The sequence below is a fragment of the Notolepis coatsorum genome (assembly GCF_963971535.1).
Source record: "Notolepis coatsorum genome assembly, chromosome: 10".
NCBI lineage: Eukaryota > Metazoa > Chordata > Actinopteri > Aulopiformes > Paralepididae > Notolepis > Notolepis coatsorum.
The window spans coordinates 133,819,990-133,892,078 of record NC_140174.1 but is presented as its reverse complement, the minus strand read 5'-3'; the positions used below and the strand labels follow the sequence as shown (position 1 = coordinate 133,892,078).

The 72,089-nt window shown below is 40.7% G+C and overlaps 1 protein-coding gene across 1 annotated transcript; it reads right to left on the bottom strand.

Moving 5' to 3' along the window:
* Positions 1-15,763: 15,763 nt before the first annotated feature.
* Positions 15,764-65,269, bottom strand: cUnh10orf88 (chromosome Un C10orf88 homolog). The gene is made up of 8 exons (XM_084322873.1): positions 64,792-65,269; positions 64,174-64,371; positions 56,638-56,707; positions 47,122-47,331; positions 45,260-45,379; positions 38,833-38,974; positions 35,755-35,968; positions 15,764-19,790 (listed from the first exon to the last, which is right to left on the bottom strand). Exons 1-8 carry the CDS (start codon positions 64,953-64,955, stop codon positions 19,577-19,579), a joined length of 1,332 nt encoding a protein of 443 aa, XP_084178999.1. The 5' UTR covers positions 64,956-65,269; the 3' UTR covers positions 15,764-19,576.
* Positions 65,270-72,089: the final 6,820 nt, after the last annotated feature.

Below are 72,089 nucleotides of genomic sequence, written 5' to 3'. Positions count from 1 at the left end.
CATAAGCGAATATCTTTTTACAAGTGCTAAATTTCAAGCCAGCAACCTTACTAAGACAGTCTAAATAGCCCTTCAATGCAGATAATGGCATTAGAATGGCAAAAGACTGTTTAGAATGTGTTTTTATTTCATAAGCGAATATCTTTTTACAAGTGCTAAATTTCAAGCCTGCAACCTTACTATAGCCCTACAATGCAGATAATGGCATTAGAATGGCAAAAGACTGTTTAGAATGTGTTTTTATTTCATAAGCGAATATCTTTTTACAAGTGCTAAATTTCAAGCCAGCAACCTTACTAAGACAGTCTAAATAGCCCTTCAATGCAGATAATGGCATTAGAATGGCAAAAGACTGTTTAGAATGTGTTTTTATTTCATAAGCGAATATCTTTTTACAAGTGCTAAATTTCAAGCCAGCAACCTTACTAAGACAGTCTAAATAGCCCTACAATGCAGATAATGGCATTAGAATGGCAAAAGACTGTTTAGAATGTGTTTTTATTTCATAAGCGAATATCTTTTTACAAGTGCTAAATTTCAAGCCAGCAACCTTACTAAGACAGTCTAAATAGCCCTACAATGCAGATAATGGCATTAGAATGGCAAAAGACTGTTTAGAATGTGTTTTTATTTCATAAGCGAATATCTTTTTACAAGTGCTAAATTTCAAGCCAGCAACCTTACTAAGACAGTCTAAATAGCCCTTCAATGCAGATAATGGCATTAGAATGGCAAAAGACTGTTTAGAATGTGTTTTTATTTCATAAGCGAATATCTTTTTACAAGTGCTAAATTTCAAGCCTGCAACCTTACTATAGCCCTACAATGCAGATAATGGCATTAGAATGGCAAAAGACTGTTTAGAATGTGTTTTTATTTCATAAGCGAATATCTTTTTACAAGTGCTAAATTTCAAGCCAGCAACCTTACTAAGACAGTCTAAATAGCCCTACAATGCAGATAATGGCATTAGAATGGCAAAAGACTGTTTAGAATGTGTTTTTATTTCATAAGCGAATATCTTTTTACAAGTGCTAAATTTCAAGCCTGCAACCTTACTATAGCCCTACAATGCAGATAATGGCATTAGAATGGCAAAACACTGTTTAGAATGTGTTTTTATTTCATAAGCGAATATCTTTTTACAAGTGCTAAATTTCAAGCCAGCAACCTTACTAAGACAGTCTAAATAGCCCTACAATGCAGATAATGGCATTAGAATGGCAAAAGACTGTTTAGAATGTGTTTTTATTTCATAAGCGAATATCTTTTTACAAGTGCTAAATTTCAAGCCAGCAACCTTACTAAGACAGTCTAAATAGCCCTACAATGCAGATAATGGCATTAGAATGGCAAAAGACTGTTTAGAATGTGTTTTTATTTCATAAGCGAATATCTTTTTACAAGTGCTAAATTTCAAGCCTGCAACCTTACTATAGCCCTACAATGCAGATAATGGCATTAGAATGGCAAAACACTGTTTAGAATGTGTTTTTATTTCATAAGCGAATATCTTTTTACAAGTGCTAAATTTCAAGCCAGCAACCTTACTAAGACAGTCTAAATAGCCCTTCAATGCAGATAATGGCATTAGAATGGCAAAAGACTGTTTAGAATGTGTTTTTATTTCATAAGCGAATATCTTTTTACAAGTGCTAAATTTCAAGCCAGCAACCTTACTAAGACAGTCTAAATAGCCCTACAATGCAGATAATGGCATTAGAATGGCAAAAGACTGTTTAGAATGTGTTTTTATTTCATAAGCGAATATCTTTTTACAAGTGCTAAATTTCAAGCCAGCAACCTTACTAAGACAGTCTAAATAGCCCTACAATGCAGATAATGGCATTAGAATGGCAAAAGACTGTTTAGAATGTGTTTTTATTTCATAAGCGAATATCTTTTTACAAGTGCTAAATTTCAAGCCTGCAACCTTACTATAGCCCTACAATGCAGATAATGGCATTAGAATGGCAAAAGACTGTTTAGAATGTGTTTTTATTTCATAAGCGAATATCTTTTTACAAGTGCTAAATTTCAAGCCAGCAACCTTACTAAGACAGTCTAAATAGCCCTACAATGCAGATAATGGCATTAGAATGGCAAAAGACTGTTTAGAATGTGTTTTTATTTCATAAGCGAATATCTTTTTACAAGTGCTAAATTTCAAGCCAGCAACCTTACTAAGACAGTCTAAATAGCCCTTCAATGCAGATAATGGCATTAGAATGGCAAAACACTGTTTAGAATGTGTTTTTATTTCATAAGCGAATATCTTTTTACAAGTGCTAAATTTCAAGCCAGCAACCTTACTAAGACAGTCTAAATAGCCCTACAATGCAGATAATGGCATTAGAATGGCAAAAGACTGTTTAGAATGTGTTTTTATTTCATAAGCGAATATCTTTTTACAAGTGCTAAATTTCAAGCCAGCAACCTTACTAAGACAGTCTAAATAGCCCTTCAATGCAGATAATGGCATTAGAATGGCAAAAGACTGTTTAGAATGTGTTTTTATTTCATAAGCGAATATCTTTTTATAAGTGCTAAATTTCAAGCCAGCAACCTTACTAAGACAGTCTAAATAGCCCTACAATGCAGATAATGGCATTAGAATGGCAAAAGACTGTTTAGAATGTGTTTTTATTTCATAAGCGAATATCTTTTTACAAGTGCTAAATTTCAAGCCAGCAACCTTACTATAGCCCTACAATGCAGATAATGGCATTAGAATGGCAAAAGACTGTTTAGAATGTGTTTTTATTTCATAAGCGAATATCGTTTTACAAGTGCTAAATTTCAAGCCAGCAACCTTACTAAGACAGTCTAAATAGCCCTTCAATGCAGATAATGGCATTAGAATGGCAAAACACTGTTTAGAATGTGTTTTTATTTCATAAGCGAATATCTTTTTACAAGTGCTAAATTTCAAGCCAGCAACCTTACTAAGACAGTCTAAATAGCCCTACAATGCAGATAATGGCATTAGAATGGCAAAAGACTGTTTAGAATGTGTTTTTATTTCATAAGCGAATATCTTTTTACAAGTGCTAAATTTCAAGCCAGCAACCTTACTAAGACAGTCTAAATAGCCCTTCAATGCAGATAATGGCATTAGAATGGCAAAAGACTGTTTAGAATGTGTTTTTATTTCATAAGCGAATATCTTTTTATAAGTGCTAAATTTCAAGCCAGCAACCTTACTAAGACAGTCTAAATAGCCCTACAATGCAGATAATGGCATTAGAATGGCAAAAGACTGTTTAGAATGTGTTTTTATTTCATAAGCGAATATCGTTTTACAAGTGCTAAATTTCAAGCCAGCAACCTTACTAAGACAGTCTAAATAGCCCTACAATGCAGATAATGGCATTAGAATGGCAAAAGACTGTTTAGAATGTGTTTTTATTTCATAAGCGAATATCTTTTTACAAGTGCTAAATTTCAAGCCTGCAACCTTACTATAGCCCTACAATGCAGATAATGGCATTAGAATGGCAAAACACTGTTTAGAATGTGTTTTTATTTCATAAGCGAATATCTTTTTACAAGTGCTAAATTTCAAGCCAGCAACCTTACTAAGACAGTCTAAATAGCCCTTCAATGCAGATAATGGCATTAGAATGGCAAAAGACTGTTTAGAATGTGTTTTTATTTCATAAGCGAATATCTTTTTACAAGTGCTAAATTTCAAGCCAGCAACCTTACTAAGACAGTCTAAATAGCCCTTCAATGCAGATAATGGCATTAGAATGGCAAAAGACTGTTTAGAATGTGTTTTTATTTCATAAGCGAATATCTTTTTACAAGTGCTAAATTTCAAGCCAGCAACCTTACTAAGACAGTCTAAATAGCCCTACAATGCAGATAATGGCATTAGAATGGCAAAAGACTGTTTAGAATGTGTTTTTATTTCATAAGCGAATATCTTTTTACAAGTGCTAAATTTCAAGCCAGCAACCTTACTAAGACAGTCTAAATAGCCCTACAATGCAGATAATGGCATTAGAATGGCAAAAGACTGTTTAGAATGTGTTTTTATTTCATAAGCGAATATCTTTTTACAAGTGCTAAATTTCAAGCCAGCAACCTTACTTAGACAGTCTAAATAGCCCTACAATGCAGATAATGGCATTAGAATGGCAAAAGACTGTTTAGAATGTGTTTTTATTTCATAAGCGAATATCTTTTTACAAGTGCTAAATTTCAAGCCAGCAACCTTACTAAGACAGTCTAAATAGCCCTTCAATGCAGATAATGGCATTAGAATGGCAAAAGACTGTTTAGAATGTGTTTTTATTTCATAAGCGAATATCTTTTTACAAGTGCTAAATTTCAAGCCAGCAACCTTACTAAGACAGTCTAAATAGCCCTACAATGCAGATAATGGCATTAGAATGGCAAAACACTGTTTAGAATGTGTTTTTATTTCATAAGCGAATATCTTTTTACAAGTGCTAAATTTCAAGCCAGCAACCTTACTAAGACAGTCTAAATAGCCCTACAATGCAGATAATGGCATTAGAATGGCAAAAGACTGTTTAGAATGTGTTTTTATTTCATAAGCGAATATCTTTTTACAAGTGCTAAATTTCAAGCCAGCAACCTTACTAAGACAGTCTAAATAGCCCTACAATGCAGATAATGGCATTAGAATGGCAAAAGACTGTTTAGAATGTGTTTTTATTTCATAAGCGAATATCTTTTTACAAGTGCTAAATTTCAAGCCTGCAACCTTACTATAGCCCTACAATGCAGATAATGGCATTAGAATGGCAAAACACTGTTTAGAATGTGTTTTTATTTCATAAGCGAATATCTTTTTACAAGTGCTAAATTTCAAGCCAGCAACCTTACTAAGACAGTCTAAATAGCCCTTCAATGCAGATAATGGCATTAGAATGGCAAAAGACTGTTTAGAATGTGTTTTTATTTCATAAGCGAATATCTTTTTACAAGTGCTAAATTTCAAGCCAGCAACCTTACTAAGACAGTCTAAATAGCCCTACAATGCAGATAATGGCATTAGAATGGCAAAAGACTGTTTAGAATGTGTTTTTATTTCATAAGCGAATATCTTTTTACAAGTGCTAAATTTCAAGCCAGCAACCTTACTAAGACAGTCTAAATAGCCCTACAATGCAGATAATGGCATTAGAATGGCAAAAGACTGTTTAGAATGTGTTTTTATTTCATAAGCGAATATCTTTTTACAAGTGCTAAATTTCAAGCCTGCAACCTTACTATAGCCCTACAATGCAGATAATGGCATTAGAATGGCAAAAGACTGTTTAGAATGTGTTTTTATTTCATAAGCGAATATCTTTTTACAAGTGCTAAATTTCAAGCCAGCAACCTTACTAAGACAGTCTAAATAGCCCTACAATGCAGATAATGGCATTAGAATGGCAAAAGACTGTTTAGAATGTGTTTTTATTTCATAAGCGAATATCTTTTTACAAGTGCTAAATTTCAAGCCAGCAACCTTACTAAGACAGTCTAAATAGCCCTTCAATGCAGACAATGGCATTAGAATGGCAAAAGACTGTTTAGAATGTGTTTTTATTTCATAAGCGAATATCTTTTTACAAGTGCTAAATTTCAAGCCAGCAACCTTACTAAGACAGTCTAAATAGCCCTACAATGCAGATAATGGCATTAGAATGGCAAAAGACTGTTTAGAATGTGTTTTTATTTCATAAGCGAATATCTTTTTACAAGTGCTAAATTTCAAGCCAGCAACCTTACTAAGACAGTCTAAATAGCCCTACAATGCAGATAATGGCATTAGAATGGCAAAAGACTGTTTAGAATGTGTTTTTATTTCATAAGCGAATATCTTTTTACAAGTGCTAAATTTCAAGCCAGCAACCTTACTAAGACAGTCTAAATAGCCCTACAATGCAGATAATGGCATTAGAATGGCAAAAGACTGTTTAGAATGTGTTTTTATTTCATAAGCGAATATCTTTTTACAAGTGCTAAATTTCAAGCCAGCAACCTTACTATAGCCCTACAATGCAGATAATGGCATTAGAATGGCAAAAGACTGTTTAGAATGTGTTTTTATTTCATAAGCGAATATCGTTTTACAAGTGCTAAATTTCAAGCCAGCAACCTTACTAAGACAGTCTAAATAGCCCTTCAATGCAGATAATGGCATTAGAATGGCAAAAGACTGTTTAGAATGTGTTTTTATTTCATAAGCGAATATCTTTTTACAAGTGCTAAATTTCAAGCCAGCAACCTTACTAAGACAGTCTAAATAGCCCTTCAATGCAGATAATGGCATTAGAATGGCAAAAGACTGTTTAGAATGTGTTTTTATTTCATAAGCGAATATCTTTTTACAAGTGCTAAATTTCAAGCCAGCAACCTTACTAAGACAGTCTAAATAGCCCTACAATGCAGATAATGGCATTAGAATGGCAAAAGACTGTTTAGAATGTGTTTTTATTTCATAAGCGAATATCTTTTTACAAGTGCTAAATTTCAAGCCAGCAACCTTACTAAGACAGTCTAAATAGCCCTACAATGCAGATAATGGCATTAGAATGGCAAAAGACTGTTTAGAATGTGTTTTTATTTCATAAGCGAATATCTTTTTACAAGTGCTAAATTTCAAGCCAGCAACCTTACTAAGACAGTCTAAATAGCCCTACAATGCAGATAATGGCATTAGAATGGCAAAAGACTGTTTAGAATGTGTTTTTATTTCATAAGCGAATATCTTTTTACAAGTGCTAAATTTCAAGCCAGCAACCTTACTAAGACAGTCTAAATAGCCCTTCAATGCAGATAATGGCATTAGAATGGCAAAAGACTGTTTAGAATGTGTTTTTATTTCATAAGCGAATATCTTTTTACAAGTGCTAAATTTCAAGCCAGCAACCTTACTAAGACAGTCTAAATAGCCCTACAATGCAGATAATGGCATTAGAATGGCAAAACACTGTTTAGAATGTGTTTTTATTTCATAAGCGAATATCTTTTTACAAGTGCTAAATTTCAAGCCAGCAACCTTACTAAGACAGTCTAAATAGCCCTACAATGCAGATAATGGCATTAGAATGGCAAAAGACTGTTTAGAATGTGTTTTTATTTCATAAGCGAATATCTTTTTACAAGTGCTAAATTTCAAGCCAGCAACCTTACTAAGACAGTCTAAATAGCCCTACAATGCAGATAATGGCATTAGAATGGCAAAAGACTGTTTAGAATGTGTTTTTATTTCATAAGCGAATATCTTTTTACAAGTGCTAAATTTCAAGCCTGCAACCTTACTATAGCCCTACAATGCAGATAATGGCATTAGAATGGCAAAACACTGTTTAGAATGTGTTTTTATTTCATAAGCGAATATCTTTTTACAAGTGCTAAATTTCAAGCCAGCAACCTTACTAAGACAGTCTAAATAGCCCTTCAATGCAGATAATGGCATTAGAATGGCAAAAGACTGTTTAGAATGTGTTTTTATTTCATAAGCGAATATCTTTTTACAAGTGCTAAATTTCAAGCCAGCAACCTTACTAAGACAGTCTAAATAGCCCTACAATGCAGATAATGGCATTAGAATGGCAAAAGACTGTTTAGAATGTGTTTTTATTTCATAAGCGAATATCTTTTTACAAGTGCTAAATTTCAAGCCAGCAACCTTACTAAGACAGTCTAAATAGCCCTACAATGCAGATAATGGCATTAGAATGGCAAAAGACTGTTTAGAATGTGTTTTTATTTCATAAGCGAATATCTTTTTACAAGTGCTAAATTTCAAGCCTGCAACCTTACTATAGCCCTACAATGCAGATAATGGCATTAGAATGGCAAAAGACTGTTTAGAATGTGTTTTTATTTCATAAGCGAATATCTTTTTACAAGTGCTAAATTTCAAGCCAGCAACCTTACTAAGACAGTCTAAATAGCCCTACAATGCAGATAATGGCATTAGAATGGCAAAAGACTGTTTAGAATGTGTTTTTATTTCATAAGCGAATATCTTTTTACAAGTGCTAAATTTCAAGCCAGCAACCTTACTAAGACAGTCTAAATAGCCCTTCAATGCAGACAATGGCATTAGAATGGCAAAAGACTGTTTAGAATGTGTTTTTATTTCATAAGCGAATATCTTTTTACAAGTGCTAAATTTCAAGCCAGCAACCTTACTAAGACAGTCTAAATAGCCCTACAATGCAGATAATGGCATTAGAATGGCAAAAGACTGTTTAGAATGTGTTTTTATTTCATAAGCGAATATCTTTTTACAAGTGCTAAATTTCAAGCCAGCAACCTTACTAAGACAGTCTAAATAGCCCTACAATGCAGATAATGGCATTAGAATGGCAAAAGACTGTTTAGAATGTGTTTTTATTTCATAAGCGAATATCTTTTTACAAGTGCTAAATTTCAAGCCAGCAACCTTACTAAGACAGTCTAAATAGCCCTTCAATGCAGATAATGGCATTAGAATGGCAAAAGACTGTTTAGAATGTGTTTTTATTTCATAAGCGAATATCTTTTTATAAGTGCTAAATTTCAAGCCAGCAACCTTACTAAGACAGTCTAAATAGCCCTACAATGCAGATAATGGCATTAGAATGGCAAAAGACTGTTTAGAATGTGTTTTTATTTCATAAGCGAATATCTTTTTACAAGTGCTAAATTTCAAGCCAGCAACCTTACTATAGCCCTACAATGCAGATAATGGCATTAGAATGGCAAAAGACTGTTTAGAATGTGTTTTTATTTCATAAGCGAATATCGTTTTACAAGTGCTAAATTTCAAGCCAGCAACCTTACTAAGACAGTCTAAATAGCCCTACAATGCAGATAATGGCATTAGAATGGCAAAAGACTGTTTAGAATGTGTTTTTATTTCATAAGCGAATATCTTTTTACAAGTGCTAAATTTCAAGCCTGCAACCTTACTATAGCCCTACAATGCAGATAATGGCATTAGAATGGCAAAACACTGTTTAGAATGTGTTTTTATTTCATAAGCGAATATCTTTTTACAAGTGCTAAATTTCAAGCCAGCAACCTTACTAAGACAGTCTAAATAGCCCTTCAATGCAGATAATGGCATTAGAATGGCAAAAGACTGTTTAGAATGTGTTTTTATTTCATAAGCGAATATCTTTTTACAAGTGCTAAATTTCAAGCCAGCAACCTTACTAAGACAGTCTAAATAGCCCTACAATGCAGATAATGGCATTAGAATGGCAAAAGACTGTTTAGAATGTGTTTTTATTTCATAAGCGAATATCTTTTTACAAGTGCTAAATTTCAAGCCAGCAACCTTACTAAGACAGTCTAAATAGCCCTACAATGCAGATAATGGCATTAGAATGGCAAAAGACTGTTTAGAATGTGTTTTTATTTCATAAGCGAATATCTTTTTACAAGTGCTAAATTTCAAGCCTGCAACCTTACTATAGCCCTACAATGCAGATAATGGCATTAGAATGGCAAAAGACTGTTTAGAATGTGTTTTTATTTCATAAGCGAATATCTTTTTACAAGTGCTAAATTTCAAGCCAGCAACCTTACTAAGACAGTCTAAATAGCCCTTCAATGCAGATAATGGCATTAGAATGGCAAAAGACTGTTTAGAATGTGTTTTTATTTCATAAGCGAATATCTTTTTACAAGTGCTAAATTTCAAGCCAGCAACCTTACTAAGACAGTCTAAATAGCCCTTCAATGCAGATAATGGCATTAGAATGGCAAAAGACTGTTTAGAATGTGTTTTTATTTCATAAGCGAATATCTTTTTACAAGTGCTAAATTTCAAGCCAGCAACCTTACTAAGACAGTCTAAATAGCCCTACAATGCAGATAATGGCATTAGAATGGCAAAAGACTGTTTAGAATGTGTTTTTATTTCATAAGCGAATATCTTTTTACAAGTGCTAAATTTCAAGCCAGCAACCTTACTAAGACAGTCTAAATAGCCCTACAATGCAGATAATGGCATTAGAATGGCAAAAGACTGTTTAGAATGTGTTTTTATTTCATAAGCGAATATCTTTTTACAAGTGCTAAATTTCAAGCCAGCAACCTTACTAAGACAGTCTAAATAGCCCTACAATGCAGATAATGGCATTAGAATGGCAAAAGACTGTTTAGAATGTGTTTTTATTTCATAAGCGAATATCTTTTTACAAGTGCTAAATTTCAAGCCAGCAACCTTACTAAGACAGTCTAAATAGCCCTACAATGCAGATAATGGCATTAGAATGGCAAAAGACTGTTTAGAATGTGTTTTTATTTCATAAGCGAATATCTTTTTACAAGTGCTAAATTTCAAGCCAGCAACCTTACTAAGACAGTCTAAATAGCCCTTCAATGCAGATAATGGCATTAGAATGGCAAAACACTGTTTAGAATGTGTTTTTATTTCATAAGCGAATATCTTTTTACAAGTGCTAAATTTCAAGCCAGCAACCTTACTAAGACAGTCTAAATAGCCCTACAATGCAGATAATGGCATTAGAATGGCAAAAGACTGTTTAGAATGTGTTTTTATTTCATAAGCGAATATCTTTTTACAAGTGCTAAATTTCAAGCCAGCAACCTTACTAAGACAGTCTAAATAGCCCTTCAATGCAGATAATGGCATTAGAATGGCAAAAGACTGTTTAGAATGTGTTTTTATTTCATAAGCGAATATCTTTTTACAAGTGCTAAATTTCAAGCCAGCAACCTTACTAAGACAGTCTAAATAGCCCTTCAATGCAGATAATGGCATTAGAATGGCAAAAGACTGTTTAGAATGTGTTTTTATTTCATAAGCGAATATCTTTTTACAAGTGCTAAATTTCAAGCCAGCAACCTTACTAAGACAGTCTAAATAGCCCTTCAATGCAGATAATGGCATTAGAATGGCAAAAGACTGTTTAGAATGTGTTTTTATTTCATAAGCGAATATCTTTTTACAAGTGCTAAATTTCAAGCCAGCAACCTTACTAAGACAGTCTAAATAGCCCTACAATGCAGATAATGGCATTAGAATGGCAAAAGACTGTTTAGAATGTGTTTTTATTTCATAAGCAAATATCTTTTTACAAGTGCTAAATTTCAAGCCAGCAACCTTACTAAGACAGTCTAAATAGCCCTACAATGCAGATAATGGCATTAGAATGGCAAAAGACTGTTTAGAATGTGTTTTTATTTCATAAGCGAATATCTTTTTACAAGTGCTAAATTTCAAGCCAGCAACCTTACTAAGACAGTCTAAATAGCCCTTCAATGCAGATAATGGCATTAGAATGGCAAAAGACTGTTTAGAATGTGTTTTTATTTCATAAGCGAATATCTTTTTACAAGTGCTAAATTTCAAGCCAGCAACCTTACTAAGACAGTCTAAATAGCCCTACAATGCAGATAATGGCATTAGAATGGCAAAAGACTGTTTAGAATGTGTTTTTATTTCATAAGCGAATATCTTTTTACAAGTGCTAAATTTCAAGCCAGCAACCTTACTAAGACAGTCTAAATAGCCCTACAATGCAGATAATGGCATTAGAATGGCAAAAGACTGTTTAGAATGTGTTTTTATTTCATAAGCGAATATCTTTTTACAAGTGCTAAATTTCAAGCCAGCAACCTTACTAAGACAGTCTAAATAGCCCTACAATGCAGATAATGGCATTAGAATGGCAAAAGACTGTTTAGAATGTGTTTTTATTTCATAAGCGAATATCTTTTTACAAGTGCTAAATTTCAAGCCAGCAACCTTACTAAGACAGTCTAAATAGCCCTTCAATGCAGATAATGGCATTAGAATGGCAAAAGACTGTTTAGAATGTGTTTTTATTTCATAAGCGAATATCTTTTTACAAGTGCTAAATTTCAAGCCAGCAACCTTACTAAGACAGTCTAAATAGCCCTTCAATGCAGATAATGGCATTAGAATGGCAAAAGACTGTTTAGAATGTGTTTTTATTTCATAAGCGAATATCTTTTTACAAGTGCTAAATTTCAAGCCAGCAACCTTACTAAGACAGTCTAAATAGCCCTACAATGCAGATAATGGCATTAGAATGGCAAAAGACTGTTTAGAATGTGTTTTTATTTCATAAGCGAATATCTTTTTACAAGTGCTAAATTTCAAGCCTGCAACCTTACTATAGCCCTACAATGCAGATAATGGCATTAGAATGGCAAAAGACTGTTTAGAATGTGTTTTTATTTCATAAGCGAATATCTTTTTACAAGTGCTAAATTTCAAGCCAGCAACCTTACTAAGACAGTCTAAATAGCCCTTCAATGCAGATAATGGCATTAGAATGGCAAAAGACTGTTTAGAATGTGTTTTTATTTCATAAGCGAATATCTTTTTACAAGTACTAAATTTCAAGCCAGCAACCTTACTAAGACAGTCTAAATAGCCCTTCAATGCAGATAATGGCATTAGAATGGCAAAAGACTGTTTAGAATGTGTTTTTATTTCATAAGCGAATATCTTTTTACAAGTGCTAAATTTCAAGCCAGCAACCTTACTAAGACAGTCTAAATAGCCCTACAATGCAGATAATGGCATTAGAATGGCAAAAGACTGTTTAGAATGTGTTTTTATTTCATAAGCGAATATCTTTTTACAAGTGCTAAATTTCAAGCCAGCAACCTTACTAAGACAGTCTAAATAGCCCTACAATGCAGATAATGGCATTAGAATGGCAAAAGACTGTTTAGAATGTGTTTTTATTTCATAAGCGAATATCTTTTTACAAGTGCTAAATTTCAAGCCTGCAACCTTACTATAGCCCTACAATGCAGATAATGGCATTAGAATGGCAAAAGACTGTTTAGAATGTGTTTTTATTTCATAAGCGAATATCTTTTTACAAGTGCTAAATTTCAAGCCAGCAACCTTACTAAGACAGTCTAAATAGCCCTACAATGCAGATAATGGCATTAGAATGGCAAAAGACTGTTTAGAATGTGTTTTTATTTCATAAGCGAATATCTTTTTACAAGTGCTAAATTTCAAGCCAGCAACCTTACTAAGACAGTCTAAATAGCCCTACAATGCAGATAATGGCATTAGAATGGCAAAAGACTGTTTAGAATGTGTTTTTATTTCATAAGCGAATATCTTTTTACAAGTGCTAAATTTCAAGCCAGCAACCTTACTAAGACAGTCTAAATAGCCCTTCAATGCAGATAATGGCATTAGAATGGCAAAAGACTGTTTAGAATGTGTTTTTATTTCATAAGCGAATATCTTTTTACAAGTGCTAAATTTCAAGCCAGCAACCTTACTAAGACAGTCTAAATAGCCCTACAATGCAGATAATGGCATTAGAATGGCAAAAGACTGTTTAGAATGTGTTTTTATTTCATAAGCGAATATCTTTTTACAAGTGCTAAATTTCAAGCCAGCAACCTTACTAAGACAGTCTAAATAGCCCTACAATGCAGATAATGGCATTAGAATGGCAAAAGACTGTTTAGAATGTGTTTTTATTTCATAAGCGAATATCTTTTTACAAGTGCTAAATTTCAAGCCAGCAACCTTACTAAGACAGTCTAAATAGCCCTACAATGCAGATAATGGCATTAGAATGGCAAAAGACTGTTTAGAATGTGTTTTTATTTCATAAGCGAATATCTTTTTACAAGTGCTAAATTTCCTCTTCTGACCCATTTCTCTCTCTCTCTCATCAATCTGGTGCACTTTAAGACGAAAAGAGGCTAAATCCGTGAAAAAAACATATATCTTTTTTTCTCACAAACTCAAATCAAACATCTCAAGTTGACCCCAGCAATGACAGAAAATGATAATAAATAGGAAACACTGGGGCTCCCCTACAAAAGAAACTCCTGAAAACTTACAGGATTTACCGAATCTGCATTATAACATCTCCCAAATGCACACAAATGAGACAGATAGTGCATTTTCCTTAGATTTCTGACTTACAATATTGAAATTTAAATGGCACTATTTAAGATAGTTAAAGTTAAATAAAGTTTGAAAATGCAACTACATTTTTGTCAGTAAGCTACTTAGGCCTATGTATTTTTTATTTGTTTATTATAAAAGAAACACCCACTTAGGGGGCGGCTAGGTGGCGCAGTGGACATTGCACTCGTCACCAACGCAAGAGACACCGGGTTCGAATCCGGCTGTCGGTGTTGCCTCCGGCTTGGGCCGGCCGTCATACTGACTCAATTGGCAGAGTTAGCGGGTGGGAAGTCGAAGGGTGGTAGTCTGGTCGTTGTGAACAGCGACTCCTAGTCAAGAGTCAAGTAAAGAGTTTTATTTGTCACGGCATACAAGTATACAATTAAATGCGGGTGGTCTTGCCCGCAACGATGTGCAAATAACATATAATAGAATCAACATTGTGCAATAAACAAGTAACATTGTGCAATAAACAAGTAACATATTAGGGCATATCGGTATCGGTATATGTACATAAGTTATTTACAGAGCATGGAGGACATGCTAGGTCCTTTGGTAGTGTCTTTCTGTACATGCTAATTTATACAATCTCCGGTTATACTATACTATTTTTAAAGTGACCTTTCCTTCGTGGCCATAAGTGTGGGCGTGTGCAGCATGAGTGTGTGCTTGCTCATGTTAAAGTGGCTGCTAGTGTGTGAGCGTGTACAGTGTGTGTGTTGTGTGTGTGCTCATGTGTGCTTGTGTGTGGAGAGTTCAGTGTTCAGGGCTCTGATGGCCTGGGGGAAGAAGCTGAGCCGAAGTCTCTCTGTCCTAGTAGCTGGTGTTCGCAGGTGTCCGCCTGACCTCAGCAGCATGAACAGGCTGTTGTTGGGGTGGTGTGGGTCTTTCATTATTCTGCAGGCTCTGGATTTGCACCTCTTGTTGTATAGAACCTGCAGGGGTGGTAGTGCAATACCCGTGGTACGCTCGGCTGAGCGCACCACTCTCTGTAGGGCCTTCTTGTCCTGTGCCGTGCTGTTTCCATACCGGTCCTACAGGTCGGTTGGGGTGCCTGCACAGCAAAAGTCAGGAAAATGGCGGGGGCAGTGTGAGCCTCCTACACGTTACTCCTCGCCAAATGATAGTCCACTCTGGCAGGTGAAAAGATGTGACAGGCTGCCTCCACATGTATCGGAGGGGACATGTGATGCAAGTCTTCTATCCTCCCTACAACCGGCCAGTGGGGGGCATATGCGAGCAATGATCAGGACAGGGGAGGGAGAATTGGCACGAGAGGTAAATTGGGATGGGGAGAAAAAAATCAAAAAGTAGATAAAAAAAAACACCCACTTGCGGTCATAAGCAGTAGCTTATCGGTTACATTTTTTAAGCTGATAATTTGTTACATCCCTACAGGATATATATATATATATATATATATACACACAGTATACAGAGTATTGAGTGAAAAGTAATTATATATATATAATTTTTTAAATTATTATTTGTCATTTAGGGGGCCCTATGCAACCGTATAGTCTGCATATGGCAAGAAACGGGCCTGCTGGAGCTCAACCACATTGATTTTGCATTGTTCTGTGGCTAACTAGGAGCTAGAATGAGAAACAGCTTGGATTGTGCTGAGAAACGATTTTACCGAACAACAACATCTGAACCATCCCTTTAAGGGACACTTTAAACTTTTGTTGGTTATATTTCTTCACCATTCACTTGTTAAATTGTGGGGGAAAGTTTCTACATGTCTGTCACTCTCTCTTTCTCGCACGCACGCACACACGCGCACACACACACACACTTGAAGAATTTAGTAAGTACAGTATAAATATTTTATTTTCATTAATTGTACAGTGCAGTTATTTTGAAATGGTCTGATTAATGTACAGCATAGGTAAAAGTCAATTCAACAATATACAGTAGTCAGACATTATATTACAGGCAAATTCATAGTATGTAGTAAAAGACCAGTTCCATGGTACAACACAGCCCGGGCGCCTATTCTTTATTCCCAGCGGAAGAGTGCTGCCGAGTGCTTCCGCGTTTTCCCTGATTGGCTGCGACACGCCCCACGGCAGAGCTTGCGGCATTATGTAGCCGTAATCCCTGATGTTTTTCATTCGACGCTTAGCTCAACTGGTATGCTGCCGTGCTGTGGATCCTGCGGTCCGTTGGTGACAAGTTCGATTCCCTTCAATTCTTTTTTTTTAACGTGCATTCTTTCGCCGGTTAAGTTTAGGCATGTTAACTTTAAGCATTGTTTCGGAGTTGGTTATGGTTAATGTTAGGCATTGTTTCGGAGTTGGTTAAGGTTAGAAGGGTTAAGTTTAGGCGCTGTTAAGGAGCTGGTTAAGGTTAGAGTTTGTCTTAGAGAATGGCAATAGACAGCCTATTTCCGCACTGCCGCTCTCTCGCGCTGCCGCGGTCGCAGCCAATCAGGGAAAACGCAGAAGCACGCGACGCACTCTTCCGCTGGGAATAAGCTACACGCAGCCCGGGCTCCGGTTCAAGCTCCAGCTCCGTTCTGAACCCTCTGAACCTTGGTGCTCTCTGGCGAACCACCCCGCATTTACACCCATTTAAGCAGAACCAACATTCCACCGTCTCCGTCATCAACGGGGGCATTACTCAGGCGGAGGTAAAAATAATGCGTGGAGAGCGAGCCTCAACGCGCGAGCGCACACACAAAAGCACACAAAAGTATACGTTTGAAATGAATCGTTCCGGCAAAGTAGGCTTCTATTATTCTAATTACTGTTTTAATGGGTATCACAGTAGTAAGTCCTACTGTAGAACATGACATATTAGCATGACATCTGATTTATTAATGCCAATACTAAAAATTAGGGACAAACGCAATTGGCACAAGTGTAAATGATGGATTAGTCACTCAGTTTTAACATCCGACTGATTAGCTCAACTTGTTAGTCCGCTGGCTCTGGATCCTATGGTCACAGGTTCAAATCACTCTTGGTTCCAATATTTTTTTTTTTTTACATTTAATTAATGTATTTTCTCTGGTTGGATGGTGTATGTATGACTGTATTGTGCCAAATGACAATGCATTTGAATTAGAGATGTTCCGATACCATTTTCCCTTCCCGATCCGATTCCGATACCTAAGCTTTGGGTATCGGCCGATACCGATACTGATCCGATACCAGTGGATACATAAAAAAAATTATTAAAAAAAAAGTATAGGCCTATTATATAAATTATAAAAGAAAATTACAGCTACTGTTTTATATATACTGTTTTTTAGTAATAACTAGAAAGTAATGGTATTTATTAGGGCTGTCCCCGACTAAGGATTTGGATGGTCGACTATGATTGGCCAAAATTTGTCGTTAGTCGACTATTGGTTGACTAAAAAAAGAAGTATAATTTTAAAAAATAGAAAAATCTTTTTTTTATCATTCCATTTGGGCTGTGGGGGGTGCTTAATGTCTGAAGGAGTCGACTGAAGGCTTCTTGTCCTCTGCAAAAGCATGCAATTGGTCCACTGATGGATACATCTTGATATTTGTCTAGTCTAGTGTGTTCATTAGATGGGTGAAATCCTCTTTCAGTGCCTCTGTGCCTGTTTTCGTAGGCAGTTAGCCTCTGGTATGCGTGCCATTAGCGTTAGCCACGCTTCTAGGCCTCTTTTCTTTTGGAAAGAATGATGAAAAAAGAAAATATATTTTTTTAAATATTTGACTAAGAGGTTGGCCAGTCGACTACGGCTCCTTTCGACCGATTAGTCGACTAATCGACTAATAGGGGTCAGCCCTAGTATTTATTCAACAACAGGTGATTGTATAGATTAGTATTAGTAGTTCTATGCTCAATGAGTATGGGGCTGCGGCACTGCAGATATACCTTACTCCAATGAGTTCACCCACGGATCCGCACGGACGTTAGACAGTGTTGCACTTGCTACCCAGTCTGTTAGCTAGTAGCAGATGCTCTGGCTAGTAGTAACGTTTATGTCGTGATTTTCGATGCAAAATAAATATTCAGCATTCTCTTTTGAGACTCCGCCTCAGACTCTTATCCTTTGGCACTTGGAACTTGCTGTACTTTGCTTGCAGGTCTGCAGCCATTATTGCTGGATTATGAATAGCACCAACTTTAGCCAAGGTACCGTTATCAAGCTAAGCTAGCTGACCTAGCTCGTCTTCCGCGCAAGGTTTTCACATTGACATTTGATAACGCTAGTCAGTAGCTACTTGACTTAAATACGATTCACCGTGGGTGCATTATTGTTGATAGACGGACAGTGTCAGGTCCTGGAGAAAGGACAGGCGATCATCTGATTTGATGTAACGTTAAAGCGGATGTTGTTCCAACTAGCTAGCTTTTCAGCTAATTCTATAATAACACCAGCAAGCAAAACACATCCGAGCTCCCCGTCACACCGCTCTGTCGGGGACAATGGAATTTAAGAAAGTGTATCTGCTGTTAAAATGAAACAGCATCACACTTTAAAACACGTTCTTTTTATAATCCGCACTCTCCGCAGGAGAGAAATGACGTCATGGGATCGGAGGCTAGACTTTCGGCGTACTCGCCGATACCGATACCAGCATTTTAGGCAGTATCGGAGGCATTTCCGATACTGGTATCGGTATCGGAACAACTCTAATTTAAATCGAATCTCATTTTGAAATCGCTACCTGTTGAGTGGATCAGCATGGTGCAATGCAATCACCTCCGAAGCTGTCTGCCACTGTCGTGTCCATAGGCAGATATATCATCCAGCTAGTGGGGTTTGAATCAGTGCAAGTCCAGGGCCTGAGGTTCAGGGCAGCCAGGAAGGCTCTCTCTAGTCTCTGTTCCAGAACATGTTAAGTTAGTCTATTTCTTAGAGACTGCATACAAGTCAGGTGTGGTGCGAATTTAATTCTGGCGTGAAATCTGTTCCTACCCTACTTTGGGGTTAAAGCTAACATCGTAAACTAACATTTATATGAAGTTCATATTTGTATTGCCATCAGTTACATATACAGTACAACCATAATTTCAGTTTGTCAGCTTGATATGACATTAGCTTAGCGGCTAGCTCTCCAAGATGGCCACCGTTCGCTATCTAGCGGTTAGCTAGTTAACTAACATTAGCTCGATCGAGACAGTCCTTTTGATTCTAAATACAGTGGCAACTGATTGTACATTATGACATTACCATTTATTTTAAATGCAAATATGAACTTTATATAATGTTAGTTTATATCACATTAAATTCAACCTGGATGTAGAGCAGGAACAGATTTCACCCCTGGAACGAAACTTGCACCACACCAGGCTGACTGCTGTTCCAGTCCTGTTTTCCAGGTTAAAGGTTACCAGGGGCAGGTCAGGGCTCTGGTCTAGCCTCCGACCTTCTTCCGTCATCAGTTGCCACTCTTAATGACAAGGAGGGCCAACATGTAACATGGTTGACCGTAATGTTTGACTGGACATTGATTATTTACGAGTGTAACAAGTAGACATTAACCTTCTTAATGTCACACTGTTGTTGTTATATGCCTTGTAATAAAGACAGTTACGTCAAAACCACTCCACAAACAGCATTAAACTGCAAATAGACCCCAGTTAGAATGCATTATCACTCTCTGGAACCCTTTGTTAGACCAAAAGGAATGTGGTAGAAGGCGCTACGTTTGGGGCAGCCTATTCTAGGTGAATGTATAGTTAGTGTAGGGCCTGTGTTTGAGACTGGTCTGGGTGTTGGGTCTGCTCCGGGCAGGGTGCTGCTGCTGACCCCTGGTGGAGGGTGATCGTGGGCAGGACGCTGAGCAAGGCCTTCTCGAGCCTCTGCTCCAGGGCGTCCAGACGACGATCCATGTGCTCCTTCAGCCTCTGCTCCATCTCCTCCAGACGCTGCTCCATGGCTGGGTCCAACTCCCTGTGAGAGAGAGAGAGATCAGTCATCAGTTAGATCATCTCAGTGTGTGATAGTGTACTGTGGTCAGTTAGATCATGTTAGTGTGAGATAGTGTTGTACTGTGGTCAGTTAGATCATGTTAGTGTGTGATAGTCAAGTCAAGTCAGTTTTATTTGTATAGCACATTTACAAATTACTAACAGCCAAACCAAAGTGCTTCACAACATGATAAAAACACATACAATGCAATAAAAATACACTAGAATTACAAAAAAAGGTAGAGTACAGTACATATAAGAAAGCAAGGGCAAAGTGCGATAAAAGAGACAAGAAAATTTGATAAAAAGTGCAGAGTGACAGCGGACGTCATGTATAGATGCTGGGCTAGCTCTGGTCAAAGGCCAGGGAGAAGAGGTGTGTTTTGAGCAAGGATTTAAAAACCTCTAGGCTCTGGGCAGATCTTATGTGGGGGAGGCTGTTCCAGAGTCGGGGGGCAGCAGCAGCAAAGGCTCTATCTCCCCTGGTTTTAAGCCTGGTCCTAGGCACCTCCAGCAGCAGCTGGTCAGCAGACCTTAGGGCTCTGGATGGGGTGGGGTGATGTAGCTCAGCTAGGTACAGTGGAGCCAGCCCGTGTAGTGCTTTAAAAACAGTCAGTAAAAGTTTAAAATCAATACGGAAACGGACGGGGAGCCAGTGGAGAGAAGCCAGAACTGGTGTAATGTGGTCACATTTCTTGGTACCGGAAAGCAGGCGGGCAGCCGCATTTTGTACCAGTTGCAGGCGACGGAGCAGCAACTGGTCAATCCAGCCGGGTCGAGATAAAGGCATCGATCACCCTCTCCAGATCCTTCTGGGAGAGGTAGGTTTGGTCTTGGCTAGGAGTTTGAGGTGAAAAAAGCTAGTTTTGACCACCGAACTAACCTGCTTATCAAATTTAAAATTTCTGTCGAAGATTACTCCGAGGTTTCTGACAGAGGAGCGGATATTTGAGCCCAGGGGGCCTAGGGCAATGGCTGTAGGGTCAGGTGAATCATTACTAAATAAAATGCTCTGTTTTGCGCTCATTTAAGTTGAGAAAGTTTGCACTCATCCATAATTTAATATCAGTCAGGCAATCTAACAGTGGTTGTAATGTGACCTTGCCTTTTGCTTGTAGGGGTAAATAGATCTGCACATCGTCGGCAAAGCAATGGAAGGACATGTTATGCTTTGCAATGATTGAGCCTAAGGGCAACATATATAATAAAAAGAGGATGGGGCCCAGTATCGACTCCTGGGGCACCCCACAGGTAAGTGGGGCCGCTGAAGAGAAGAATTCTCCAAGCTGGACTGAGAAGCTCCGGTCAGTCAGGTAGGACTTAAACCAGCTTAGGGCGACACCTGTGATGCCAACATGTTTTTCCAGGCGCGACAGTAGGATAGTGTGGTCTATAGTGTCGAAGGCGGCTGTGAGGTCTAAAAGCACGAGAATGGCGGGATTTCCAGAATCGGCAGCTAAAATGAGATAATTTTTAACTCTCAGGACGGCTGTTTCGGTGCTATGGCGCGATTTAAAGCCAGACTGAAACTTTTCGTGGATTTGATTTAAAAACAGTTTTAACTGGAGGTAAACTGCTCGCTCCAGGACTTTTGACAGGAAGGGTAATTGGGAAATAGGCCTGAAGTTTGATAAAATAGAGGGATCAAGGTTTTTCTTTTTTATCAGGGGTTGAACCACAGCGTGTTTAAAGGTGGTTGGGACACAGCCAGAGCTGAGAGAGGAATTTACCAGCAATAGAATAGTGGGCAAGACTGAATCGAGCACTTCTTTTAGAAGGCGAGAGGGAAGGCTATCTGAGGGGCAGTTTGTGGGCCGTAAGTGCTTAATTATGTCAGAGAGAGAGGAGGGAGAGACGGGCTCGAACTGCTCAAAAACAGCAGGCAGGGAGTGTAGGGGAGAAGGGGGGAGGCTGGGAAGGCTGTAGTGAGAACTGGTCTGAGAGCGGAGATTTTATCAATAAAAAAAAGTTTAGAAAACTTTCACAGAGAGCAGATGATGGCACAACTGGGGAGACATCACGGGGTTAATGAGGGAGTTAAGAATTTTGAAAAGAATCTGGGGCTTGTGGCAATTAGTAGAGATCAAATTGGAGATGTATTCGCATTTAGCAATTTTGACAGCATTTTGATATGCAGATAGGCAGTCACATAGGATTTCGAGGGAAACGTGGAGCTTATCCTTATTCCACTTTCTCTCCGCACGCCTACATGTGCGTCTGAGAGCGCGCGTGGAGTCATTTAGCCATGGTGTTTGGAGTGTTTTGCTGCGTTTGGACCCGAGAGGTGCAACAGAGTCTAAAATGTATTTACAAGTCGAGTCAAACATTGAAATTAAATCATCTATATTAAAAACACAGTTTGCGCCCAAAGCGTGAAGTGGGGAACCATTAACACTTTGGCTGCCTAAGGTTAAATTCATGATATACCATAGATTGCCAGCGCTATTTGTCTATGGAGAAAGTCCCCTTCTTTGCAGGGCTATAACTTTTTAAATTCTATTGCTACATTGCCATTATTAGGGCCCATTCAAAGTCCTATATGTATTGTTCATTGTGTAGCAACGTTAAACTTTTTCATTCACATATTCATAGTAAAGTATGGTCTAATGTATAAGTATGTTTTCATCTCTTTCTGCAGCTTTCTCCAGAACGTGATATATAGCCCCAAATGCATTATATTGATGATGAAATACAGTTTGATGGCAATCAGCGCGATATAAAAAATTCCAACTAGACGTACTTCTAGAAGTTACTACACGTCATCTGATGTTGACCGGATGGGCGAGGGGGCGTTTATAATTCCGTGGGCAGCGTTATACCAATCATCTAATGTGGGTCAAATGTTGATAATAGCAGTTAGTATCGAAGACGGTAACGTTACACGCTGAAACTCACCCCAGTCTCCGCGCGCCGTTGGGCGATCGTCGTAGAGTAGAAATCTTATCATTATGGGATATATTTTTACCCGGTCCATCTCCAGCTTGTATAATGGTATATACGTCCAAATCATGTTGTTTATCGAGTTATTGCCAATCGATCACCGTGTAGCGTGACGAGCCAGAGTCCCATGACCTATAGCGAGCGCCCGGAAGTACTACGGACGTCTAGGACAACCTCTATGCAACATCCTGTTTGGCGATTGCGCCGATCGGCCACCAGATGGCGCTCCTGAACCGCCAGAGAGCTCAGTGGGTCCTGCTGGTGGATCTCAGGCCAGCGGAGGGGACATATGAATCCGATCGCAGATTTTTGAAATATTGATATAAGGACGACGTAACGCGTCCTCCGGCAACTTTAGCATGGCCAGCAAAGACGTCTAAAGACGGTTCCCGGCAGTCAAAGTGTTAAAAGCATCCGAAAAAAGCACAGCAGTCAAGGGGTTTAACGTGCGCAAGTAGCGCGCAGGGGCATGGTCATTTTTACGTGGGCACGGGGCTATTAAGGTAAACACAACAGGTGAGTGGTCAGAAAGACCTGCAGCACAGATATCTGTTATAGAGACAGATACACCAAACGATAACACAAGATCTAACGTATGACCTTTTTCATGTGTTGGGCCAGTGACTGATTGTATCAAATTAAATGAATCAATGAGATTCAGAAAGTCCCGGGATAGGGGTAGCGACGGACAGCAGACATGAACATTAAAATCACCGCAGATTAAAACGTGGTCATATTTCACCATGATCCCAGCTAGAAATAGTGTACTGTGGTCAGTTAGATCATGCTAGTGTGAGATAGTGTTGTACTGTGGTCAGTTAGATCATGTTAGTGTGAGATAGTGTACTGTGGTCAGTTAGGTCATGCTAGTGTGAGATAGTGTTTTACTGTGGTCAGTTAGATCATGTTAGTGTGAGATAGTGTTGTACTGTGGTCAGTTAGATCATGTTAGTGTGTGATAGTGTACTGTGGTCAGTTAGATCATGTTAGTGTGAGATAGTGTTTTACTGTGGTTAGTTAGATCATGTTAGTGTGTAGTGTGATAGTGTTTTACTGTGGTCAGTTAGATCATATTAGTGTGAGATAGTGTACTGTGGTCAGTTAGATCATGTTAGTGTGAGATAGTGTACTGTGGTCAGTTAGATCATGTTAGTGTGTGATAGTGTTGTCAGTTAGATCCTGTTTTAACGTGACGGAGATGTTGAAGCAGTTTGATGATTTCATTATTTGACCTCCTTCCAGGTTGGTTAAATGTCGTGTTTCAGCTTACAACAGCTCTAGCCTGCGAACACCAGCAACTAGGACAGAGAGACTTCGGCTCAGCTTCTTCCCTCAGGCCATCAGAGCCTTGAACACTGAACTCTCCACACACAAGCACACATGAGCACACACACAACACACACACACTGTACACGCTCACACACTAGCAGCCACTTTAACATGAGTACACACACACACTCATGCTGCACAGTCACGCTCACACTTATGGCCACTTTACAAAAGGAAAGGTCACTTTAAGAATAGTATAGTATAACTTGAGATTGTATAATATAGCATTGTATAACAGTGTACATAAAGACCCAGTGCCTCATCCGTAGCTAACACCTAGCATGTCCTACCATGCTCTGTAAATAACTCATGTACATATACCGATATTCCCTACTTTGTTTACTTGTTTATTGCACAATGTCGTTCTATTGGATTCTTATTATATATTACTATTGTATTATGCACATCGTTGCGGGCAAGACCCCCCGCATTTCATTGTATACTTGTATGCCGTGACAAATAAAACTCTTGACTTGACTTGACTAAAGGGACTGTTTGTTTCTACAGTCAGCCTTGCGGTGGAAAACTGTCCATACAGCATAGAAAAACAACTGATAAACTCAGTCTAAAGCACTGAATGTAGGTCAAAAGGTTGTAAAATACACTCATGTAGATTCTTGTAATATGACCCATTAACTGTGTATTGTACCCATGCCTTCCCCAGAAAACTGTACTGGTCCTTTCAAACCTTCATGATATTCCAAAAATGTCACGAGTAGTGAGAATCCTGGATCTTCTTCAGTACTGTGTATTAACCTCCAAATGACTAGTGCTATCATGAGATACACTATTAGTTATCATAAATATATCTGTCTGATAAGAGGGATATATGTAGTTACTATATTACAGCCAATTCATTTGTTACTTTTCCAAACATAACTACGGTATCAGGTCAAATATGAACAATGTTCAAATCGTATAAAAAGACGTACCGTTACGCTGTGGTTAGGGAATCCCCTGCACACTCTCTCATAAAACAAACAGATATTTCTCCTAAGCCCACATGTGGCCGTTTGCTCTGACAAAGGACTTCATTTATTGAGCAATATCCCTGAACTAAGAAATGCTTTACATAAAAGCACTTGTTAACATAATATGGCATACAAATGCTGCTAATTTGACTCGACAGTAGTCGAGACATTCACAACGTGTAGCTGTGAGTGTCTCACAGTGCTGCACACATAAATGTTAATGAATGAGCTCCGTTGTCTTCTCCAACACATGCTCCTGAGGCTCTGTGCAATGATTGGCTACCAGCCTTACAACCAGAGCCTTCCATCTAGAACAGTTGTGATGCGAGTTGAGGGGGGGGGGGGGGGGGGCGTGAAACATTCCAAATCCTGTTGCTAAGCAATATTCAGGCTTCATGACCACACCCCTGTTGACTTCCACTCGCATGGTGCTTACAAACATAGCATAATGCTAAACAAATGTTAATGTTTTCTGACTGCTTCCAACGTCTATTTGAGCATTTAGCATTTTTTTGATTATATATTAGATTTAGATGATTGGATTATTAGATTATATATTGCATATATTTAGGATTTCGTTTTTTTTTTAGATTATATATTAGATTAGATTATTAGATTATATATTGTAACTATTTATTGTAGGGCAAGTATAACAGAGGGCACACATACCCTCATCTCGCACCTTATTGCCCATTATGCACATGTCCAGAGTTAATTATATTGTTTGTTATATTGTTTACACTGCTTTTTTACTACCTGTAGCTCCCCTCCCCCATGCTGCTATGATGCCTGGATTTCCCCCAAAGGAATCAATAAAGGAATATTGTTGTGAAGGGCCAGATTAAACCGAATATATATATTTATTTATATATATATATTTAATTGTATTTGTATATTCTCTAATATTCCCTGATATCCCTTGTATATTCCTTGTACAATATGCATTGAATATCCATTCTAGCCTACTGAACATCCCATAATAGTCTCCATTCTACTATTGGTCGAGACCTTGGTGCCAGGCTGCCATACCCCCCAGACCCAGTTCAAACGTACCGCTCAACATGTACGAACAAGTCCTAGTTCCGCGTAGGAATCTGGCTACCGCACCACTAATGGGACTATTTGTTCATAGTGCGTATATATACTGCGCTACTAAAGTAGGACTTCCTTTTCAGTCCAGTTTCTTACCCTCCAATAGAGTGACAGACGTAAAGCCTCCCCGCGACGCCACGTGTGGGAGTAAGGCCAAGTTCGGCCTACCATCGGTATTGAGACATCGTGTATATTAATATTTGAATAGTCATATTTGGCACTATATCGTCGAGTTGGACGTAGTCTATTAAGCTAATAATAGTCTGTTAATATATAGTGCTTCGTGCGGTGAGAATACTACCGTAGTCAGCACCCCATCGTTTCGGGCAGAAAACTGGCTGTTTATCCAGGATGATCGACCCCATGTGAGATTGCACCCGAGGAGCCCCAGAGCCGACGAGCGAGTGGACCTGTATACCGGATTATTCTACCGACGACAGCCCGCCTTCCCAGGCACGGATTATGCTTTGTATACGTTGATTATTCCATGGATAAAGACCCCCGACACTGCCGTGTGTTGGAACCCCCCCCCCCCTGGAGAGGACGCAAGGTGAGGAGACGCTCTGCAAGACGAGGTCGCTTCACGTCTCTCCTCCGTGGACCGGAGGACGCCGGCCCACAAAGAGTCCATCTGCTTTCATCTGCGGTCCAAGGATCGCCGGCGCATTGAACGGCACTACAGTGGGTTCACCTGGGATACCCTTGGCCGGATGAGGCAGCCGGACTCTACCCCCCCCCCCTTCCTACTCCTGTCGGCTTACAAGCGACCGGATTAACCCCCCCTAGTGTATCCAGTCTATAATCATTAAAGTAGCATTGCTGTTATTCCTTAACTATTCCAGGTCGTATATGTACCACCTGCGCCTTCAGAGATTGGACATTCTCTATTGATATACCGACGAATACTCTTGCCATAAAAGTGCATACTAATTCCCATTCATAAATGTGATTGATTTGATTAAGTGCTTGCTCTACACACCATCGCTGTGTAGAAATAAAGACCTATTTCTAATTCGTACATTTGTGTTGGATCCGTTTCATCTACGTGACAGTGTTCATCATAATATATTTATGCAGAGTACTGGGTGGCCGAATATTAAGTACAAAGGTAGTGGTAGTAAGTATCATATCTAGTAATACAGTCAGGGAATTGTACCCCTCAGTTACAAATATCTTATCTTATCTTAAAAAGATAGTGCTGGTTCAACTGCTTTTTAGATGAACTCAAAGGACTCCCAGTCTCCCAGAACTATAGACCAGTCCAGTGACTTAACTACCTCCCAGCACTAGTGGGAACTACCAGGTCAGTGACTTAACTACCTCCCAGCACTAGTGGGAACTACCAGGTCAGTGACTTAACTACCTCCCAGTACTAGTGGGAACTACCAGGTCAGTGACTTAACTACCTCCCAGCACTAGTGGGAACTACCAGGTCAGTGACTTAACTACCTCCCAGTACTAGTGGGAACTACCAGGTCAGTGACTTAACTACCTCCCAGCACTAGTGGGAACTACCAGGTCAGTCCATGACTTAACTACCTCCCAGCACTAGTGGGAACTACCAAGTCAGTGACGTCACTACCTCCCAGCACTAGTGGGAACTACCAGGTCAGTGACTTAACTACCTCCCAGCACTAGTGGGAACTACCAGGTCAGTGACATCACTACCTCCCAGCACTAGTGGGAACTACCAGGTCAGTGACTTAACTACCTCCCAGCACTAGTGGGAACTACCAGGTCAGTGACTTAACTACCTCCCAGCACTAGTGGGAACTCCCAGGTCAGTGACATCACTACCTCCCAGCACTAGTGGGAACTCCCAGGTCAGTCCAGTGACTTCACTACCTCCCAGCACTAGTGGGAACTACCAGGTCAGTCCATTTCACTTCACTGGCCTAACTCTTTGAGATAAACCGCTCTGTCCAGTCCAGACAATGTGGTCTATTGTGTCATTCTGTCTCATCCACTATCACTCCTCTGCTAGTAACAAGACAGAACATGAGTTATAAATCTACAAGGTGCCCACACTCATACCAACCCAGACTCATACTACCAACCCAAACTCATACCAACCCAGACTCATACCAACCCAAACTCATACCAACACACACTCATTAGGGATGGGTACAGAATTCTGTACTTTTGAGGTACCGAACCGAAACACGTTGGTACTACCGAGTATCGATTCAAGTGAGATACCGGGAAAAAAAGTAAATAAAAATAATAATAATTTTTTATTTTTATTTTTTTTATGTCAACGTTCACACGCACAATATATGCGTACCTAGGATTTGACTTGATTCAACAACAAAGCAGTCGGAGCAATGGCAAGCCGAAAACTGTCGAAATTGTAGTTATTTGAAGTTTGGATTTTTTTTTTTACGACTGAGGTAGGTAAATAAAATTTCTTGAGACTAAAGTACCGAAAAAAGGTACGGTTGGGTATCGATTCACAGGTACCGGTACCGTATCGGTTCAAATGTGAAAGGTACCCATCCCTAACACTCATACCAACCCACACTCATATCAATTATACACTCTCATACCAACACACACTCATACCAACACACACTCATATTCATTATACACTCATACCAACACACTCATACCAACCCAGACGCATATTCATTATACAGTAGTAGCGTGAAGGTTTTACGTAGATGAGGAGGAAATTCCATCTATAAGAGACAAGCCCGTGAAAAGTTTGGGTAGGTGGTATAATGAGGAGTTGAATGATAGTGAACAGATAGAGCAAGTTAGGAAATATGTCGTAGAGAGGATAGGCAGGATAGAGAAGGCTTGGGAGATTGGTTAATTCATACATTAGGAAATGGCTAGGAGTTCCTCAGTGTATTAGTAGTGTGGCATTGTATGCTAAAGGCATTCTCCGGCTACCAGAAAAGGAGGAAGTTGGTAGTCGAGCAGGTATGGCGAGAAGTAGTGAGGTGTACAATGGCGGTGGCCCAGGCTAAGCAGGGACGAACTGGGAAAGTGTAGAAAAGAGGAAGCTTAGCTAGAGGGACCTGTGGAGTATGGAGGAAAGGTTTTCTCAAGGCCGGTATACATGGAGACATAACCAGTGTTTGAAGAGCTTAGCGGCAGGAATTGAAAGTAGAAGAGTACAGGTGAATTCAGGATATAATCGGATGGAGGGTGCAGCCATTCAATTTGTCAGAGAGGGAGAGAAATGTAGAGAAGGTAGGTTTTTAGGCAGGCATGAGTCAGGCCACTTAACCCATTCTTCGCCAGGCATTGTACCCTTCTTATACCATCCTCTGCCACCTCTATTTGTCTATGGAGATGTTCACCTACTTTGCAGGGCTATAACTTTTTAATTGTATTGCTAAATTGACATTACTATGGCCCATTCAACATCGATTAGCTATTGTTCAAGGTGTAGGAACGTTTTACTTTTTCATTCACACATACTAAAATACCGTCCAGAGTATAAATATGTTTTTATCATTTTCTGCAGTAATTCATAGAACGTGAGTTATAGCCATTTATGCATATATTACATCATCAAATGCAGTTTGCTAGCGATTGACGTGAGATTAAAAATTTCAATTGTACAAGGTCCTAAACGTCATGACTCATCATCTGCTGGTGACCGGAGGGGGGGGGGGGGGTCGTTTATAATGCAATGACCGACGTTAAATGAATCATGTAGTATGGGTGATATATTGATCATAGCAGTTTGTATGGATAATAATAATAAAAAATGCTGAAACTCACTGCAGCTTCCTCTTACCGTTGGGTGATCAGCGTGGAGCAAAAAGATCGCTATTATGGGATGTTGATCTAGATTAACCATTTCCGGGTTGTATAATACTATATACGTCCAAATAACGTTGTTTATTGAGTTATGGCAACCAATCGATTATCCAGTGTGTTGAGATGGAGCCCCGGGAGCGATAGCAAGTGGCGGACGGAATAGGGGGGACACCAAGCTCTTCTGGCCCCACTTCCCCACTTCCGGTTGGCCGATCGGCCACCAGGTGGCGATATTGAACCGTTGGAGAGTTGAGTGGAGATCCACAGCACCCGTCAAGGATCCGTCGGTGAAATATGAATACCATGACGAAAATGTGAAATATTGATCTTGATGACGCGGTAATCAGTCATTGGCAGATTAAGCATGGCGAGGAATGACGTCTTAATCCGTCAATGGCGGAGAATGGGTTAAGTGGAGCTACTGATTGGGATATGCAGGTAGATTTGGGAGAAAAATGTGTTGTTCCACAAGAGATAGTTAGCACTAACTTGAGGCCTGACCTAGTATTGTGGTCTTGTTTATTTTATAGAATTGACCGTGCCTTAGGATTCAGTGGAGGAGGCATATGAAAGGAAAAAGCTTAGATATGCAGACTTGGCAGCAGAAACTGAACAGTGAGGATGGAAAGCAAGGGTTTGTCCGGTGGAAGTAGGGTGCAGAGGATATATAGCACAATCAACTTTTTCATTATTGGGAGAGTTGGGGATTTATGGGCGGAGTTTGTGAAAAGCGGTAAATGAGATGTCAGAAGAAGCATTGAAAGTCCGTCAGTGGATTTGGTTGAGGAGAAATAACGTCAGCCGGGGGCCAAAGTAAACAAAGACTAAGAGTATTCATTTTCTTCTCTGTTGTTGCCGTTTCATGTGTGATATTGGTATCAGGATTGTATTTTTTGACATAGGATAACATAGGGAGGTTATCATGGAAAAGTGGGAGCGCTGGGACGCTGGAACTAACCGTTGAGCCTTCCTGAGGTGTTGTGGGCCTAACTTGGCATAACACCAGTGAAGGGGAGTGCCCACTTGATGCCTGGTGATATGCTGGTTTTTGATGCTCAGTCCTTGCCCCACAATGGTGGAATGAACTACCCACCCCAGTTAGGACAGCCGAATCACGTCCAATCTTTCGCCGTCGACTAAAGACGCACTTCTTCAACCATTATCTGAATAAAAAAAAATATATATAAAAAAAAAAAAAAAATCTAACCCTAACTAACCATACTGTCATGCACTTGTCCTAATAAACTAACCTACACTGTAGCACTCACACTTTGATGAACATTGTTACTCAGCTGATAGAGTTGTGCCCTTCCTGATGGCTTGTCGTACAGAACTTGTAAGTCGCTTTGGATAAAAGCGTCAGCTAAATGACTAAATGTAAATGATGCAAATGATGCCTATTGGGCATTGGGCCATTGGGTTTCTTCAATGAGCGTTTATCCTTAGGGCACAAGTATCTTGTGTTTTATTATAAATACACATTCATACCAACCCAGACTCATATTCATTATACATGCTCATACCAACCCAGACTCATATTCATTATACACACTCATACCAACCCAGACTCCTATTCATTATACACACTCATACCAACCCAGACTCATATTCATTATACACACTCATACCAACCCAGACTCCTATTCATTATACACACTCATACCAACCCAGACTCATATTCATTAAATGGGGGACCCTGATGTAACAAGACGAAAGTCTTTTTCTGGTCTGCATCCTCTTAACAATTGTTTGTATTGAGCCGTACTGTATTGTACCCATTCTGCAATCTGTTAATACAGTTTACAATCAATCAACCAACCCAGACCCATATTCATTATACACACTAGAGATGTAATGGTATGAACATTTCATATCACAATTATAGTGACCAAAATTATCACAGTTATCAGTATTATCGTGGTATTGTTCAAATGTGCTGAAAATTATCAAAGAGTACTGATGCAAACCAAGTTTTATATAGTATTATTATCATTAGTGTTGTTATTATTATTATTCTCGCACACACGCACACACACACACACACACACCTGTGTTCTGCCATGTTCTCATTGCAAAACAAACCCACGTTGCATGCTGTGCTGCGTCTAGTGTTGCTAACGTCTGTGGTTGATGCTGAACAGTCATACCAACCCAGACTCATATTCATTAGAAACACAGACCTGACGAAGCCATTCTCCTCCGCTGTGGTCAACACAGCCTGAACGAGCCTTGGCCCCCGCACAGGAGATGGAACTGGTTGGTTGATTTGAGCATATTCTATGGTTTTGTCCACATGCTTGGCTGCACGTGGTCTCCTACTATAAAACAACGTGAGTAGACTTTAAAGATCCTCTCCAGATGTATTTTAAAAACTATAAAACATTTTTTTTTTTTATCCACTTTTTCTCCCATTTTCTATATTTTCTCCCATCCCAATTTCGTATCATCCAATTCAACCCTCCCCTGTCACAAACGCTGTTTCTTGCCTCCCACAAGCCGGCTGCAATGTGGACTAAGTCATACATAGCACAAGTCCCCTCCGGTACTTGAGGTAACAGCAGTCGCATCTTTTCACCTGCGCAGCTCGATCTCTCAGTGGCGAGGAGTAACGCGTGGGAGGCTCACGCTGCCCCCGACACTTCCTGATTCTACTGCGCAGGCGCACCAACCGACCTGTAGGAGTCGCTGTCCACAACGCCCGATCCCCACCCATCAGTTTCCCACCCCCTAATACGGCCAATGTGTATTAGTATGGACGGCCAGCTAAACTGAAAGCAATGTGGAGCGCTGGGCTCGAACAGGCAAGCCCAGCGTCTCCGTCATTCGTGGCGAGCGCCTTGCCCACTACGCCACGTAGCCGCCCTAACTATAAAACATTTTAATATATTTAAAAAGGTGCTGTAAGTGTACGTTTTATTGGTAAAATAAGTGTTAAATAGGTCTACAGTCTCTTCATATAGTCTCCCAGTCCCTCCACTCTGCAGTAAACAGAAAATAAATGTTCTGGTATCCCGTACCCACGTTATCCAATCAGGAGAGAGAAACCTAGATATTTTTACTTAGTTCAAGAAGTCTTGCCAAGCCAAATTAGCTGGCAGATTATTTTACTTGTTTCAAGCACATATTTGTTGTATTTCTTATTTTTGTCAGAACATTTATTGACATGCGCAACCAAATTAGTTCGAAAGAAAATGTGGCTATAATGTTGAATTGGGTGTATACAGAGTAGCTTGTCTGAACATTTATGAGTTATGCAGTAACAGTTAGTTAGCAGAAAAGTAAACTATCTTTTATGCCTAAGGATTGTGGTTCATCGTCGTTTCCATGGACACAGTGAATATATGAATATATATCCCCCCTAAGAAATATGGGAACAATAAAATTGTATTTATTCAATATATTAAAATAATACGAGTAAAGGTAGCACCAGTCAGTTTAATGTAGACCTTTTCTTATTTGTATGTCAAGCTCTTTGACTGCCAGAGTGGAGTGGACTCAACCTTGATGACTTGGACTCGGACACGGACTCGGACTAGGGGACTCTGGCTCTTCTTTGGTGACTCGGGACTCGACTCTTGACTCAAGGCCCCAGGCGGTCAGGGTGGGTGGACATACCTCCAACTCAATCACCCTGAGCATCGGGTCCCCCCAGGGCTGTGTTCTCAGCCCCCTGCTGTATTCGCTGTACACACATGACTGTGTGGCCAGGTTCAGCTCCAACTCCATAGTGAAGTTTGCGGACGACACAGTGGTGGTGGGTCTGATCTCTGACAACGACGAGAAGGCCTACCGGGAGGAGGTTGATGTCCTGGCACACTGGTGCTGGGATAACAGCCTACTCCTGAACATTGGTAATACCAAGGAGCTGATCGAGGATTTTCGGAGAATACAGCAGGGGACACACACGCCACTGCGGATAAATGGGGCTATCGTGGACAGGGTGAGCAGTTTTAAGTACCTGGGAGTCCGCATCACAGAGGACCTGACATGGACAACACACATACAGTAGACACTGTGGTAAAAAAGGCAAAGCAGCGCCTCTATCACCTGAGACAATTAAGGAAGTACAGAGTATCGGGGAAGATATTCCACTCCTTCTACTCTGGGGCTATAGAGAGCATCCTGACTGGGAACATCACTGCCTGGTTTGTAAACTGCACTGCCCAGGACGCCTCTATATTAAAGGCGGCCCAAGAGCCCTTCCGCATACGCCTGATTGGTAACGCACCCAATGCGCATTTTCTTTTTTCCCCACAGGCGGAAATGGAATACATATTTATCCAAACGAGGACCCGATTTGTTATGTCATTTCGGGCGTTTACGAATACATATTTATCCAAACGAGGACCCGATTTGTTATGTTATTTCACACGCGGAAATGGAATACATATTTATCCAAACGAATACATATTTATCCAAACGAGGACCCGATTTGTTATGTGCTTTCGGGCATTTACGTTAACACAGCCCAGCTGTCAACTGTACTTAACAGCTGTCAACTGTACGCTGTAACGTAATGTGCTTTCGGGCATTCATAACGTTATTTCGCGCGACTGTACATTGTAACGTTAGTTAACACAGCCGTTAACACAGCACAGCTGTCAACTGTACTTAACAGCTGTCAACTGTACGCTGTAACGTTATGTGCTTTCGGGCATTCATAACGTTATTTTGCGCGACTGTACATTGTAACGTTAGTTAACACAGCCCAACACATGTAATATTAATAGGTTTAGCTATGCATAGAATAACAGAACAGATTGACAGGTGGTGACAAAGCACTGCGCATTTATTTAAAAAACATACATACCCTAAGCTATGCATAGAATAACAGAACAGATTGACAGCAGTGTTTTAGAGGTTATTTTGGTTATAAGATGTGACATACTGTAGTTGTTTATCTTTCTTGTATATACCGTAGGTATTATCTATACCCGCTTTTTATGGCTTTGATAAGGGGTGTTCTGGGATTAACCGTGTTCAATGTCTGGGATTAACCGTGTTGATGTTCTGCGAGGTGAACCTCAACGCGAACCAAGCACCAAGCGTCCCAAACGACCTCATGCGCATGCGCGGCGAGCACCTGGCTGAAGCATCTGTTTGGCAAAATAAAATGCGCATTGCGTGCGTTACCGGGGCCAATCGCGGGAATGCGGAAGGGCTCTTGGGCCGCCTTTAATATAGAGGCGCCCAGGACAGGAAGGCCCTACAGAGAGTGGTGCACTCAGCAGAGCGTACTACAGGTATTGCACTACCACCCCTGCAGGACTTATACAATAGGAGGTGAAACTCCAGAGCCTCCAGAATAATGAAGGACCCTCACCACCCCAACAATAGCCTGTTCAAGCTGCTGCGGTCAGGCAAGTGCCTCCGCATACACGCAGCAAGAACAGAGAGACTCAGGCTCAGCTTCTTCCCCCAGGCCATCAGAACATTGAACACTGATCTCTCCACCCACACCCACACACACAAGAAAAGGTCACTTTAAAGGAAAGAAAAAAGGCACACAAAAAAAACATAACTGGATGTTTTTGTATAGTATAGTTAGGATAGCATAGTGACATAGAGTATAACTGTATATTGTATAGTAGTGTACATAGAACCCATTACCTTTTGTATTTTATATTAGTACTTTTATCATGTCTATTTTATTTCCATTCTATTTTTATTCTATTATTATTTGTATTCTTTGCACAATCGAAGCAGGCATGGCCACCTTCATTTCACTATATGTCTTGGGTATGTATGTGATGAATAAACCTCTTGAATCTTGAAGATTTAGTGACTCGACTACAACACTGGGAACGTCATCCAACTCTCTGCGTAGGTGGTGCCACTCACCACGCCCCACTGGCCGCCGCCCTCCTCTCAGCCTCCTCCTCGACGCTGTCCAAGCGGAGGCGTGTCACCTGACCGCACACACTCTGGAGCATGGGCAGCAGGTCCTGGCCACTCCCCCCCTGTCCTCCTGGCGCCTGGCCGTTCAGGAAGTGCGTCATCATCACAGCCAGCTGGGCGTGGCTCACCGGGCCTGGGTTCTCACCGGGTGACAGTGCTGCAGGTGAAGATGAAGTGCCGTTAAAAAGGTTTACTGCCAACTTGCCAAGGAACACCATAGGAAAGAAGAGACTCAAGGTAAGAGAAGGAAGGTATTATCCCTGGGGAGACAATCGTAAATAGACATTTATATATATATATTTATATCCAACTCCCCCCCCAAAACACTTTACAATGCCTCACATTCACACACCGACGGTAAAAAATCAAATAAAACCAGTAGTGTGTTTTCCTACATATTGTACTAGGAGTCCATAATATAAAACCAGTAGCATGTTTTCCTACATATTGAAACCAGTAGTGTGTTTTCCTACATATTGTACTATGAGTCCATAATATAAAACCAGTAGTGTGTATTCCTACACATTGTACTATTACGAGACTGTAAAATAAAACCAGTAGTGTCTTTTCCTACATATTGTACTATCAGAATCCGTAAAATAAAACCAGTAGTAATACAAGACTCCAAATGCTCCTTATGTACAAATGGGGACGAGGGGACATTTATGCACATGTACTGGGACTGCCCACCAGTTAAGATATTCTGGAAAGAGGTGACCCAGCAACTATCAAATCTCTTAACTTGGAATATACCTGTACACCCCTCTGTACTACTGCTGAATGATGTTTTTGAGTGTGCAGTACATCCACAGCTAAAGAGATTGGTTTTATCGGGTATCACAGTGGCTAAAAAACTGATAGCATCACGATGGTTCCAACCGGAAAAAATTTGCCGAAAGGTCTGGATTATTACATATCTCGATGTGATCTATCAAGAAATATCTACAGCAAGAATTTTGGGTCTCAATGAATCCAAAATGACATTGTGGTTAGAAGTGGTGGAGAAAATAAAAGCTAGCATATAATGGTAATGTCTGGTTAGGAGCGAGGGAAAATGGATGGATTATCCAATGGGGGGTCCGGAAGGGGGGGGTATGAGCTGGAGCATATGTGTGTAGGTTTTTAGATAACAGGTATTAAGGGTATATCCTATATAAGACAATTAACTAAAATGTGATTTCATTGGATGTGCACTGACAACTAATGCTTGTATATCTTATCGTGTGTTGTCATGTTTGTTTATGTGTTTGTTTAAAAAATAATACAAAAAAAATAAAAAAAAAAAGAAAAGAAAAAAAACAGTAGCATGTTTTCCTACATATTGAAACCAGTAGTGTTTTCCTACATATTGTACTAGGAGAGTGCATAATATAAAACCAGCAGCGTGTTTTCCTACATATTGTACTATCATCACGTGAGTGCCATTTATAACCTTTATTTATCAGGGTAGGTTCTGTTTATAATGGGGGCGACAGTGGCTTGGGAGGTAGAGCAGTCGTCTGGTAATCCGGAGGTTCCCGAATCGATTCCCGCTCCCCCCGGGTAGCGTGTCGAAGTGTCCTTGAGCAAGACACTTAACCCCTAACTGCTCACTTTAAAAAACATAATTGTATGTTTTTGTATAGTATAGTTAGTATAGTATAGCTACCTATAGCATAACTGTATATTGTATAGTAGTGTATATATAGGACTCATTAACACTTTAACCGCCGAAAACACCGGAACTCGTCATTCCCCGCCATGCTCATTCCTCACGCCTTAACTCGTCTTTGATGTCAATATATCAAAAATCTGTCATCGAAATCATATTTCCTTTCCGGGGCCCTGAGACACAAGTGTGATCTCCTCTCAACTCTCTAGCGGTTCAAGAGCGCCATCTGGTGGCCGATCGGCAGATCGCCAACCGGATATTAACCTTTGAACGAGTAGTACTCATGCAAATGTGGTCCGGCCACTCTCTATAGCTCCCGCGACTCCATCTTGAAACACTGGATAATAGATCGCTCGCCCCAACTCAATAAACAACGTTATTTGGACGTATATACTATTATACAACCTGGAAATGGATCCGGCATTTCTACATCCCATAATCGAAAACGGTCTACTCCACGCTGATCGTTCAACGGCGCGAGGAACATACGGTAAGATTCAGCGTTATATTCTAACGTGTTCAATATAAACTGCTATGATGAACATATGACCCACTCTGGATGAATCATCTAACGTTGCCCACGGAATTATAAACGATCCCCCGCCCATCCGGTCATCATCAGATCATACGTAGATCATTCTAGAAGTACGTCCAGTTGAAATTTTTTATCTCGCGCCGATCGCTACCAAACTGTATTTCATCATCAATATAATGCATTTAGGGCTATAAATCACGTTCTGAAGAAAGCTGCAGAAAACGATAAAAACATACTTATACTTTAGACCATATTTTAGTATGAATATGTGAATGAAAAAGTTTAACGTTGCTACACCCTGAACAATACATATAGGACATTGAATGGGCCATAATAATGGCAATGTAGCAATAGAATTTAAAAAGTTATAGCCCTGCAAAGAAGGGGAACTTCTCCATAGACAAATAGAGCTGGCGAGGGATGGTAAATTATGAATTTAACCCATGGCGATCAAAGTGTTAACTTAATTCGTAAGCTTAGCATTGTATTGTATTTTATCTTAGTACCTTTTATCATGTCTATTTTATTATCTTCTATTTTATTCTATTATTTGTATTCTTTTGCACAATCAAGGCGGGCATGGCCACCTTCCTTTCACTATGTCTCAGGTATGTATGTGACTAATAAATATCTTGAATCTTGAATCTCCCGATGAGCAGGTTGGCACCTTGCACGGTTGCCACACGTGTGTGAATGTGAGTGAATGGGGTAAAAAGCGCTATATAAATGCACCATTTACTATCAAGAGTCTGTCAAATAAAACCAGTAGCGTTTTTTCCGACATATTGTACTAGGAGTGTCCATAAAATAGTAGAGAGAAATAAAAGAGACTCACTTGTGTTCTTGACACCAGGCAGAGCCGGGTTGCAGCCCGGCAGGGGAGAGTCCGACAACAGGACTCCATTCTGGGCTGGTGGAGCAGATGCTGGAGGCTGGGACCCATTGATGGTGGTGGTTGAGGCAGGAGACCAAGGGAACTAAAAGAGGAAGGTATTGTCTATGGTTTCCATGTAGCCCACAGTTCTTAACATTAATCAAGGGAACTAAAAGAGAAAGGTATTGTGTCTATGTCAGCAGTTCTCAAACTACGGGTCGCGACCCAAAGTGGGGTCGCGAGTAGGTGACAGGGCATTGGCAAAAAGAATAATAATAATCCGATCGAGTTTTCCACCCGTCAGCTGTGTGTATTTGCCATGTCTCGCCCCTTCATCAACGGAGGCCGACACACAGTATTCCAATACACATCGTGGGAGGGGGCCGGGGGTCTGGTCTTTTGTGTGTAACGTGGACTCGCAATGGATAGGTTTGCTGTCAGAAGCGGTGCCGGTTGGTCGCGATGAAATGGGCTCTGCACATAACCAGCTACCACACTGAAGTGAGGTGGCTATCTCGAGGCAGAGTATTAAATCGCCTTTTTTTTTAACTCAGAGAAGAAGCGCAGATTTTCCTTGCAGACAAAAACAATAGATTGGCAGAGAAATGTGCTGATAATGAGCTGGATTACAAAACCCTGTTAGTGACACTCCAGGTTAATCAGCGGAGATTTACGGGTAATTCGTCTTTCGTGTGACAAGCTACTGAAAGTCAAGTTCACTGGACAGGCCCTCGCAAAGTTCTGGATATCAGTCCGGAACGAGTACCCAGTGTTGTGTAATGCTGCGCTGAGAAATCGTGTCCCCTTCTCATCAATATACCTCTGTGAGGCCGGATTTTCAGAGTAGCAGCGGATCTCCGCCAAAGCGCACGTGAGCGCATTTTTTTTTCATGTTCTGGCAACATATTTTGGCTAAATATGCCTTGTTTTATAAATGTGTATACAGAAACAATTCCCTTGGTTTTGTTGATAATATGAATACATTTCATTGATAACATAGTGCTGTACTTTCATTTTCGAATGAATATGCATGATCAAGTTCAACAACGTGTGCTTTTATTTTGATACTCCTTATTTCCATGTTGAAATTACGCGATACATTAAGTGTGGGGTCGCCAAAAAAAATCTAAAATCAAATGGGGTCGTGGTATAAAAAAGTTTGAGAACCCCTGGTCTATGTATTCCACAGTTCCTAGCATTTATCAAGGGAATTAAAAGAGGAAGGTATTGTCTATGTATTGCACAGTTCCTAGCATTTATCAAGGGAACTGAAAGAGGAAGGCATTGTCTATGTATTGCACAGTTCTATTCTATTCTATTCTATTGCATGGATCTAATCAGTGGATTGCATATTTTCTTCAAGAAGCAGAATAAGGCTAACCCTCTCTGCCTATTGGGACATCATAATTGGGCTACAAACTTGAAGACGTGGTATTATTTGGATTATCGAAGCTTTTGGACTGCAATAAGAAGATTTTGGATCTGTTTACCGCGCACAGGATCTACCAAAATGAACTGATAAGACACTTGGACAAATAATGCATTCAGTCATTTGGACGGAGTTGTTAAAACTCACTCCACTCAAATCAATAGAGTTATATTCCACTCTATTCAAATAAAATTTAAAGGGACGTGGCTGGGATAAATTGTGCCAGTCAGTCAGCCAAAACAAATTCTTGGACCAAGGTCGAACCGAGAGCTCTGGAGTCGAAGGCTCTCTGGGAGATAAGAGTGGCGAGCGGCTTCCCACAACCCCAATCCCTAGTCCCCCCCCCCCCCCTTCCTCTGCATTGGCGCTGCACTGACGGCTGCCTCGTGTGAGGGAGACCTCCCCCACCCAGGACTTGGCTTGTGCACTCCCCCCCACCTTCCCCCCCCCTCCCACTCCCCCCCCCCCCCCCTACAGCCCTGTAACAACCCCAACCCACTCCCCCCTCCTTCCGTAAATGGCGCTGCCTATGACGGCTGCCAGTCTGTTTGCGGTGGTGAATATGCATATGTTTGTCTCAAGGCTCTGTACCATTATTACTATCTAAAATGTAATAATTGTGGAATATTACTGTAATGAGCTGTATGTGTATGATCCAAGCGTCCTATGATCCTCGTAGGAGCATAACAGAAAAAAGCATTCCATGTGAAGGTATTCTGTATCTTTGCATGTCAACTAATAAAGAAACTTGAAACTTGAGTTCCTAGCATTTATCAAGGGAACTAAAAGAGGAAGGTATTGTCTATGGTTGCTACTTCATGTATCCCACAGTTCTAAACATTTATCAAGGGAACTAAAAGAGGAAAGCAATTGGTCGACTAAGTGGGGCAGGACTATGGCTCTAAATTGATAACAAAATAATAATATCTACTAGTAAAACTACATATTAGTCTTCATTATGAATTTATTTAATACAACTAATTAATATTTTAATTGTTGACGGTTTAATGACTTATGAAAAGTCTAGTTGTAGTATACAGTATATAGAGTCATTCAGTGAAGTCGTATCAAGCTATGATAGCTATACAGTTTTTGGAGTGACCAGGAGGTGGCACCAAAGATCTGTCGCTACACATTCAGAGCTCACCCTGTGTAGTTAAGGGGCTAGTTAGGCTAAACCTCTTCTTGACCAAAGGCTGCCTTTCTGTCATCTTCTACAAGTTACCAAAGACGTTACAAAATAACTGGAGAAACGTGGCTCCCTCCTCCCTCTCAACACGAGCTGAAACTACAGTTTGGTCTTGGTGGAGGGGATGGGGGGGGGGGGGGGGGTGCATTTACAACACAAGACAATCTACCTAATTCACGAAGCGATATAAGAACAGATTTCCTCTTATTTAGTTCTTAACTAGCATTTTTTTTTTATTTTGTTCGTACCTGGGATTCAGCAATGTTTTCTTATTTTTGCTTTTCTCTCAGGCAAGACCAAATTCTAAGAGTGGTCAGGAGCACTCTTACCCAGATAAGAAACTCTTACCCAGATGAGAAAAAAAATTAATAAAAGCCTCCCATTGGTCAATTGCCCCGAAATACGACTTAAAAAACCCAGAACTTTTCAATAATTATTATTATAACTTATTGCGTGCATTCTGCTTCTGAAATGGATTATATATTGCTGTTAGAACAGTTCGATTCTCTGGCCGCCCAGGCCGTGCCAAGAGCGGTCCTTTTAGATGTATGCAATACTCTGGAGCCTCAACTCACACATGCCGGTCAAATCCTGTGCCTCCACAACTACAATTTGTCACGTATACAGTTCATGTGTGTGTGTGTGTGTGCGCTCGTACGCTGAGGCTGCCTCACAAGCGGTTTTCTTTATTTATATTTATTTATTTATGGAGCATTTATTTATCCACTCTGGTTGGATGGTATTGTACTTGTGCTGTATAATAACAATACATTTTAATTAGGGCTGTCAGTTTATCGCGTTAATTCGATTAATTAATTACACAGCAAATGATCGCGTTATGAAAATGTACTAAAAATTAAATAAAAACATTCATTCCATAAGAACGTAGAATACACATTTACAGTTTTTTTTTTAATATGGTCCATTTGCATGTTCTTGGTATCTGATTCTAGGGACATCTATGGATCTCAGGGAATGTATTCCCAGTGTCAGAAATACTGTGTCTGTTACTAGGCTTGAGTAAATTGTTATGAACCAAATGAGAATATCAATAAAAAAAATGTTATCTTTGACTGAATAACACCATGCTCAAATTGACCAGACCTGAAAAATCTAAGCAAATGAATAAATGGAAGATGATTAAACAGAAGGTTTTGTAGATACAGAACTGAATTCTGCCATCCGGACACATGCCATTTGAAATATGATTATAGAATATAGAATATCAGGCCTAAAATGGTTATGCGATTAAAATGCGATTAATTAGATTAATTAATTACAAATCCTGTAATTAATTAGATACTTTTTTTTTTAATCGCCTGACAGCACTAATTTTAATCTAATCTCATTTTGAGATCAGTCACAAATCGCTTCCTGTTGAATGGGGCCGGACCTCTCAAGCTGTTTTGCACACCGCTCTCGCCGTTTTGCACATGCCTCATTCGCCTTATAAGGAGCTGGCGGGCGTGTCTGTCTGTATGCAAATTAATTGAACAGGAACGCACATTTCAGTTTAAGAATGAGTGGGATTCATCATTCATCATGGGTAACAGATTTCGACGTTAACACTTTCAGTGCCCAGCAGGGGGTGCACGATTTAGTGCTTGAATGCCCACCATCCACTTCAATGTTAGCGTTAATATCGCCTAATCTATGTTTTAAATTATGGCTATGTGTCTAATCTGCCCGTCGCTTATCAATGACTCATTTTCCAGTCAACATTGTCGAAGCGGATTGTTTTTTTTTATCTGTTCATTTCCGTTTTATAGCATCTTGAAAAGCCCTCGTTTTCAAGGAAAATAAAAATATTCCATAATAAACGGAATGTTCTAGAATACACAAAAAACATTCAAATTTTTCGGCCTATTTATGAATCGTTTTCAAATAAACGCTAGATTATCAATAGTATATGTGTACGTATGCACGCTGGGGCCGCGATCTGATCTGATATATTTCCTGATCGCTCGCACAGCCAAACAGCCATATGACACATAGGGGAAAAGCTTATATCTCAGGTCTGATTATCCTAAGACTGGTAAAATAGATTCCTTACCTGAGATCAGATGGTATCCAAAAAGATTATTCCAATTCCTGATTGCCATTCCAAAAATCAATCCTTTTATTGATCCAACACGTATACTGTAAAACACATATTACACGCTGTTCGGAGGCTCCACAATTACTGGGATCATCTCCGGTTACATGCGTGAGAGGTAAAATGTGGCTTCCGGAATTTTTTTTTCTCATCCATTTTCATTGAGTCCATTCCAAAAGGGTGCATTACCATCTGGGAGACGATAGGGGGCGCCTTTTTCACATTTGAGCTCCTGGTGGGGCTGGTTTCCCAACGGTAGACTCGGTTGACGAAATATGAATTCAGATCGCTAATAAAAAAAATATCACGATAATTATCGTGGTGGGCATTCAGGGGGCGGGCTGCTAACACGTGTTATGTCGTGGCTGGCATTCAAAGTGTTAAGAACGGGGTGATGAATGCGGCGTGGCTTTTCTTATTTTTCTCTTAACAGACCGTTAAGAAAGAATATAAGAAACATATTTATAAGAGAGTATTGGTGAATGAGGCCCAATGAGAGCAACATGCAGCACGATAATCATTTTATCTCAATTATCTTGTTTTCATGATTCTGGGAAGCCAAAATCATAATTGAAATTGAATCAAATATACAATACACACACACACAGTCACAAGACATTACAATATACAGACACACACAGTCACAAGACATTACAATACACACACACAGTCACAGTCACAAGACATTACAATTAGGGCTGTCAGTTTATCGCGTTAATTAGATTAATTAATTACACAGCAAATTATCGCGTTATGAAAATTAACTCAAAATTAATTACAATTTTTTTTTTTTTTTTTTAATAATTTTTTTTTTATCTCATTCATTCCATAAGAACATACACATTACAGACTTTTTTTTATATGGTCCATTTGCATGTTCTTGGTATCTGATTCTAGGGACATCTATGGATCTCAGGGAATGTATTGCCAGTGTCAGAAATACTGTGTCTGTTACTAGGCTTGAGTAAATTGTAATGAACCAAATGAGAATATCAATACAATTCTTTTTTTATCTTTGACTGTGAATAACACTATGCTCAAATTGACCAGACCTGAAAAATCTAAGCAAATTAATAGATGGAAGATGATTAAACAGGTTTTGTAGATACAGTACTGAATTCTGCCATCCGGACACATGCAATTTGAAATATGATTATAGAATATAGAATATCAGGCATAAAATGGTTATGCGATTAAAATGCGATTAATTAGATTAATTAATTACAAATCCTGTAATTAATTAGATTAATTTTTTTAATCGCCTGACAGCACTAATTACAATACACACAATACACTTACAACACTTGTGACAAACAAGACATTACAATACACACAGTCACAATTCACTTACAACACTTGTGACAAACAAGACATTACAATACACACAGTCACAATTCACTTACAACACTTGTGACAAACAAGACATTACAATAAACACACACACACACACACACACACACACACACACACACACACACACACACACACACACACACACACACACACACACACACACACACACACACACACACACACACACACACACACACACACACACACACACACACACACACACACACACACACACACACACACACACACACACACACACACACACACACACACACACACACACACACACACACACACACACACACACGTAAAGCAAGGCTACCCTGCTGGCAGCAGGCGGGTCTCCGTCACCGGCTGGGGGACCACTAGCCCCTCTTAGGAGGGATAGACCCCCGGCGCCCATCAAGGCAGGCAGGAAGCTACTCAGGGTGTTGGCTTGGTTCTGAAACACAGACGTGCAAATACAAACCCAATGGGCTATTCAACTTAAACATTAAACATTAAATATTAGACATTCTCACATAATTATATTATACATTTTATTTATGGATGCAAGTGTCTTACCAAGAGCTGTGTGTGCATGCCGTTACAGTGTGGATGGAGTTACAGTGTGGGTGGAGTTAGTGTGTGGAGTTAGTGTGGGTGGTGTGTGTGGAGTTACAGTGTTGGCCTGTCTGTATCGTCTCTCTGCTGCCTGTCTGTCTCGTCTCTCTGCTGCCTGTCTCGTCTCTCTGCTGCCTGTCTGTCTCTCTGCTGCCTGTCTGTCTCGTCTCTCTGCTGCCTGTCTGTCTGTATCGCATCTCTGCTGCCTGTCTCTCTCGTCTCTCTGCTGCCTGTCTCGTCTCTCTGCTGCCTGTCTCGTCTCTTTACTGCCTGTCTGTCTCGTCTCTCTGCTGCCCGTCTGTCTCGTCTCTCTGCTGCCCATCTGTCTCGTCTCTCTGCTGCCCGTCTGTCTCGTCTCTCTGCTGCCCGTCTGTCTCGTCTCTCTGCTGCCCATCTGTCTCGTCTCTCTGCTGCCCATCTGTCTCGTCTCTCTGCTGCCTGTCTGTCTCTTTACTGCCTGCCTGTCTGTCTCGTCTCTCTGCTGCCTGTCTGTCTGTATCGCATCTCTGCTGCCTGTCTCTCTCGTCTCTCTGCTGCCTGTCTCGTCTCTCTGCTGCCTGTCTGTCTCTCTGCTGTCTGTCTCGTCTCTTTACTGCCTGTCTGTCTTGTCTCTCTGCTGCCCGTCTGTCTCGTCTCTCTGCTGCCCGTCTGTCTCGTCTCTCTGCTGCCCATCAGTCTCGTCTCTCTGCTGCCCATCTGTCTCGTCTCTCTGCTGCCTGTCTGTCTCTTTACTGCCTGCCTGTCTGTCTCGTCTCTCTGCTGCCCGTCTGTCTCGTCTCTCTGCTGCCCATCAGTCTCGTCTCTCTGCTGCCCATCTGTCTCGTCTCTCTGCTGCCTGTCTGTCTCTTTACTGCCTGCCTGTCTGTCTCGTCTCTTTACTGCCTGTCTGTCTTGTCCCTCTACTACCCGTCTGTCTTGTCCCTCTACTACCTGTCTGTCTTGTCCCTCTACTACATGTCTGTCTTGTCCCTTTACTACATGTCTGTCTTGTCCCTTTACTGCCTGTCTGTCTTGTCCCTCTACTACCTGTCTGTCTTGTCCCTCTACTACCTGTCTGTCTTGTCTGTCTGTCTTGTCCCTCTACTACCTGTCTGTCTTGTCCCTCTACTACATGTCTGTCTCGTCCCTCTACTGCCCGTCTGTCTCGTCCCTCTACTGCCTGTCTGTCTTGTCCCTCTACTACCCGTCTGTCTTGTCCCTCTACTACCTGTCTGTCTGTCTCGTCCCTCTACTGCCTGTCTGTCTTGTCTCTTTACTGCATGTCTGTCTCGTCCCTCTACTGCCTGTCTGTCTCGTCCCTCTACTACCTGTCTGTCTGTCTCGTCCCTCTACTGCCTGTCTGTCTTGTCTCTTTACTGCATGTCTGTCTCGTCCCTCTACTGCCTGTCTGTCTGTCTTGTCCCTCTACTACCTGTCTGTCTTGTCCCTCTACTACCTGTCAGTCTGTCTCGTCCCTCTACTGCCTGTCTGTCTTGTCTCTTTACTGCATGTCTGTCTCGTCCCTCTACTGCCTGTCTGTCTCGTCCCTCTACTACCTGTCTGTTTCGTGTCTTTACTGCCCGTCTGTCTCGTCCTTTTTACCTTTTGCTGGAAGTGCACCATGTCCATAAGGCTCTGTGCCCCGGGGGAGAGGCTGCTGCCCATCTCGTCCACCAGGCTCTGGACGCGCTGCATGTCGATGCTGGGACCTAACCACGGCCTGGAGGAACCGTCTGTGGGCCCATCCTGAAGCTGGAGACCCAGGATGATACGAGACACCAGAACACTGGTTCTACCACCCAGGGAGAGGAGCTGAGAGAGAGTGAGAGAGAGAGTGAGAGATAGAGAGAGAAGGTGTGATGGAGAGTGAGAGAGTCAGTGATCAACGCACGAGAAGGATTCCGTTAAGATAGTCTTAACTAGCTGACGTTAAGCTAGTCAGTGAGCTAATGAGCTGTGAAACATATTCAAGTTCAAGTTTCAAGTTTGTTTATTATTATTTGTCAGAACAAAATACAGAATACTTTATAATAAAATGCTTGTTTCTGTATGAGCTCCTGAGAGTGTGCTACATACAGTAGAAAGAAAGTAAGTAAGTAAAAAGTAGGTAAATCAATATACATATATACAATATACATTATATTGATGTGACTCTTGTCAGCATCACGAGTAAAATGCGTGGAACATTATATATCCCATGTGCAGGGCCGGATTGGGGAAATAATTCATACCGGGAGATATAGCGTGAAAAATAGCCCCAATAAACCGAACCTACCCTGGTAAATAAAGGTTATAAACAGAACCTAGGGGGCGGCCGGGTAGCACAGCGGACTAAGCGTCTGTCTGCCACCGCAGAGACAGTGGGATCGAATCCAACTGCCAGCGGTGCCTCCGGCTTGGCCGGTCGTCCGTGCTGACGCAATTGGCAGTGTCAGTGGGTGGGAAGCCGGTGAGGGTGGGTCCTGGTCGTTGTAAACAGCGACTCCTACAGTTCGGGCAGGGCGCCTGCACAGCGAGGGAAGGATCTGGGAGAGGTAGTGTGACCTTCCACACGTTACACTCTCCCAGTGAGAGTCCGTGCTGCCAGGTGAAGAGAAGCGGTTGATTGGCTGCACATGTGTCAGAGGAAGCATGTGATAGCCTCCACTCTCCCAGACCGACTCTCCCAGACCGACTGTAGGGGGTAGAGTGCGCGACGACCAGGAAGGGGATTGGGAATTGGCATAACGACTAACATTGGGATGGGAGAAAAAAGGAAAAAGGAGGGGGAAAAAGATCAATAAAAGATCTACCCTGGTAAATAAAGGTTATAAACAGACCCTACTCTGGTAAATAAAGGTTATAAACAGAACCTACCCTGGTAAATAAAGGTTATAAATGGAACCTATCCTAGTAAATAAAGGTTAGAAACAGAACCTACCCTGGTAAATGAAGGTTAAAAACAGAACCGACCTCTTACTATTTAAAAAAAATTTGTCAACAAAAACAGATCAATTCGCTTAATTAACACATTGGCGCCCGACTACGAGTTTATACGTGTTTCGAATCCATGCGTTGTGGACAGAATCACGGATAAAGCCATGGCAAGTTGTTATTTCTTTTATTCCATTTTAATAACCTGTTCAAGGTCGCCGACCGGCACTGCAGATCTACCCTACTCTGTGAATTCGAGAAGGTGCAATACCGGCCAGATCCTCTTAGGGGTGCCATCGCGCCACTGCAGTGTGCCCTGTGGCTGAAGGAATCAGTTTATTTTTTTTTCTTTCAATGGATATTCCAGTAGCATGATTCTGGATCTACAGCCTGTATCTTGGATTACGTTTCGGATCGCAGATTTCACCATGCAATAAGGGGATTTATCATCAGCCAATGGACATATCGATCTACCAGATGGCGATCGATAACAGGGAAATGCTCGGGGGGGGATCAGCCCCGACCACGGTAAGATCCCCTTCACGTAAATTACAGCCCGATCGGACACCGTTCTGATAGCCATCCAGGCGAACGGCCTATGTGGCTAGTTAGACGAACACTGTTATTGGTAATCAATAATAATCAATAATAATTAAACGACGTCCCCTGCCCCCCCCCCCCCTTTCACGCATACATGCTTTGGGACAGTCCCGATCATATGCAGTTTTAGTTATTTCTGTAGCATCTGTAAAACGGAAATGCCGTTGGATATAACGTTAGCAGCTATTAGCCATTTATCTAGCTTTCCAGAAAATATACTAGCCCAAATCCGCTATAAAGCTTATATTCACGGCGCTATAAAATGACAACCTATTGATGCATTTTTTTTTCTTTAAGCCATTTTGAAGGGACGGTTTATGAACTCAATTGACAATGGGAATGGACAGATAGCAATACTATAAAGTATAGATTTAGCTCTACAAAAAGCCACAGGTTTGTTTACAAAAGCTGGTCCTCAACCATTATATTAGACGGGCCCCAGTGGTCACGAAAGTGTTAAACACAAATTCTTTAAAAACATTTAGAATGATTCCTGTAGAGGGGGAGAGCCTCTCTGTACTTGCCTTTTATCAGAGTTGCATGTGTGATGTCACTAATAGGTCAAACCTCTCACGGTCCAGTATGTGGTAACTTGACACCTTTAGCTTCAGCAAACACTTAAAACTAGGGATGCACAGATATGAAAATTTGCCACAGATACCGATACCGATTGTTCAACTAACACAATCGGCCGATACCGATATTTGTGGCAAAAAATAAATATTTGTAATTTTCTTTTCTTTTTTTAATGAAACTACTGTGTATGTTTGTATTTTTAGGCCTCTTTACTTACTTAAAAAAAGGAAACATCAAGAAATATGTTTATGGTATTAATTCCACCATGCCATGCAGCACTATCCCTCTCCCAGTATGGTCTGGCGGCCTGCAGCTGGATACTATTGTCTCAACCAGAGCTCTCAACCAATGCAATAGAACAATTTTGATTGACAGTCGATTCGGCCAATTACGTCACACCGCTAGCACCCACCTCCTGCTGTTCTTACCACCAATCGGCAAGCGTTTATTCATCTTCTACTTCCGGGCATGCCGCCATTGATCTGCTTGCGAGAACCACAACAAGCTTACCGTAGCTAATACGTTAACTGCCCGCCGACCAGCGCTCCACAGGATGACCAAACGAGGCATAATGATTTTACTGCAACGAATGTTATAATAAAACAAAGCCTTTCTATACATTTGTCTGATTGAAAACTTTATTAACAGATTGCAGAATGGATTGGGTACAACTCTCAGGGCTCTATGAGCAACGGAAGGAACTGAGCTAGTAGTTCGGGTAAATACTATGCTTATGTTATTGAACGTGTAACACTAACTACTGTATATAACGTTAATGCCACAAAATGAATGTTTGTGTCATTTTAACAGCAGATACTTTCTTAAATGCCATCTTCCCGAGAGAGGGGTGTTGACGGGGAGCTGTGATGGGTTCGCTTGGTTGTGTTATTAGCATTGAACAGCTAACCGAAAGCTAGCGTTAACTAACATTAAAGGTTTAGCCATAACGTTACCTTGGCTAAAGTTGGGGCTATTCATAATCCAGCAATAATGGCTGCAGACCTGCAAGCAAAGTACAGCAAGTTGGCAAAGGAGTATTCCAACGTAAATCACATTTTCACCAGTAACTTTAGTCTTTCCATCTCCCGGTTGTTCATGCTAGCTAACCTAGCTCATGTTAGCGTCGTCACTGAGTGACCACCTCGCGCACACAATTAATGACATGTTGCGGACAGCCATATCGGTGACAATGTTTAGCTTTTAGTGCCAAATGATAAGAGTCTGAAGCGGAGTCTCAAAAGAGAATGTTGAATATTTAGTAGTAACTTTGATGCAGTAGCTTGTGTGTGTGTGGGGGACTGGGGGCGGCGTTGTGCAGGACGCGACTGAACTTATCGGCTACTGCCATCGGCACATTCGAGCTTATCGGCCGATAGGCCGATTGCAGTCAACAAGGCACTTATCGGCCGATACAGATACCCGACCGATACATCGGGGCACCCCTACTTAAAACTGAGAAAGTATCGACACGTCTTTTGGAGAGACCTGTAGGTTTTTAGAGAAAGTAATTAACGGGTGAGTAGTTGGTTTGGTCCATGGAACTCCATAGGCTCGCATAGCCGAACGGAGCTGTAAATATAAAAAAAGGAGGTGCCAGGTAAGTTATATGACTTTCAGATCTGAGAATGTTCTTAGACCATTGTCCTCCATAACATCGCCAAGTACATGAATGCCACAATTGGACCATGATTGAGCTACAAAACTGCGGCCTCCGCTAAGCAAAAAAGGGTTATGAAATAAGAGAGTCTGTTCATGCCACTTAGTATCCCATTTAAGTAACTTTTCATATTTGCGCCATAAAGATATGGCATGCGCTATTATCGGACCATAACGTAATCTACATTGCTTTAGTGAAATATCTGTGAAGACAATGTCTTGTAAACGAATCGGCGCCACAATATGTTTTTCAATATTAAGCCAGGGGGCCTCAGAATTTAAATTAAACCAACTCAACAGAGGACGAAATGATAACGCTTGAAAATATAACTTAAAATTTGGCACAGTTAAACCACCAGATTGCCGCTCATTTTGTAAGGTAGTAAGTTTAACCTGAGCTCGCTTGCCTCGCCATATACATTTTGAGACTGCTCTATGTACATTTTCCCAATGAGCAACAGGTGGGGCAATAGGAATCATGGAACTACAGAAGTTTACTCGAGGTAATATGTTCATTTTGATAATAGAGACTCTTCCGGAAAGGGAGACAGGTATATTACACTCGATTGAGATCGTCTATGATTGACCTAATGGTTCTATTGTAGTTTACAGACAATTTTTTCAATTGAAGGAAATATATCAATACCAAGATATTTAAATTGGGTTACAACCGGGATCTCATGGTCAAGCACAGAGTTAGGAGTGGTTCTTAGGTACATTAGTGCTGATTTGGTCCAGTTTATTTTATAACTTGAAATTGAACTGAATTTTTCAAAAATGTTCAGGAGGCTTGAGAGAGACTGAGATACATTCTCCATATATAACAAGATGTCATCCGCATAAAGCGAAATATGATGATCAGTAGAATTTACAGATTGGCTTAATGTTTTCTGATTGCCGTATAGCTTGGGCTAAAGGTTCAAGGGATAAAATAAACAAGCTTGCAGAGATCGGATCCCCTTGCCTACTTCCACAAGTGATTTTGAAAGGAGGAGAACTAATATTTCCGGTTATGACACTGGCTGATGGATTAGAAAATATAATTTTTACCATATTTATATAATTTTGACCTAGTCCCATATGTTTCAGTACAGCCCAAAGATAGGTCCACTCCAGACGGTCAAAGGCCTTCTCTACGTCAACAGAGAGAACAGCTGACGACACTTTAGCTTGAGAGGCGGAGTTGACAATGTGAAGGAGACGTCGCAAATTATCAGACGAAAGCCTTTTTTTAACAAAACCACTTTGATCTGGGTGAATCAGTTTAGGTAAAAACTTTTCAAGACGGCAAGATAATACTTTAGAAAATAGTTTGGCATCTGTATTAATTAAAGAAATAGGGCGCCAATTAGAACACTGGTTTGGATCTTTACCTTTTTTTAATAAAAGAGAGATTAGGGACATATTCACGTCTCTCCCTAAGGAGCCTTTAGATATGGATATATTAATCATCTCAAGTAGTAGTGGGCCTAAGACGTCCCAGAACCGCAAATAAAATTCAGGGGGAATGCCATCCCACCCTGGAGACTTGCCTTTATTCATAGTTTCCAGAGATGTTTTGAGTTCTTGTAATGATATAGGACCACCCATTAAACTTGATTCAACTGGTGACAAAACAGAGAGGTTAATGCCACTTAAAAAGGATTCAATCTCTTCAGAGGGACGCTCGCCTTCTGTAGTATATAAATCATTATAAAATTTAGCAAATCTTGTATTGATTAATTTTGGATCTGTAAGCAGCTCACCATTTTCTGATGTAACAGTAGTAATAGTTCCTACAAGATCACTATTGCGTAGTTTGTTGGCCAGTATTTGACTCGGTCGACTACCATGAAAGTATTGGTTTACTCTACCTTTATGGATGGAGGATTCGGCTCTTTTCCTGATCAGATCGTTTAGTTCACTCTTAACATTGGCTAGTGTGGCGACAGTCTGCTGAGAGTAATGCCTCTGCTGAGATAAGTCCAAGGTAGACAGCATGGTTTCTAATTCCGATATTCGTTTTAGCTGAGATTTATTAAGACTTGAAGAGAAAGTAATAGCATTATTTCTGACAAAGCCTTTAGTAGCGTCCCAAAGTATCCTGAAATCATCCACAGAGTTATTATTAATCATTAAAAATTGGGCTAGCTCAGACTGAAATTGCTCACAGAATGCTGGATTATCCAATAAAGAGCAGTTAAAGCGCCATCTTGTGGCCTTTTTCTTAGCCTGGCTGAATTGAAATTGACAGAAATAGGCATGGTGATCTGATAAACTCATAGGTCAGATTTAAAAAAAAAATACATCTGAAAATAAGGATGCTGATATTAAAACTAAATCAATACGGGAAAATGATAGATGTCTATTAGAGAAAAAAATTTACTCCCTGTTGCCTGGATTATGAACCCGCCAAATATCAATAAGATTAAAGTCAGATAGCAAGTGCTTTAAAGCGTTTGTCGAGCGAGCATTATGATTAACTGCTTTTGATTTATCCCAGGTATGATCCAAAACAGAATTCATATCTGACCCAATAATCAACTGGAAATCAGCTAGTTCCATTAGGATTTTATTCAATGATTGAAAAAAGTCTGGTTCATAACAGTTGGGTGCATAGACATTAATAAACGAAATTTTTTTACCATTATGAATACATTTTAGAAAAGCTATTCTTCCTTCTTGATCACTGCCTTTGCCTATGATGGTAATTTTGCATTTTTTATCAATGATTATAGCAACCCCTTTGGTTTTATTCAAAGCTGAAGCAGAAGAAGCCACTTTATAACGCTGATTTTTGTGCATATCTCTTTCAAGCAAGTGCGTTTCTTGAAACATGCATATTTCAACTCGATTTCTTGATATAGTATCAAGACAGCTAGCCCTTTTAATGGAATTGTTAAGACCTTTATATGCACATAAGGGAAAAAAAGGCCCATATAACCCACCCCATCTTAAAAAAAAAAGTCTGTAAGAATATTAAAAAAAAACAGTATAAAAACTTTAAAAACAAAACAAAAAAAACAAAGGTGATTGGTGCCCCTCCCACGTAGATCCTCCCAACCCTGTATATCTAACACAGGGTTGTGACATAGCTGCAAAAGGAAGCTCATCTCCTCATGTCCCAGTGGGTTGTGCTGGTCAGCTCTGTGCAATTGGAGTAAACAGTATTGATTAACAGGTGTCTAAGCAACTATTCAGTTGGAATATATCTTTATGACATTTGTCAAATTGATAAAAATAACGTTAAAAAAAAAAAAACTTTGTGTTTATCCAATTAATAAGTAGACTTAGATAGCTTAACTATGTCCCTCTGCACAGAGAGGCCCCGCAGAACTACACCACCCAGATTAATCCTATGATGGACTATGCAGATGGTAGGTTAAGATAAAAGAAAAAAAGAAAATAACTGAAGAAAAAATAAAAACTATGAAGAGCAGCAGGTAAATGGCCAAAAGTATAAAAATTACTTTTACATTGTTGGTATCACCATTAAATAATTGGTGTTCTTGAGTGAAAGTAAAAACAAATAAGAAACAGCAATAATAAATAGTACTGATAATATCGCCTATAGTAGCATTTTATTTAACCATCAAAATATGGTGACTATGAATGTGTGATATTGTCTATATCATCTGTTAAGTATTATGTTAATGCAAGTGTTTATATACTAAACTATAGTAAATTTTGTTTGAGGAGAATTTTAGTAATGGAAAAACAAATAATGAAACGAAAAAAAACAGGAAGAAAACAAGTAATTAATAATAATAATACTAATAATAATAACAAAGAAGGTAGTAATATACACGCTAGATTAACTTTTTTTCTTTTTTGCTGGAAAACTCAAATGACAAAACGATTAAATGTAAAAAAAAGAAAAAAATATATATATATACATACACATATATATATACACACATATATATGCCTATGCAAAGGAAGTAAACAAAAGAAAGGGGGAGAAAGTAGAACATAAATATTATTAAGTAACCAATATTTAACACTAAACGAAATTCATAAAATAATAATCATTAATTTCAAAGGAGTGCTCATGGGTAGAACTAAGTAATAAATAAAAAATAAAAAAGAGAGAAAGTGTGGAACGACTATGGAAAACCTTTATATGGAGCATATGCAAGTGTGTTAAGCTAATTATTATAAAAAACATTGAAACAAAACAAAAAAAAGCCTATTGTTGAAGTAATGAGAATTTCAGATATAAAATTATAAATAGTAAATATACCAAAACCCTCCTCAAAACACCAAAACAAGAAATATTAATGACCTATAGTTATAGCACTAACGAAATGTTGTATGCCTAATAGTAATCATAAAAAAAAGAAAGAAAAAAAAGCTGAATAGCTAATCATAATAATTATGAAGGAAATTAAAACCAAAGATAGGCTATAAACTGTAGATGCCTAGAAAAGAGAGGGGATTTGCAATAAGGCCTATTAACACTCTGATCGCCAGGCTTAAATTCAAAATAAACCATCCCATGCCAGCTCTATTTGTCTATGGGGATGTTTACCTTCTTTGCATGGCTATAACTTTTTAAATTGTATTGCTAAATTGACATTACTATGGCCCATTCAACGTCCTATATCTATTGTTCAGGGTGTAGCAACGTTATACTTTTTCATTCACATATTCATACTAAAATACGGTCTAAGTCGACTTAAACCCCAACAATAATGTTGACTGACAGGCAAAGAGAAGGGATCCCCATGACATTGATTCAACACAACTTACTTCTTCTACCTTGCATGACTATGGAAAGTAAGGTGAAGTTTGGGGTTGGGGGCCTGGCGTTTGCTGGTTTCCTCATGGTGGCGAGGTCGCCGGGACATTCTCGCCGCCGTGCATGGTGGTGTGAGTGGCATGGTGGGCTGTTTGTGTTTTCCTTCGGTCATGACGTGCTTTATCAGGGTGTGTGTCTTGGATGGGGATGTGGTGGGGATTGATATGTGGGGTGTTTGGGGGACTGGCCGTTTCCGGGGGGGGGGGGGGGGGGGGGGTTTACATGCCTTCAAGCAACACTGTATTTATTGTACTTATTTTATGCCCATTCTTATGTCTGCATGTGCTACGTTGCACTACTTTTATACGTATTCTTATGTCTGCACTTTATGCATTGCTTTTATTCTGTCAACTGTATGCTAATTTATGCCTATGTTCATTTCATTCTATTTGCTGTGGTGCACTTTGGGCTGCGGTCCATGTGTGAAAGGTGCTATATAGATAGTTATTATTATTTATTATTATTATATTGTACAAAATGTATGCATTGAAATGTCTAAGTCTCGACGATATTGAAAATGAGGGTGACCTCAATTGTCCTTTTCGAGAATAAATAATGGTTTGAATATTTATAAGAGACTCAATCGGGCTTACTTTCACTTGACAGGAAGTAGAGGGGACGTCCAGGAGCAGCTGCTTCCTGTAGAAAGGTCCTCTATCTTCACTGTGAAATAGAAGACAATACCAGTGGTGGAACAAGTACACAGTACCTTTACTTAAGTAAAGATAGAAATACCCAGATAAAATAGTACTCGGGTAAAAGTAAAAGTCCTCTGTTCAAAATTATACTTAACACTTTGATTGCCTAAGGCTAAATTCATGATATACCATAGGTTGCCAGCTCTATTTGTCTATGTAGAAGTTCCCCTTCTTTGCAGGGCTATAACTTTTTAAATTCTATTGCTAAATTGCCATTATTAGGGCCCATTCAATGTCCTATATGTATTGTTCAGGGTGTATGAACGTTAAACTTTTTCATTCACATATTCATACTAAAATATGATCTAAAGTATAAGTATGTTTTCATCTCTTTCTGCAGCTTTCTCCAGAACGTGATTTATATCCCCAAATGCATTATATTGATGATCAAATACAGTTTGATAGCAATCGGCGCGATATAAAAAAATCCAACTGGACGGACTTCTGGAAGTTACTACACGTAATCTGATGTTGACCGGATGGCCGAGGGGGCGTTTATAATTCCGTGGGCAGCGTTATACCATTCATCTAATGTGGGTCAAATGTTCATCATAGCAGTTAGTATCGTACACATTGAAAAATAACGCTGAATCTTACCGTATCTTCCTCGCGCCGTTGGGCGATGAGCGTGGAACAGACATTTTCCTATTATGGGATATAGAAATATCCGGTCCATTTCCAGGTTGTATAATAATATATACGTCCAAATCATGTTGTTTTTTCGAGTTATTTGCAGCGATCGATGTTCACTGTGTGAAGACTGAGTCTCTCTAACACTAGCGAGTGCCCGGACCCCATATGGAGTGAGTCCTACCGGGTTAAAGGTAACATCCGTTTTTTCGATCTGCCGATCGGCCACCAGATGGCAGTCTTGAACCGCTAGAGGATTGAGAGGAGATCACACTTATGTCTCAGGGCCCCGGAAAGGAAATATGATTCCGATCACAGATTTTTGAAATATTGATATCAAAGACGAGTTACGGCGTCTTCGGCAACTTGAGCATGGCGGGGAAGGACGCCTAAAAGCGTCTTCCGGCAGTTAAAGTGTTAAGTAACATTTGAGAAGTATCTGTGTATGTAATTTTGTTTCAAAGAACTGATGGGTTCAAATAAATGGAGTAGAGTGAAAAGTACAAGATCTCCTTTGAAAGTTCCCTAAAAATGAAAATACTCAAGTAAAGAGCAAGTACCTCAAATACGTACTTAAAGGAAAACTCCAACATTTTGGAAAATTAGCTTATTTGGCATCTACCCTGGAGTTAGACAAGAAGATACATACCCTTTTTCTTCTCTATGCATGCAGTAGGAGTAGGAAGACGCGCACCGTTAGCCTAGTTTAGCGTCAGTCACTGGAAGTAGGTTCCTCCATTAGCCTAGTTCCAAACGACTTCCTATTCCTACTGCATGCACAGAGAATAAAAAGGTATGCATCTTCTTGTCTAACTCCAGGGTTCCCAAAATGTTGGAGTGTTAAGATAAATACCTTTTTCTTCTCTGTGCATGCAGTAGGAGTAGGAAGACGCTCACCGTTAGCCTAGCTTAGCGTCAGTCACTGGAAGTAGGTTCCTCCATTAGCCTAGTTCCCAACGTCTTCCTACTCCTACTGCATGCACAGAGAAGAAAAAAGGTATGCATCTTCTTGTCTAACTCCAGGGTAAATGGCAAATAAGCTAATTTCCCAAAATGTTGGAGTTGTCCTTTAAGTACAGTAATAAAAACATGTTACTTTCCACCACTGGACAAGTAACAAACAAACAGAGGATTTTGTAATGATAGGTGCTATCATAGCTGCTACCACTAAGTGGCAGTATAACATCATGCAACCTGTTACTATGGTTACTGGTAGGGCTATATAATTAGGGCACCTGTGTACAACCTGCAGACAATAAACAGCTGGCTGAAGCAAGCATAAAGAACTAACCTAACTAACTAAAAGTGTCTTAATGATAGTAGACTACAATCTTTACATGGTACCAGGAGTAAAAGCAAGAAGATGGAATCATCATCATCATTTAAACCGCCCGGCACATTGAAACTGACGGGAAATGTGGATGCAAATTGGAGAGCGTTCAAACAGCAATTCCTGCTGTATCTCGCCGCTGCTGGAGTGGACAAGAGTGTAGATGCGAGGAAAATAGCCATGCTACTCACCATCGCCGGCACAGAGGCAATAGAGGTCTTCAACACCTTTGTGTATGCTGAGCCCGAGGATGGAGACAAGTTTGACAAAGTCATCCAAAAGTTTGACGAGCACCGCTTGTCAAGAAAAAATGAAACGTATGAGAGGTACATCTTTCGTTGCCGTTTTCAGAACCCGGGTGAGTCATTTGATAACTTTCTCACCGATCAAGATAAAGGCAAAGTCCTGCAATTTTGGTGCTCTCAGAGACTCTATGGTAAGAGATCAGATAGTGTTGGGGACTAATGAGAAGAAAATCAAGGAGAAATTGTTGAGGGAAATGGACCTCACGTTGGAGTGCGCTATACGGATATGTCAAGCCAGTGAGCTAGCGCGTCAACATTCAATTACGTTCAGTGAGCATGCGCACGGAGCAGAGTGCCAGGAGAGCGAGGCAGTGAACACCCTGTCCGCGAGAGAAGGGCGATGGAACAAATATAGAGACAAGGATGACAAAACTAACATTAAAGACACTGACCGAGAGATGTTCAATTGTAAGAGGTGTGGTGAAAAACACAAACCAAGACAATGTCCTGCTTATGGGAAGATGTGTGCCAAATGTAAGGGACAAAACCATTATGCAAGAATGTGTCAATCCAAGAAAAAAGGACGGGGTGTGAGAACAGTGCAAGAAACGGATGACACTGACAGTGATGATGCATTATTTATAGGGATGCACGGAAATTCTTGGCCGAAACCGATACCGAAAATAGAAAACAGTTGGCCGAAAACCGAAAGCCGGAAATGATTCATAGAATAGAATTTTTTTTTACCAATGTTGTGGAACATTATGATTATGGAAAAATGTATGATTATGGCTAAACTTAACTTAAATAATAAATAATCACTATTATGGGTCCATAAAACATTTATTCAGCACTTCTGAATGCATACAGTACATTAATTCCATCTTTTCTCTAGCTGCCGCAGCGGACATCTGTGCTCTACTGAGCGCACCTTTCTAGTCCCAGATGAATGTGCTCTCTTGACTTTGGCACAGTAGACGCGCGACAGACAGCGTCAATGTGAGAAACACAATCCCCCCTCCCTCTCGCTCTGAATAATATGCATATTAGATCACTCAGTGATTAACCGCGACGGGCATATAGTAAATAAGGATATAAAAGCATGTTAAAGACGCATTTATTGGACGCATTGCGCGCAGAGTTTACATAGAAACAGCGCGACTCCCGACAGCGCGACATCATCACAACAACACACGTTAGGTTACAGGTTTCTGTTTCGTGATATATTTTCGGTGAAAAAACTCTTTCGGCCAAAAGCCGAAAGGCCATTTTTTGCCATTTTCGGCCGAAAACTTTCGGTTGCCGAAATTTCGGTGCATCCCTAATTATTTATTGGTATGGTTTCATGTGAGGCAGATACTGACAGCACACAGCCCTCAGATTTGCGGGATACAGCCCATACTGTAAACGCTGTAGGTGATGACAGATGGATTGATGATGGTCAATGGGACAATCGTGACCTTTAAAATTGACACAGGGGCTGAAGCTAACTTAATAAATGAAAATGATCTCAAAGCACTTAGTGAGAAGCCTAGAAAAAGTCACAAAACTGACGGCTTACCCTTTGTTGGCAGGCAATAACAACAAAGGGTGGATGTAGACTTAAGGTCACAGCGAAAGACAAGCAGCACAACCTTTTGTTTACCATTGTGCCTGATGGTCATGATTCTCTCCTAGGAGGCAAAGCGGATAAATAGTGAAAAAATAACAGAACTACAGTGTGAGGGAAGTGCAGACATAGTCAATAAATATCAGTCTGTCTTCAAAGGTCATGGAACATTACCTTTCACTTACAAGATTACGCTCAAAGATGATGCATTGCTAAGCCTGTAGTGCATGCCCCACGAAGAGTGCCAGCACCTCTCAGAGCTGGCTTGAAAAAAGAGCTGGACAGAATGACACAAATGGGTGTGATTGAGCGAGTGGAGGAGCCCACAGACTGGGTGAATTCCATAACATGTGTTAAGAAAAAAATCACAAAGGACTTACGAGTCTGCCTTGATCCCAAAGATCTGAATGAGAATATTAAGAGAGAACATTATCAGATCCCCAAACGAGAAGAGATACAGAGCGAGATGACAGGTGCACAGTACTTTAGCAAACTAGATGCTTCACATGGATTTTGGCAGCTGAAGCTGGACCCAGAAAGCAGCAAGTACACCACCTTCCATACACCATTTGGGCGTTACCGTTTCTTAAGGCTCCCGTTTGGCATCAAATCGGCCCCTGAGATCTTCCATAGGGCGATGGAGTCAATAATAGAGTGGCACCAGAGTATACATCAATGATTTGGTGGTCTGGGGAAGTACGCGCCGTCAACATGATGAAAGACTCGAGAGTCTCTTACAAAGAGTAAGAAAGAATGGACTAAAATTAAAACAGAAAGAAATGTCTTTTTGGTGTTACAGAGATGACCTTCTTGGGAGACAAACTGTCAGGAGAGGGGGTGGGGCCTGACCAGTCAAAAGTGCAGGCCATACTGGACATGCCACCTCCCACGGACAAAAAAGGGCCATGGGAATGATCAACTTTTTGGGTAAGTTCATTCCTAATCTTACCTCCAAGACAGCATGCCTCAGAGAGTTGTTGCAGCACAACACAGTGTTTGAGTGGACTGCTCGGCATGACAAAGAATGGAGAAGGATGAAGGAGACTATGACTACTGAGCCAGTCCTCACATTCTTTGATCCTGCAAAACCAACCAAACTCTCCACCGATGCCTCAAAAGATGGCTTGGGAGCTGTGCTGTTGCAATTGAACAGAGGCTAATGGCAACCTGTAGCATATGCGTCAATGACAGAGACAGAGCAACACTATGCACAAATTGAGAAAGAGACTTTAGGCTTAGTGTTTGGGTGTGGGAAGTTTCACACTTATGTGTATGGATTGCCAACCTTTACAGTAGAGACTGACCACAAACCACTCATATCGATCAGAAAAAAGAACCTCAATGATATGTCCCCCAGAATTCAGCGCATGATGTTGGCGTTACAGCGCTATGATTTTGATCTTATTTACACGCCAGGGAAATACATTGTGCTAGCGGATGCGTTGTCAAGGTCACCGGCTCCAAGTGGTGATACACCAGTCAGCGCTATAACCGCTGAGGTTGAAATACACGTCAACATGGTGACTGCATTGCTCCCCGCCTCGGATGTCATGTTACAGCACATTGTGGAGGAGACTGCAAAGGACCCGCTGCTGCAGAAAGTGGTCCACCTTATCCAAAATGGTTGGTCAAAGGGAGTCTGTCCACAGTTCTATCCAGTGCGTACAGATCTGTGTGTAGCTGATGGACTGGTACTGAGACAAAATACAATCGTCATTCCTCAGTCTATGCGCCAGGACATGCTTCGTCGTATTCATGAGGGACATCTAGGCATGGAGAAATGCAAAAGGAGAGCAAGAGAAGTAGTGTATTGGCCAGGCATCAATAGGGACATTGAGGAAATGATACAGAAGTGTGACACATGTCTCAACATCACTACAAACAAACCAAAGAGCCAATGCTGGTAGCAGACCTTCCCACTGTACCGTGGCAAAAGGTGGGCACTGATTTGTTTCATCTACAAGGCAAGGACTTTATTCTGGTGATTGATTATTTTTCGAATTACCCAGAAGTAGCGCAGCTTTCCAGCACGTCAGCAGTCTGTCATCACACACATGAAAGTGTTTTTCGCCAGGTATGGAATCCCACAATGTGTAGTCAGTGACAATGGTCCACAATATGACTGTGGGGAGTTCAGAGACTTTGCAGAGCACCGTATGGGTTTAAACATATTACCTCTAGCCCCTTGTATCCACAGGCTAATGGACAGGCTGAAAAGGGGGTCCAGATTATTAAGAGGCTGTTTAAAAAGGCAAGAGACAGTAACACTGACCCATGCCTGGCTTTGCTAAGCTACAGGGCAACACCTCTGGAGTGTGGAGCATCCCCTGCTGAGCTCCTCATGCATCACAAGTTGCGCACCACGCTTCCACACATTCCAGATGAAAAGGACATGGGCAGGGACACCAAAGAACTGTCCGACAAGAGGATGAGACTCAAGCACAGACAGAAACTGAACTATGACAAAACAACAAGGGGACTGGAGCCCCTGCAGAAAAACGATGCTGTGAGGATCGAGGGTCCTGATTTCTGGACCAGGAAAGCAACAGTCCTCAGGGAAGTAGATCCCAGGTAATTCGCTGTAGAGACTGAGAATGGACAAGTGTTTAGGAGAAATAGGAGGAGTCTGTTGAAGACTCAGGAGGACACAGAGAAACCAAGCGGGGACACTGAATCTGAACTATCACAACACGGTGGTGATGCAGCAGACATGCAACACACTGAGCCTCCTTCACCTTCCACAATGGCTGAGACATTGAGAAGGTCTTCTAGACCTAAGAAACCACCTGCGAGACTCATAGAACATTGTTGAATTGTTGATAGTGTTGAAGGAGAAGGTTTGTATGGTGGACACATTGTGGTTGGTGTTTATTTTAATAATAATAATAATAATAATAATAATAATAATAATAATAATAATAATAATAATAATAATAATAATAATAATAATAATAATAATAATAAGGTTATGCTCACCTGTTTGGAAAGAGAAGTGTTGATAGTTGATTTAGTGATATTGGTGATGATTGATTGATTGAAAACTTTATTAACAGATTGCAGAATGGGTACAGTACAGTACAGCTCAATACATACAATTGTTAAGGGGATGCAGACCAGAGAAAGACTTTCGTCTTGTTTACATCAGGGTCCCCCATTTTCAATTCATCGTAAAAGAATGGAGAAGGTTACGTATTATTGTATGTTGACATGGTTATGTATTATTGTATGGTTGACACATTGTTGACACAAGGTGATTTATTTGACTGATGTTATGCTCACCTGTTTGGAAAGAGGATGTAATGATAGGTGCTATCATAGCTGCTACCACTAAGTGGCAGTATAACATCATGCAACCTGTTACTATGGGTACTGGTAGGGCTATATAATTAGGGCACCTGTGTACAACCTGCAGACAAACAGCTGGCTGAAGCAAGCATAAAGAACTAACCAAGTGTCTTAATGATAGTAGACTACAATCTTTACAGATTTCTCAACCTTTAAGGAACCCAAACTGTTAACAAAACATTTCAGAGCATATAGGTGAGTAAGAAACCTTGGTCCCATAATATGGCTCAGCCCTTATGACCAGTTATCACATCCCAAGCACCTATCGCTACCTGTCAGGCTGTATCGTCTGGTCCCTCTCTCCACGGCAGGTCCCACAGTAATCTCCCATCTGCGTGTAGACCTCCATGGTCCGAGCCTCGCTGACGACCAGCAGGTTGGTGATGAGAGCAGGAGGCTGAGGGCCGCAGCTCAGAGTCAGGGCGCACAGAGAACCGTCCTCTGTCTGCTCCAACAGCACCGGGATACGCCTGAGAGGATGGGAGGGGAGAGAGAGAAAGAGAGAGAGAAAGACAGACAGAAAAACCAGAGCTATTATTTGGGCACTTTTCCGGACATAAGCCTAGAGGTCAATTCATTAGCATGGTGGCCCCCCACCCACTGGAACTCTCTCCCGACTGAGATCCGCTCCGTCCCATCCTGGGACTCCTTCAAGACAGCCCTGAAAACCCACCTGTTCATTAAGGCATATGACCTCTAGTCATCTCCCTGTCCTTTATTGTTATTATTATCTATTTAGTTTATTACTTATGAGACACAGGCATTCTCAAGTAACAATGTTCTCACAAGGCTACGGCTTGCTACCTACAGTCTACAGAGTCAGACAGCTGACCCTTTAAAAGGCAATCAGCGATGCAATGATTTAGATATAGAATAACAAGCTGACATACTCGCTGGCTGCATCTTTCTCTGCGAGACTCAGGTCCTCTGTGCTGTTGTTGTCCATGTGGACGGACAGTAGGACATCGGACAACTGTGATTCCTGACTCCTGCAGGTCCATGTCGACTGTCCGTTGACTTCAGGTAATGTCACGCTGTTGTCACACATTGTCATGTTTTGGGAGCAGGTTAAATCTCAGACAAAAAACCGACACAGTTGATGGTGGTTAAAGTTACACTCGCTAACCAGAATAAATTACCGTGGATGACATATCGGTTTGCAAAAAGCAATATCGACGCACGAGAAGGATTCCGTTATGATAGTCTTAACTAGCTGACGTTAAGCTAGTCAGTGAGCTAATGAGCTGTGCAACATATTGATGTGCCTCTTGTCAGTATCACGAGTAAAATGCGTGGACATTATATATTCCTTGTGAAACAGGCTGACATTGCAGTAGTAGTAATAATAACTACTAGCTAACAGTAAGATGCACCGACGTTTGTTGTTGAAATGACGTCATGTCAACGCGACAAGCTGCCAGACAGGACCCGCCCGCGTGTTGCTTTTTAACAGCGGAGGAGTGCAAGAATGTGACAATTTGACCATGTGACCGCGGCAGCGCGAGAGAGCGGCAATGCGGAAATAGGCTGTCTATTGCCATTCTCTAAGACAAACGCTAACCTTAACCAGCTCCTTAACAGCGCCTAAACTTAACCGTTCTAACCTTAACCAACTCCGAAACAATGCCTAACCTTAACCTTAACCTTAACCAAGCCTAACCTTAACCTTAACCATAGAAAGAATATTGCCATTCTCTAAGACAAACTCTAACCTTAACCAGCTCCTTAACAGCGCCTAAACTTAACCGTTCTAACCTTAACCAACTCCGAAACAATGCCTAACCTTAACCTTAACCATAACCATGCCTAACCTTAACCTTAACCATAGAAAGAATATTGCCATTCTCTAAGACAAACTCTAACCTTAACCAGCTCCTTAACAGCGCCTAAACTTAACCGTTCTAACCTTAACCAACTCCGAAACAATGCCTAACCTTAACCTTAACCATGCCTAACCTTAACCGGCGAAAGAATACACGTTAAAAAAAATAATTTTGATGGGATTCGAACTTGTCAACAACGGACCGCTGCGCTGCCAGGTGAGCTGAGCTTCTAATGAAAATCATGGCGGATTAGGGCGGTTACATAATGCCGCAAGCTCTGCCGCTCCGCTCTGCGGTTGCCGCGCCTGCCGCGGGGCGTGTCGCAGCCAATCAGGGAAAACGCGGAAGCAACGGCAGCACTGCTCCGCTGTTAATAAGCAATAGGCGACCCGCCCGCGTGCCGTAGAGTGCGTCGCGTTTCTCTGATTGGCCATGACGCCCATGTGACCGCGGCGTGCGGCAGCTGTAGAGCGGAAGTAGGCTGCTGCCTTCATAGATATATATAGAACACTAGATAGCTTACCCGCGCTGCCCATAGATATATATAGAACTATATCTATGGCGCTGCCGGCCAATGGAGAGCGACGTCGTCGTAGGGCCGCCATCTTGCTCGAGTCAGCCTTGAGTGAGAGTGAGTGAGCTGCACAGACAAAAATACTCATAACTCGCTGAAATATTGACGGATTTACAAACGGGTTGGTTTGCTATAAACATCAATGATGTAGTTATGATACTGCATACTTATAAAAATGTTTTTTTTAAAGATGTTTTTTTTACAAACCCGTTATTTCAGCGAGTTATGAGTATTTTTGTCTGTGCAGCTCACTCACTCTCACTCAAGGCTGACTCGAGCAAGATGGCGGCGGTTCAGTGACGCTGGTGACTCCGCCTTAAGCTATCTAGTGTTCTATATATATCTATGGCTGCCTCCACGTCAAGAAAGACAGACAGGCATTCTATTGCCATGCTCTGTGACAAACCCTAACCTTAACCAACTCCGAAATAATGCCTAACCTTAACCCTAACCTTAACTTAACCCTAACCTTAACCAACTCCGAAATAATGCCTAACCTTAACCCTAACCTTAACTTAACCCTAACCTTAACCAACTCTGAAATAATGCCTAACCTTAACCCTAACCTTAACTTAACCCTAACCTTAACCAACTCCGAAAGAATGCCTAAACTTAACCGGCGAAAGAATGCACGTTTATAGCGAGAGATGATAAACGTAAAAAAGAAAAAAGAAATTGAAGTGATTCGAACTTGTCACCAACCGCACCGCAGGCTCCACAGGAAGGGCGGCGAACGAGTTGAGCTAAGCGTCGATGGAAAAACAGCGGGGATTACGGCTGCATAATGCCGCAGCTCTGCCGCTCCGCTCCGCGCGTGTTGCGGCCAATCAGGGAAAACGCGGAAGCACTCGGCAGCACTCTTCGGCTGAGATTAAAGAATAGGCGACCCGCCCCGGGGCAGACGCGTGATTACATATGCACGCCGCATTTCTCGGAGACGCTCTCTGATTGGCCTACGCCTGTTTCTACACTGGTTAAGTTTAGGCACTCTTCGAAGTTGGTTAAGGTTAGAGTTTGTCTTAGAGCGTGACGGCAAGTTCTTTCGACGGTTAAGCTTAGGCACTCTTTCGAAGTTAAGGTTAGAGTTTGTCTTAGAGCATGGCGATAGAACGCCAGGTAGTTTGCAGGCTGTTTGACGAGGAAATGGGCAAAGACACAGCTCGTCACGGATTGGGCAAACGCGTCAGTGGCCAATCAGAGAGCGTCAGTCAGTGCCAATCAGAGAGCGTCTGCCAGAAATGCGGCGTGCATATGTAATCACGCCTGACGCCCCGCGTTATTTTTTTTCCGTAGCCGCATTTTGAGGAGACGCTCTCTGATTGGCCACTTCATGTGACATGTGCGCCCAATCGTGTGACGCCTGTTTCTACACCGGATATAGCATAGCATTATGAATGAATGTGGATGAGAGGCGTTATTTCTAAACCTAGCCGCATTTCTGGCAGACGCTTTCTGATTGGCACTGACTGACACTCTCTGATTGGCCACTGACGCGTTTGCCCAATCGCGTGACGAGCTGTGTCTTTGTCCATTTCCATGTCAAACAGCCTGCAAACTACCTGGCGTTCTATCGCCATGCTCTAAGACAAACTCTAACCTTAACCAACTTCGAAAGAGTGCCTAAGCTTAAAGGGGAACTCCAACATTTTGGGAAATTAGCTTATACATCTTCCCTGGAGTTAGACAAGAAGATACATACCTTTTTTGTCTCTGTGCGTGCATTTTAGCTTTGGGAATAGACGCTCCGTTAGCATAGCTTAGCTTCATCACTGGAAGTGGGGGAGGGTTAGAGCCTTACAGTGCCTTACAGTGTATTGCAAGGTCTGACATTGACCAAACTTGATATGCATGACCTTGGTGGGCTCTAGGTCAACTCCTGAAAAGGGGGTCAATGTCAGACCTTGCAATCAAAAGTTAGGGGCGCACTGAAATTATGGCAAGGGTTATTAGCCCTCTAACTTTTGATTGCAAAGTCTGACATTGACCCCCTTTTCAGGAGTTGACCTAGAGCCCACCAAGGTCATGCATATCAAGTTTGGTCAATGTCAGACCTTGCAATACACTGTAAGGCACTGTAAGGCTATAACCCTCCCCCACTTCCAGTGATGAAGCTAAGCTATGCTAACGGAGCGTCTATTCCCAAAGCTAAAATGCACGCACAGAGACAAAAAAGGTATGTATCTTCTTGTCTAACTCCAGGGAAGATGTTAAATAAGCTAATTTCCCAAAATGTTGGAGTTCCCCTTTAACCATCGAAATAACTTGCCGTCGCGCTCTAAGACAAACTCTAACCTTAACCAACTTCGAAAGAGTGCCTAAGCTTAACCAGTGTAGAAACGGGCGTCGGCCAATCAGAGAGTGTCTTGCCAGAAATGCGGCTAGGTTTCGAAATAACGCGGATGAGAGCAGGGGCGTTTTTAGGGTTAGAAAAATGTGGGGGCTTCAGCAATTTTAGAGTAATTAGAGATGAATACTGAAGAACTAGAATCATTAGAGGTTCTCAAAGTGAGGTCCATGTCCATGAGAGGGATCTGGGCAGTCCCCATATAGAAAATTCAAAGTTAACAGGACCAAATCATCAGTTTCTTATTCATTTATTTAACCTTTATTTAGCCAGATAAAACATTGATCTGGTCCAAGAGTCCCCAACAGGAGTACAAATAGATATATATACACATATATATACATATATATATATATAATATATATACTGTACATACATACACACATATACACCAATAACAAAATAAAAACACAGTTAAGAATCATACACATAAGCAAATAAACAAACAAACATATGCACAGCCTATGTACAAAAGAAATAAACAGTTAATCTCTAGTCTTTACAGTTTTCTTCAATTGCATAAACACTCAAATCAAAAGTATTACACAATTATCAAAACCTTACACTCAAGGAGCAAAACATAGGCCCAGATTTGCACCCCTATAAGCACAATGTCAGCCTCACACTTTTTGCAAAACAATACACACAGTGATTTGCAAAACAGTAAACACACTTGCATTATGATCAAAACGGCAAAAAAGAACTTCATCAATGACAAAACTGAGGAAAACAAAAACAAACCACGTGAACTTTGGAAATTACTAAACAATCAACTAGGCTGCAGTAAAAGACGTAAAACCAGATTCTCAAACATAAACATAAAGACGGACAACACACTCATCACAGACCAGCTAGATGTAGCCAATTACTTAAACACTTTCTTCACAAACATAGCCACAACACTGGTAAACAAACTACCCTCCCACTCAGGGCATTATGGGGTAGAACACATAGTAGCTGCTTACTACAAAAACCTAGGGGTCCGCAAAGACGACTTCAAACTGGAAATGGTAACAACATACAGGGGTGTAAAGTACTTGAGTAATTGTACTTTGTTACAATACTTAAGTACTGTTTTGGGGGATTTGTACTTTACTCGAGTATTATTAGGTTTGTATACTTTGTACTTTTACTCCATTACATTTCAGAGAAAAAAAACATACTTTTTACTCCTTACATTTAAAATGCAGACCTACAAAGTACAAAGTACAAATCTTGCAGGTCCAACCATTTTAATTCGTATATTTGAATTGTTTATCTGGCCAAACTAACGTTAACGTTATTAATCCTGCGACCGCAGGTAAACAGCCAATCAAATCCCCATCAATGGAAAATGAAGCCGCCCATAACCATGCTGATTGGTCCTTGTGCAAGACTAGAAAGCGGGGATCTCTGATTAAACACCTGCTATCAGAAGAATCAGAGTGACAAGACATAGAAGATGGCCACAATGAGTGATGAAGAGGACGAAACGGTTGGCGACGGCGTGGATGGACAAGACGAGCATCCATGGCCCTATCTACATAAAAAATACATAGTTCAAGGACTCAACCGTAGTGTTGTTGAGTTGCCATCATTCAAAAACCTGATAAATGGTTAGCGACCAAGCACTAACGTCATTACGAGGCCCACTGTCCGCTCGAAGATCAGCAAAGCTGCTCAAACCATGAAAGACAAAGTCACTGCTGCTATGAGTGAAGTTGAATGGATCGCGACAACAACAGATTGCTGGACAGCCCGACGAAGAAGTTTCATTGGGGTAACCGCTCACTGGATCGACACTGAAAGCTTTGGAAGGTGTTCTGCTGCAGAAGACTGAATGGCTCCCATACTGTAAGGGCAACCTAACAAGAAAAGATGCCAGTGAGGGAATACTGGGTGAAGCTCTTTCCAACGCGTGATGCTTGTTGATAATAAAATGATTTCTTCTCCTTGAGTACTTTTGAGAGTTTTTATTCTTACTTGCAGTGTGGACAAATATAAGCATACTGTAAACTCTGTGTTTAAACTGGACCTTAAACACAGGATAATTGCTACAAAATAAACCCAAAAAGTGACTCAATATAACTGAAAACAAAACAAACGAGCACGGTAAAAAGACAGTGTGGCTTCCCTGTGATAATTACCCAATTCCCTCCCGCTGCACACCTGTGAACACATACATATAGACTGCACCTGAGCACATCTGAGCCCTGCCTCCTGTGCCCACTGCCAGCTAATTGGTCAACACTTTCATGGTGACACGGTGCCTTCATACAATAACGTAACGGCAGAAAATCATTAAATTGGCTACAACACATACTTTCAATGTTTTGGCCAGTGCCTTAAACGACATTCACTTGGAGTACAAAATCCGCATTATGCTGTGGTTAATATTGTGATATTATTCAGGGTATACTCCAGTATTCTGTCTTTAATATTGTGATATTATTCAGGGTATAATCCAGTATGCTGTGGTTAATATTGTGATATTATTCAGGGTACTCCAGTATTCTGCCTTTAATATTGTGATATTATTCAGGGTACTCCAGTATTCTGTCTTTAATATTGTGATATTATTCAGGGTACTCCAGTATTCTGCCTTTAATATTGTGATATTATTCAGGATAATCCAGTATGCTGTGGTTAATATTGTGATATTATTCAGGATACACCATTCTGTTTTTAATATTGTCATATTATTCAGGATACTACAGTATTCGGTCTTTAATATTGTGATATTATTCATGCTGTGATGTGAATGCCGTCCATGTTAGTTTACCGTCAATGGAGACGGTAAAGTGCATTAAATAATTTTAATGCAAAAAAAGTGTCCTCTGTTCTTTCATTTCAGCATGGTCTATCACAGAACACATTCCATTGTGGGCAGAGTGTATGCTTGGTTTCATTCCAGCCTTGCCTAAACACCATGACAGCTGATGATTTCACTAATTGGCTCACCTCTTCAACTAACTCACCTGGTGCAATGTATAGTTAAAATGAAAACTTGGCCGATGATGGAATGAGTTTGAGACCCTATCCATTTCCAAAAAAAAATGTACTTTTACTTTTTAGTACTTAAGTACATTTAAAAGTAGGACTTTTACTCAAGTGTGTTTTTAGCCAGATACTTTGACTTTTACTTGAGTCAGATTTTGAGACAGTACCCATACTTTCACTTAAGTATAATTTCCGGGTACTTTTTACACCTAACAGATGAGGTACTCAAAAAACTGAGCGCCCTCCAACCTAACAAGGCCACTGGCCATGACAACATCCCCTCCAAATTCCTCAGAGACTCAGCAGCCGCCATCACCCCAGTCATCACACACATAATAAACCTCTCCATAAAACAGAGACACGTCCCCAAGGACTTCAAAATTGCGAGAGTGACCCCTCTGCACAAAAAGGGCAGTAAATTAGACCCAGGCAACTACCGCCCTGTTTCTATTCTTACCTCCATCTCGA

Bases quoted from the DNA above. Each gene is read 5' to 3' on its own strand.
- cUnh10orf88 (XM_084322873.1), bottom strand. From the start codon at position 64,955: ATGACAATGTGTGACAACAGCGTGACATTACCTGAAGTCAACGGACAG. The intron at 56,708-64,173 runs GTAGCGATAGGT...TCTATTTCACAG, and splicing joins CAGACGATACAGCCTGACAG to TGAAGATAGAGGACCTTTCT. The intron at 47,332-56,637 runs GTAAGCCCGATT...ACTCTCTCTCAG, and splicing joins CTACTTCCTGTCAAGTGAAA to CTCCTCTCCCTGGGTGGTAG.